General features: G+C 34.8%; 6 protein-coding genes, 3 long non-coding RNA genes and 1 pseudogene across 14 annotated transcripts; 4 read left to right on the forward strand and 6 right to left on the reverse strand.

Annotated features, from left to right (window-relative positions):
• Nucleotides 1-4,222: 4,222 nt before the first annotated feature.
• On the forward strand, nt 4,223-4,867 carry LOC135144165 (phosphoglycerate kinase-like; the record flags this gene model as incomplete). The annotated part of the gene is made up of 4 exons (XM_064076152.1): nt 4,223-4,357; nt 4,404-4,525; nt 4,578-4,678; nt 4,728-4,867. Coding segments are annotated over 4 exons (498 nt in total), but the record flags the coding sequence as incomplete, so codon positions are not given.
• A 4,628-nt stretch (nt 4,868-9,495) lies between these two features.
• On the reverse strand, nt 9,496-10,612 carry LOC135144151 (peroxisomal biogenesis factor 19-like). The gene is made up of 2 exons (XM_064076139.1): nt 9,743-10,612; nt 9,496-9,698 (listed from the first exon to the last, which is right to left on the reverse strand). Exons 1-2 carry the CDS (start codon nt 10,511-10,513, stop codon nt 9,591-9,593), a joined length of 879 nt encoding a protein of 292 aa, XP_063932209.1. The 5' UTR covers nt 10,514-10,612; the 3' UTR covers nt 9,496-9,590.
• A 21-nt stretch (nt 10,613-10,633) lies between these two features.
• Nucleotides 10,634-12,967, forward strand: LOC135144152 (acidic fibroblast growth factor intracellular-binding protein-like). 4 transcript variants are annotated; one of them, XM_064076141.1, is made up of 6 exons: nt 10,634-10,930; nt 10,981-11,179; nt 11,229-11,450; nt 11,500-11,751; nt 11,797-11,912; nt 11,974-12,967. In XM_064076141.1, the coding sequence occupies exons 1-5, from the start codon at nt 10,846-10,848 to the stop codon at nt 11,888-11,890; spliced, it is 852 nt and encodes a 283-aa protein (XP_063932211.1). In that variant the 5' UTR covers nt 10,634-10,845; the 3' UTR covers nt 11,891-11,912; nt 11,974-12,967. The 4 variants fall into 4 exon arrangements, 2 of the variants coding, with proteins under 2 accessions (XP_063932211.1, XP_063932210.1); XR_010282998.1 differs by having other exon boundaries at nt 10,635-10,930; nt 11,797-12,544; nt 12,592-12,967; XR_010282999.1 differs by having other exon boundaries at nt 10,635-10,930; nt 11,797-12,544; nt 12,607-12,967.
• Nucleotides 12,968-13,426: 459 nt separating this feature from the next.
• LOC135144166 (histone-lysine N-methyltransferase SETDB1-A-like) lies at nt 13,427-14,578 on the reverse strand. The gene is made up of 5 exons (XM_064076153.1): nt 14,389-14,578; nt 14,064-14,276; nt 13,842-13,995; nt 13,590-13,792; nt 13,427-13,542 (listed from the first exon to the last, which is right to left on the reverse strand). Exons 1-5 carry the CDS (start codon nt 14,576-14,578, stop codon nt 13,427-13,429), a joined length of 876 nt encoding a protein of 291 aa, XP_063932223.1.
• Nucleotides 14,579-15,287: 709 nt separating this feature from the next.
• On the forward strand, nt 15,288-20,540 carry LOC135144148 (uncharacterized). Its single transcript, XM_064076138.1, has 2 exons — nt 15,288-17,334; nt 19,317-20,540. Exons 1-2 carry the CDS (start codon nt 15,532-15,534, stop codon nt 19,656-19,658), a joined length of 2,145 nt encoding a protein of 714 aa, XP_063932208.1. The 5' UTR covers nt 15,288-15,531; the 3' UTR covers nt 19,659-20,540.
• Nucleotides 20,541-21,173: 633 nt separating this feature from the next.
• LOC135144158 (uncharacterized) lies at nt 21,174-22,734 on the forward strand. 3 transcript variants are annotated; one of them, XR_010283010.1, is made up of 3 exons: nt 21,174-21,626; nt 21,685-21,937; nt 21,986-22,734. It is a non-coding gene; the product is annotated as an uncharacterized LOC135144158 (long non-coding RNA). The 3 variants fall into 3 exon arrangements; XR_010283008.1 differs by having other exon boundaries at nt 21,685-22,734; XR_010283009.1 differs by having other exon boundaries at nt 21,174-21,621; nt 21,685-22,734.
• LOC135144159 (uncharacterized) lies at nt 22,296-23,209 on the reverse strand. Its single transcript, XR_010283011.1, has 2 exons — nt 23,060-23,209; nt 22,296-23,007 (listed from the first exon to the last, which is right to left on the reverse strand). It is a non-coding gene; the product is annotated as an uncharacterized LOC135144159 (long non-coding RNA).
• Nucleotides 23,210-31,814: 8,605 nt separating this feature from the next.
• Nucleotides 31,815-33,634, reverse strand: LOC135144169 (fatty acyl-CoA reductase 1-like; annotated as a pseudogene).
• An 18,090-nt stretch (nt 33,635-51,724) lies between these two features.
• On the reverse strand, nt 51,725-53,681 carry LOC135144168 (SET and MYND domain-containing protein 4-like). The gene is made up of 5 exons (XM_064076154.1): nt 53,652-53,681; nt 53,352-53,588; nt 52,632-53,301; nt 51,843-51,995; nt 51,725-51,735 (listed from the first exon to the last, which is right to left on the reverse strand). Exons 1-5 carry the CDS (start codon nt 53,679-53,681, stop codon nt 51,725-51,727), a joined length of 1,101 nt encoding a protein of 366 aa, XP_063932224.1.
• Nucleotides 53,682-66,580: 12,899 nt separating this feature from the next.
• Nucleotides 66,581-68,168, reverse strand: LOC135144160 (uncharacterized). Its single transcript, XR_010283012.1, has 3 exons — nt 67,822-68,168; nt 67,147-67,771; nt 66,581-67,096 (listed from the first exon to the last, which is right to left on the reverse strand). It is a non-coding gene; the product is annotated as an uncharacterized LOC135144160 (long non-coding RNA).
• Between the last annotated feature and the right edge of the window lie 3,419 nt (nt 68,169-71,587).

Consider the following 71,587-nt stretch of genomic DNA (forward strand, 5'->3'; position numbering starts at 1 on the left):
CACTTTACAGGACTTATTGTTTTGTATAATCCGACTCGATGGACGAATGTTTTGTGCAATCCGTCTCGAAGGACCAATGTTTGTGCAACTCGGCTCGTCCTACCAGTATTTTTTGTAATCTGGTTGATACGACAATGTGATACCGAATTGTACTTTGATATTGCTCCAAGGACCTTTGTTTTCTTGCGTGCGAGATAATAGACAGCGTTCGGTTTCGATGTTTAATACAGGACGGTTACAGAAGTACTAAATTTACATTTGTATTTACAATAACAGGTAAAGCAAAAGAGACCCAAAAGGGTCAGTGGCCGCTTCCGGAAATGGAACACTTGTCCTTTTTGGCTCAATTTTATCGGACTTGTCCGTTTTTTTGATTTTACCGGAATCGTTCGATCCAGTAAAACGTCAAACTTGACATAGTATAAAGTAAAATAAATAAATTTTATTCAATTTTGACATGTAAACAAACGTTTATTTTGCCGTCAGTAGGCCACTAAAGCTTTGGTTTATCCGGTAGCACCATAAAATTTTTAAACCGCTAGCGAAATAAAATTTTTATTTTGCTGTTTTAAAACCATGGTTACCATTTCTGTAATTTCTCCAATGCCTTGCTGCTCTTTCCATCTAAGGAACTTTTGATACACTTTCTGATTTGCTCTTTTTTGGGAGCAAGTTTTGCCGTTGGAATCTTGCATGATTTTGCAATTTTTCGATAATTTTAGTTTGTTTAAAATAAACAAACACCGTCGCCAGAGTCACATACTACACACACACACCTGATATTGTAACCTAAATTCTACGCATATAAAACTTTTATTTGGTCGCTGTCAATTCTGACGTTTCTCGAATGTGAACTTTGAATCACCAATTTTTTCACAATTTGGGACTTGGGGTTGTCAAAATTGAATAAAAGTTTGTATTACACTCGCGGTTAAAATGAATGTGTAACTAACTCGTGGTCTTAAGGCGCTCGCGGCATGCGCCGCTCTCGCCTTAAACTGGCCGCTCATTAAACATTCACTTTAACCGCTTGTATAATAAATAACTATTATGATGTAAATCCAATTAAGTATATCGATAATTCGCTACTGAAAATTTATTGAAATATAATTTGTGTTAAAAAAAGATTTTTGTGGTTTTATGGTTTATTAACATAATTTACTTATTTGAAATTAAATATTTTTAATACATAGCACAAGTTCTTGATATTCTTTATTTTTATTCCAAGTAATAATTGTGTTTCCTTTAGTTTTAATCAAGAAAATTTTTCGGTTATTATCTAACATACTTTTGTACATTAAGAAACTCCATTCCACGTCACAGGACGTTACAGGACAATATTTAAATAAATAAAGAAGTCGTTTTATGTGTTTTAAAATTCACTCTGATTTCCGGACTTTAGACTTTTTGGTGTTTCACTTCGGCACAAGAACTAGTCGTATCTCAAAGAAAACAAACAGTGGAATATACCGTATTGTACCTATATTTCATAGTAAAAATGTCTAAATTTTTTTATGAAGAGACAGACTGTTCTAGGAAACTTTACTAAATCTTTTCATTTACGAGCTATTGAAAGTCCGCCGGTCTCACTGATACTTCTTACTTGGCTCCTACGAATGAAGCGAAAAATGCACAGATTGAAAATATAGTAAATGGGGTAGTATGTTTGCGTGATATGTCGTTAGACATTAGGTATTTTGCAAATAAAATTTATTTCATTGAAAACAGAAACAATAAAAAACATATCTGTACAAGTTTGGAATCGATATGGCCAGTTGTTTAGAATATGCAAATATGCTTTTGTTCGTATTTACAATTATTACGAAACAGGTTATCAAATAATCTATTTTCACATGGCGAGACTTTCAAGCGGCCGAAGAATTAAAAACCATAAATTTTCATTGAAGAAACAAACTCTTCCAAGAAAATTACCAAATCTTTTAGTTTACGCACTATTGGACGAGCACTCCTTAAAACGGTCAGTATACCTAATCGCATTATTCCATTGATACCTACCTACCGAAAACGTTGCCAGATGAGCCTAACACAAATTTGCGGATATTTCTCGTCAACCAGATATTATTTCATTTAGAAGTTTCTGGTAAATAAATGGGATTATTGTAATGAACACATAAAACAAATAAATTGTGATTATTATTTGTTGTTTTAACCCATTAGACGCTTATAGGCTTATAAGCATACTTTTCTTGAAAAATCGGTAATAAATTCAGTGAAACATCTTTGTGCCTTAATTCCTATTGGTAAACTGGGATTTTCAATAGAGGTCGCAGGAAAATTTTGTATGGTTTTATGGTTTATTTACATAATTTTCTTATTTACAATGAATGTTTTTGATATATAATACAAGTTCTTGATATTATTTATTTTAATTACATTTAATAAACCATAAAACCACAAACATCTTTTTTTAACACAAATTATATTTCAATAAATTTTCAGTAGCGAATTATTATCGATACACTTAATTGTATTTACATCATAAAATGTATTTATTTTACTTCATACTATGTCAAGTTTGACGTTTTACTGGATCGAACTATTCCGGTAAAATCAAAAAAACGGACAAGTCCGATAAAATTGAGCCGCCAAAAACACGGAGGTAGAAGAGACACTCTTCTACCTCCGTGGCCAAAAAGGACAAGTCTTCCATTTCCGGAAGCGGCCACTGACCCTTTTGGGTCTCTTTTGCTTTACCTGTTATTGTAAATACAAATGTAAATTTAGTACTTCTGTAACCGTCCTGTATTAAACATCGAAACCGAACGCTGTCTATTATCTCGCACGCAAGAAAACAAAGGTCCTTGGAGCAATATCAAAGTACAATTTGGTATCACATTGTCGTATCAACCAGATTACAAAAAATACTGGTAGGACGAGCCGAGTTGCACAAACATTGGTCCTTCGAGACGGATTGCACAAAACATTCGTCCATCGAGTCGGATTATACAAAACAATAAGTCCTGTAAAGTGTTATAAGTACTATGTGTTTAAACATATGAGGCTGATTTGCACGAATAAACAAATTAAAACATTTACCAAAGAGCGGTTGCTAACGATGTCAGAAAAAGTGACTCGATTTGGATTTTTTCTCAAAATAATAATAATATTATCGAATAAAAAAGTATGTTGACAGTATGAAATAAAATACATAACAACATACGTCCGGTAACTCTTTTCGCAGTACTCGTTTCGAAATTAAAGACTCGGCTACCTACTCGTCCTGAAACATATCACTCGTACTGTAAAATTTGAGCTACCGGACCGGACCGTATTTAGAATAACTTTAATTACCATTTATGTTTTCATCAACACTAACAAGTATTTAAAATAACAAGTAATAATTTGTTTGTATTGTTTATTCATTATAATAATTCCATTTATTCACCAGAAACTTTTAAACGAAATAAAATCTAATCGACTAGAAATAACGGCAAAGTTGTGCTAGGCTCATCTGGCAACGTTGCAAATTATATAAATGGTTACTATGAGATTTTTACACATTGTTTTCGTCGCCCTCTGTCGAGTGGTAGCTTTATTAAATGTATTGTTGCTGCGATTTGGGTTATCTACGCGCGCGATTGGTGTCCAAGCTTTTCGCCGGCGTTTGACGACCGACTGTTGGTGCGCCATCTCTTGTTCGCCGGCCGTTGGCCTGTTCGCTCCAAACAATAGCATGGGTCTATCTATATGTATTTAATCAATGCCTGATTTTAGCCCAGCCGGTGTGTTCGAATTCGACAACTTCGCCAAAGGGACCAAAGCCATCATGGATGAAGTTGTTGCAGCCACCGAACGTGGCGCTGTCACCATAATTGGTAAAACGTAAAAACCGACTAGGTTTGAAATGTGCGACTATGTGGATTTTCAGGTGGTGGGGATACGGCCACGTGAGCTGCTAAGTGGCAGACTGAGGATAAAGTTTCACACGTTTCGACAGGAGGTGGCGCTAGTTTGGAACTTCTGGAAGGAAAAGAACTGCCAGGAGTGGTGGCCCTGTCTGATGCTTGAATATTTCTAAGTTTAAATGTGTAAATTATATATTTGATGTAAAATTAGCGTAAGCACTAAGAAACAAGACTTTTAAAATAGAAGAAGAATAAATGTGTGGATTATTTTTTTATTTTTAGTTAATTATAAGTCGTAGGTCGATCTTGGTCAAACTAAAACTCTGACATAATATTTAATAGAAATCGTTTCTTAGATTGGCAAGTCCATGTTTGACGAAGCTGGCGCTAAAATCGTCAATGACTTAATGACAAAGGCGGAGAAAAATGACGTCAAAATGCACCTTCCGTGTGATTTTATTACCGCTGATAAATTCGAGGAATGTGCAGAGGTGAGTCCACAATCCTAACCTATTTCGTTTCAGTTGCAACTTATAGGTTGGTTGTGCTGATGTTGAGTCGGGGATTCCCGACGGATGGATGGGTTTGGATATAGGACCCAACAGCATCGAATCGTTTAAAGTACCCATCGGTAGAGCACAAGTGATAGTTTGGAATGGGTTAGCACACCCACTAGATTTTTAGTTTTATCACTTTTTATAATCATTTTAGATCACCCGGTGTATTTGAATGGGACGACTTCTCCAAAGGAACTAAAGCCGTCATGGATGGAGTCGTTGCAGCCACGCAACGAGGAGCTGTCACTATTATCGGTATCAAAGTAAAAATGTTGCGTGTATTAACAAATAAATGGGTTTTTAGGTGGCGGAGACACAGCCACCTGTGCTAAAAAATGGAAGAGTAAAGATAAAGTTTCACACGTTTCGACGGGAGGTGGCGCTAGTTTGGAACTTCTCGAGTGGAAAGTGCTACCAGGGGTAGCAGCCCTTTCTGATGCTTAAATTTTCCTCCTCCAGGTTTAATTTGTTATAAATTCGTATCTTTATTTAGCGATTTAATAAATTCATGTTTGGTTAGATATGAAATACCAACATAAAAACTCAAAAAATACTACAATGTCAGATTTGGCGTCATTTCAAACACCCGTCATTGATTAAATACATATAGATAGACCCATGCTATTGTTTGGAGCGAACAGGCCAACGGCCGGCGAACAAGAGATGGCGCACCAACAGTCGGCCGTCAAACGCCGGCGAAAAGCTTGGACACCAATCGCGCGCGTAGATAACCCAAATCGCAGCAACAATACATTTAATAAAGCTACCACTCGATAGAGGGCGACGAAAACAATGTGTAAAAATCTCATAGTAACCATTTATATAATTTGCAACGTTGCCAGATGAGCCTAGCACAACTTTGCCGTTATTTCTAGTCGATTAGATTTTATTTCGTTTAAAAGTTTCTGGTGAATAAATGGAATTATTATAATGAATAAACAATACAAACAAATTATTACTTGTTATTTTAAATATTTGTTAGTGTTGATGAAAACATAAATGGTAATTAAAGTTATTCTAAATACGGTCCGGTCCGGTAGCTCAAATTTTACAGTACGAGTAATATGTTTCAGGACGAGTAGGTAGCCGAGTCTTTAATTTCGAAACGAGTACTGCGAAAAGAGTTACCGGACGTATGTTGTTATGTATTTTATTTCATACTGTCAACATACTTTTTTATTCGATAATATTATTATTATTTTGAGAAAAAATCCAAATCGAGTCACTTTTTCTGACATCGTTAGCAACCGCTCTTTGGTAAATGTTTTAATTTGTTTATTCGTGCAAATCAGCATCATATGTTTAAACACATAGTACTTATAACACTTTACAGGACTTATTGTTTTGTATAATCCGACTCGATGGACGAATGTTTTGTGCAATCCGTCTCGAAGGACCAATGTTTGTGCAACTCGGCTCGTCCTACCAGTATTTTTTGTAATCTGGTTGATACGACAATGTGATACCGAATTGTACTTTGATATTGCTCCAAGGACCTTTGTTTTCTTGCGTGCGAGATAATAGACAGCGTTCGGTTTCGATGTTTAATACAGGACGGTTACAGAAGTACTAAATTTACATTTGTATTTACAATAACAGGTAAAGCAAAAGAGACCCAAAAGGGTCAGTGGCCGCTTCCGGAAATGGAAGACTTGTCCTTTTTGGCCACGGAGGTAGAAGAGTGTCTCTTCTACCTCCGTGTTTTTGGCTCAATTTTATCGGACTTGTCCGTTTTTTTTATTTTACCGGAATAGTTCGATCCAGTAAAACGTCAAACTTGACATAGTATGAAGTAAAATAAATAAATTTTATGATGTAAATACAATTAAGTGTATCGATAATAATTCGCTACTGAAAATTTCTTGAAATATAATTTGTGTTAAAAAAAGATTTTTGTGGTTTTATGGTTTATTAAATGTAATTAAAATAAATAATATCAAGAACTTGTATTATATATCAAAAACATTCATTGTAAATAAGAAAATTATGTAAATAAACCATAAAACCATACAAAATTTTCCTGCGACCTCTATTCAAAATCCCAGTTTACCAATAGGAATTAAGGCACAAAGATGTTTCACTGAATTTATTACCGATTTTTCAAGAAAAGTATGCTTATAAGCCTATAAGCGTCTAATGGGTTAAAACAACAAATAATAATCACAATTTATTTGTTTTATATGTTCATTACAATAATCCCATTTATTTACCAGAAACTTCTAAATGAAATAATATCTGGTTGACGAGAAATATCCGCAAATTTGTGTTAGGCTCATCTGGCAACGTTTTCGGTAGGTAGGTATCAATGGAATAATGCGATTAGGTATACTGACCGTTTTAAGGAGTGCTCGTCCAATAGTGCGTAAACTAAAAGATTTGGTAATTTTCTTGGAAGAGTTTGTTTCTTCAATAAAAATTTATGGTTTTTAATTCTTCGGCCGCTTGAAAGTCTCGCCATGTGAAAATAGATTATTTGATAACCTGTTTCGTAATAATTGTAAATACGAACAAAAGCATATTTGCATATTCTAAACAACTGGCCATATCGATTCCAAACTTGTACAGATATGTTTTTTATTGTTTCTGTTTTCAATGAAATAAATTTTATTTGCAAAATACCTAATGTCTAACGACATATCACGCATACATACTACCCCATTTACTATATTTTCAATCTGTGCATTTTTCGCTTCATTCGTAGGAGCCAAGTAAGAAGTATCAGTGAGACCGGCGGACTTTCAATAGCTCGTAAATGAAAAGATTTAGTAAAGTTTCCTAGAACAGTCTGTCTCTTCATAAAAAAATTTAGACATTTTTACTATGAAATATAGGTACAATAGGTATATTCCACTGTTTGTTTTCTTTGAGATACGACTAGTTCTTGTGCCGAAGTGAAACACCAAAAAATCTAAAGTCCGGAAATCAGAGTGAATTTTAAAACACATAAAACGACTTCTTTATTTATTTAAATATTGTCCTGTAACGTCCTGTGACGTGGAATGGAGTTTCTTAATGTACAAAAGTATGTTAGATAATAACCGAAAAATTTTCTTGATTAAAACTAAAGGAAACACAGTTATTACTTGGAATAAAAATAAAGAATATCAAGAACTTGTGCTATGTATTAAAAATATTTAATTTCAAATAAGTAAATTATGTTAATAAACCATAAAACCACAAAAATCTTTTTTTAACACAAATTATATTTCAATAAATTTTCAGTAGCGAATTATCGATATACTCAATTGTATTTACATCATAATAGTTATTTATTATACAAGCGGTTAAAGTGAATGTTTAATGAGCGGCCAGTTTAAGGCGAGAGCGGCGTATGCCGCGAGCGCCTTAAGACCACGAGTTACACATTCATTTTAACCGCGAGTGTAATACAAACTTTTATTCAATTTTGACAACCCCAAGTCCCAAATTGTGAAAAAATTGGTGATTCAAAGTTCACATTCGAGAAACGTCAGAATTGACAGCGACCAAATAAAAGTTTTATATGCGTAGAATTTAGGTTACAATATCAGGTGTGTGTGTGTAGTATGTGACTCTGGCGACGGTGTTTGTTTATTTTAAGCAAACTAAAATTATCGAAAAATTGCAAAATCATGCAAGATTCCAACGGCAAAACTTGCTCCCAAAAAAGAGCAAATCAGAAAGTGTATCAAAAGTTCCTTAGATGGAAAGAGCAGCAAGGCATTGGAGAAATTACAGAAATGGTAACCATGGTTTTAAAACAGCAAAATAAAAATTTTATTTCGCTAGCGGTTTAAAAATTTTATGGTGCTACCGGATAAACCAAAGCTTTAGTGGCCTACTGACGGCAAAATAAACGTTTGTTTACATGTCAAAATTGAATAAAATTTATTTATTTTACTTTATACTATGTCAAGTTTGACGTTTTACTGGATCGAACGATTCCGGTAAAATCAAAAAAACGGACAAGTCCGATAAAATTGAGCCAAAAAGGACAAGTGTTCCATTTCCGGAAGCGGCCACTGACCCTTTTGGGTCTCTTTTGCTTTACCTGTTATTGTAAATACAAATGTAAATTTAGTATTTCTGTAACCGTCCTGTATTAAACATCGAAACCGAACGCTGTCTATTATCTCGCACGCAAGAAAACAAAGGTCCTTGGAGCAATATCAAAGTACAATTCGGTATCACATTGTCGTATCAACCAGATTACAAAAAATGCTGGTAGGACGAGCCGAGTTGCACAAACATTGGTCCTTCGAGACGGATTGCACAAAACATTCGTCCATCGAGTCGGATTATACAAAACAATAAGTCCTGTAAAGTGTTATAAGTACTATGTGTTTAAACATATGATGCTGATTTGCACGAATAAACAAATTAAAACATTTACCAAAGAGCGGTTGCTAACGATGTCAGAAAAAGTGACTCGATTTGGATTTTTTCTCAAAATAATAATAATTTTATCGAATAAAAAAGTATGTTGACAGTATGAAATAAAATACATAACAACATACGTCCGGTAACTCTTTTCGCAGTACTCGTTTCGAAATTAAAGACTCGGCTACCTACTCGTCCTGAAACATATTACTCGTACTGTAAAATTTGAGCTACCGGACCGGACCGTATTTAGAATAACTTTAATTACCATTTATGTTTTCATCAACACTAACAAGTATTTAAAATAACAAGTAATAATTTGTTTGTATTGTTTATTCATTATAATAATTCCATTTATTCACCAGAAACTTTTAAACGAAATAAAATCTAATCGACTAGAAATAACGGCAAAGTTGTGCTAGGCTCATCTGGCAACGTTGCAAATTATATAAATGGTTACTATGAGATTTTTACACATTGTTTTCGTCGCCCTCTGTCGAGTGGTAGCTTTATTAAATGTATTGTTGCTGCGATTTGGGTTATCTACGCGCGCGATTGGTGTCCAAGCTTTTCGCCGGCGTTTGACGGCCGACTGTTGGTGCGCCATCTCTTGTTCGCCGGCCGTTGGCCTGTTCGCTCCAAACAATAGCATGGGTCTATCTATATGTATTTAATCAATGCACCCGTGTAGGGTATCGCAATAAATTACACTATTACACCCAGCAGTAGTAAAAATGTTCCCATTTTTTAACCGAATCATTATAAATAACAACAAACATTAAACAATAAGACTATGATTAATCCGCTATTACATCACACTGCATTGGTTAGGATCGGCACTATTTTGCACATCTAGAGGTAACGGTGGCCCCACATCCCCCACTAAATCAGTCGGTGGCTGTCCATAATCCTGCAACTAAACCACCAAATAACAAGCCACAACCTCAACTCAAAACCCACCTTTTGCATCAACCCTAACACCTTCTCAAACCTCTCCTTCTTCTGTTCTTCACTATGCGTCTCTTTCTCCTTCTCCAACTCGGCACAAACCTCCTCCATCAACTTCTTCTGATTCTCAAACCTCTCCGCATCCTCCCTACTCAAACTATCCTTATTAGTCCTCAGCCACTCGGGAAACTTATCTAAAATATCCTTCAAACTCGGATACAACACATCCTTCGACAACAAACTCTGCATCATCCCTTGCATAAACGGTAAAAAAGCATTTTGGTCCCCTTGCCTCCCGAATAAATTCATCATATCCTGCTCCGAAAACGGGTTCTGCAAGCCTTCCGCCCCCGCGTTCAACCCCTGAATAGTTTGCGAGATCGTAGACGCAAAATCGTTCGAATTCTCTGTAATATTGGGGTTCTCGATTACTTGTTGCGCGGCTTCGGCCATCTGCTGGAACTTCTGCTGCAGCTGCTCATTGGTTAACTGCGTTCCGTCGGACGAAGAACCGAGAAAAGTTGCCAAGTTTTGCTCGAACTGAGAGGCAGCTTGTTTGATGAAGTCTTCGGTCCATTCTACGGAGGCCTCGTCGGGTAGCTCGTCTTTAGTGGGGTCGGGTTTCGCCTCTTTCGACGAGTCTTTGATGAAGTCTTGCAGAGCACCTGGGAGAAGGGGGTGGTTATGCAATAGAGGAACTACATGACTTACTTCTAGTAGGTTGGAAAGCTCGGCGTCAACTTTGTCGTCTTTAGGGGTTGATTCTTTCTTAGGGTCACTCATGTTGGTGTTCAGTACGTAGTTTAAGGGCAAAGTTTAATAAATTATGCGGAAGTGAGGTTAGAAAGGATCAGGTGACTCGAGGAAATCTGGGGGAAGGGGGAGTGATAGTGGTACGACTGTAATGTGTATTTGTTGATTTTGCAACGATGAAAGTCTTTAAAGGGGTTCGTTGTGGCCGTAGCAGCTATAATTGGTCTCATACATATTCCAATAATTTCTAATTGTGACGATAATATTGTTTATGTAACACAACACGTAATGTTGGTAGCCTTGTCACTGACATAATTGGAACCAAATTGCTAAAATCGTTAAAATTTCAAAAGTAAGTGTATATGGGGACCGAAATCGATGTCTTTATTAGCAATTATACTCTCGTCGACCCGGAAATCTATCAATTGTGGGTGGAGGGTCATACAGGTAACGCGCAAACATAACCTCAAAGTGCCCCCTTTCACAGTCTATTCCAGCGAGCGAAGCCGTCTCGATTTTGAATCAGAGGGGCTTAGGGCAGCTGACGGGTGCCCCTCTTGAACTAATAGCCAGTGATGTGTTGGACCACTATCGCACCTACTCACTTCTGGAAAAACTCCTCAGTAACCCAAACAAACTCCAAGAACAGTTGGCGCTTCAGATTGAGCCCCAGACACGAAAGCTACTCATAGAGAAGTACGCACACTACATAACCACACTTCTTTAAATTAAAAAAACGTTACAGGTACTACGATTTCGACGACAGCGTCGTTCGAGAGCTCATTGGAAAAAAACTTTCCAGCAAACACAGAAAAGACTTGGATGAAGTGTCTGAAAAGACAGGCGTTCCGTTAAAGTCGAACAAAGTGGCAGGTGTTGACAATTTCGACACGGAACACGACAAAGACTTCTTTTCTGAGTTACGAGAGATTAAAATTTTGTTAGAGAAAGAGAAAGAGCACAAGCAGTAGGTTGTATTTTTGTTAATTGTGGAATGATTTCAAGGGGGTTTTCAGTCTAGTGTGCGTGTTGTTGAGAGCCAAGCTTTTGCAGAAATGCTACCTGGACTTGGATGCCAATTTTAAGAATTATAATCGGGCGATTTTGTTGCCTACGACAAATATGCACCGTCCTCGAGATGTTAAAAATATGTTTGTCGAACTGACTTCGCTTTCGGATAGTTTAAAACAGGCAAACTGGACTATACCAGAGTTGGAAATTTTTTTGAATGCGTATACACAGTGTGGCTGCGAAATTGACATTATAAGGTAGGTGGTTTGAATCTAGGGATTTTTATGAACTAGTGTTTGCAGAGACTCAGCGGCACTCAAAATTTTGTGGGAAAAGTACATGAAAGTGATAACCAGGGCTATGAAAGTCTCAGCTGATTCCATAAGAAATACATGAGCTTACGGAACGACATAAAGAGGTCACTAGCGTCACTAAAGGTGCTCCGACCTTGAAGAACATAGTTTCTTTTTCATTTTCAGGTTTTCGGTGAACGTTTTGTCTGGTTTTGTCAACAAGAAATGTCATATTAATTACGGAATCATAGGGGATGTTGGGTTATGGGGTTAAAAACAAACGTAAAATTTATGTTAACAAAGTAATAGATACTTACGATACATGCAAAAAATACTAGAAAATTCCAGGCTAAAGAGGTCAACAAACTGCATGTTAAACGAAATAGTTTAATTTTCGATGTGTGCGTGTTTGAGCGGTCCAAGATTAATTTTTAAATTTTAGTGTGTAAAAAATTCTAACTAATAAAAACTGAAACGAGGTAATCAAGAGGAAAGTCTTTGCAGGGGTGGTGGAATGGTATTTTTGTATGGTTCGTTTTTTAGCCGCAAACCAGTTAACGACTACAGTGCATAAATTGGGAAAAACTCAAAATGTATTACCCATCGGAGTATAAACTGCAAAATGTTTAGGTGGTATCATTAAATTGCCAAAAATCACATCTTCATTGAAGACTTTAAAATGTCACACAATTAAAACAGGATGTACCACTTCGTAAGAATGTGCAAAGTTCACAACAAACTTCGCAGAAGTGGTGGTGTAAGAATTTTCATATTAATGAGTATCCACAAACATATCATAAACAGTTGTGTTCTTTCAAGGTGAGTTTCCGGTAACTCACATCACTTAATGATTGTTGAAGAGGCTGGAATACAGGGGAGATGTGTTGTGGAAGTTTGTTTAAAAGAACACCTTAGCAAATTTTTCATTTCAAATAAAATAGTGTTTCACAGTTGGTTCTTGCACTCGTATCGAAATAATCTGTAGTAAATAGTTTCCGAAACACACTTTGGAATTACATTGGTGTGGGATTTATACAATTCCCAAATTGACGTCTCACAGAGCCAAACAAATACATATGTCAAACAATACTGATTTAGTTGCAGCAACCTTTTAGTGAAAATTGTAAATAAATTGTATTCTGTGAAAACTATTAAAAATAATAAGCAAAATATTTATGTTCCTGAGGTTGTTTTTTATTTTTTTGTGAGTGATTTAAAAATATTAAGAGTGAAATAAAAATTTTGCAATTCACTTGTGGATAACAACTTATTTGTCAGACTTGTTAAGGATTTAATAAACGCAGTTTAAAACGTCAAAATTGAATAAAAATGTTTTGCTTGAATATATTAATAATTTATAAGAAAGAAAAAAATGGCCAATGTCACTAGTACATGCCACCCATTTTTATTTTTGTGTACAATTATTAGTACTATATGAATCACATACGAATGCTACGAAATATTTGAATCTTCGTGTTTCCCGGGAACGGGCTCCCAAGGTCACACCCGTTCCGCAAATATTGCTGAAGTTTCGTTACTGATCTACTGTGGTGATAACAGAGTGTCTCCTGGCGATGTACTAATTTTAATCGTAATAACACAAATAAAATAAATTATTTATTAAAAATAGAACAAACTGTCAACAACCTCTAAAACTTGCAAGACCTTTATAAAGTGTCACACACTTACAATATTTAGAAAACCACACGTACAAGATAGAAACGTCAACTTTTATAACGACGCCATGTTGGTATTCTGAAAAGTGTCATAAAAAAACGTGTTAGTCATACCACGTAACTTACCATTGGGTCTCATTTCGTACACGACCAAATCACCCTTTTCGAAGTCCGTTATTGCTTGATATAACCCGTGTAAAAAGTACCTCACGATGTGCTTATTTTCCTCAGGTACGTCGTCCCAAGCCCTCGGACTTTGATAACACAGAAGCCACACTTCATCCGGCTTCACGTAAGCCCAGTCGCCGTCGTCGAAAACCACCAAATATCTACAACCAATCGCGACATTACACGCGCCGAGTCGCTACTTTGACAGACCTTTGTAGGTTCTGGTTGGTTGGAAATTCCATAACCACGCCCTTTTCGTGCTTGCGTCGTCCTCGTGACAGTTCGCCGGTGGTCGATAGTTGTTTTTTCAAAGCCACGACACGGCTGCCAACCTCTAGGACTCGGGTGGGCGGTTCAGGGTAGGCTATGTTTTTTTGGTGGTTATTATGTCGTTGAAGGTTTGGTTGTCGGCGAGGTGGACGACGTCTTCGCCGACGTGGATAAGTTTGGCTTTTACCCACTTTTTGTTGTTTTTGTTGGGGGTGAGGTAGGTTTCCATGAGTTCGAATTTGGGGGGTTTGGGGTCCAGGGTGCTGCCGAACGGGAACATGGATTCGACAGCAGACTCGGTTTTTAGGGAGTTGAGGGCTAGGGGTAAGGGTTTGGGCATGGGTCGTAGGGGAGCAATGTGTTCCACTTGGAGGTCTAAGCAAGTAGTTCAAGTTGAACAAATACAAATTAGTAAATGGTAGTGCCGTTTTCACGCTTGAAAAACCCGTGTGTAACTGTAAAATATTTCTGCGCATGTGCTACTTACCCGGGCACTGAATTAGTTTTTTCAGCAGGTCTAGCGTCTCCCGGTGGTCACGCCTGTGGTATTCTATTGTCTTAGGTGGAGACCAATGCCACTTTTTGGTGGTTTCGTTGAAGCTCAAATTTCTTTCGACGATGACTTGACTTTGCTTAATAGACAAGTCTTCGACGGGATCGGCATCTTCAGGGTCCATTATCTGATTCTTAGTAACAGCAACAAAAAAAATTGACGGAAGAAATGTGACTTTCGGAACATTGACAAACAAGGTGTGTTGATTTTTTGTTTTTATAATGGTGTCGTTGCTTTGGTAACGGGTGCCATTGTAACTATGATTATTTTTCAATCAAGGATTAACTTGAAAAGTAACTAAATTCCAGGTTATGTTTGTTTTTTGTGCATTAAGTTTTCGAAACTTAAGGTGTTGCGTTTATTGAATGTCTATACTGCTAGGAAACAATCAGTTGAAGGAAAAAATAACAAATTGGAAAATTTATTTCTGATTTATACAGGGTCATTATAAAATACTGTAGTCAACTCACCTATGAAAAACAATTGAAATTTTTCTCGTGCCGCTAATCACCAAAATGATTTCAACTCTTTTGAAATGTCACGAACGTCGAAACAAATCTATCAAATGTGTCAAAAATTGACATGCCAGGTTTGCGATTTAATTTCATTTTAAATAGACACGAAAAGACGCCAGGCCAGAGCATTAAGGGTTGCAGTGTTATCGAGCATTTGTGAACGCCACTGCAATACATTTCAGTTTCAAAAATTGTAAATTGTCAGAAAAACGTTTAAGGGCTTTGTCATGAATTACACCTTGGAAAGTCGATTGGAGTTGAACAGAATAAATCATCTGGTCTGTTTTGCAAAGAAGCAATAATTTTTCAAATAATGTGTCAGCATTTTCCGTCGGGCGAGCTCGGCAGCCGGAGGCGGCGGGTCGCCAACGGTCGAGACTGTCCGAGCAACACCGACGCGGTGACGGGAGGGAGAGGAATACACTTGTGTTCGGATGCTGATACACGATGATTGCGTTTTAAAAGAATAAACTGCTAAATTCTGCGTTTGGTTTCTTTTTCCTAAAACTGTGCTGACATCAGAAGTGGGATTCTTTAAACCCTTGCGTGCACTTGTACGACAATGCCGAAAGAGCAGCGACGCCATAAAAAAGACAAACGGCGACGTTCGCGCCGGAGTGAATCTAGTGATGGTGCAAGTGGGTCTCGTTCACGGCATGAGCGGCGGCAAAAGCACAAGAAGTTGCGGGAACCGACTCCAGAACAACAACTTGCGAGACGGCACCGCTTGCGAGCTCACTCGAGGACGAGGAGTGGCGACAGTCCTGGTCGCAGCAGTCCTGGTCCTGCTTCTGTTTCGCAAATCAGTGAGGCTATAGCAGCTGGGTTTGGTAAGCTGGCAGAGCAGGTGGAGGTGCGTGAGACTCGCCAGCAGGTAAGTGGGATCCCCCTTTCTACGGCCGGCAGCATTATTGCCGAATTCGATCCTTTAGAAAACGAGGTTGACGAGTGGTTGGAGTCGATTGGTGAGTACGCTCAAATTTATAATTGGGACGACAGGACAACGTGTCATTTGGCGTTGAGCAAACTAAGAGGCCCAGCGCAAACGTGGTATCGGACACTGCCTAGTAGAGTGTTTACGTGGCCCGAATGGCATGACATACTGTTGCGAAATTTTCCACCAAAGCGCGATCTCCATAAGGCGATTCAAATGATGATGGCGTACACACCAGAGCAGTGTAAAACGCTCTACGAATATACGTTTAATAAACTTGCGCTAATTAATAAGCTAAAATTAAATATTAACCCCGTTGATCGCGTAAATCTAATAATGGGTGGAATTTGTGACGAGCAAATTAAATTCTCGGTCCAAGCTGCAGGTATTACGGACCCGATTGTTTTAGCAGGACATTTAAAAACCATCGATGATCGAGTACTTGCAACGCAAACCGCAACCCGGCACGTTTCTCACATTCCAGCGACGCGAGCTCCAGTTTCATCTATTTATAGAAACCCAAAACAAACGTCATCTCTTTCGCGCAATGATACGGCTAATAAGCCGGTCCTCGGCCCAACTTGTTTTAACTGCGGAAAATCCGGTCACTTCCGTCGATTTTGCCCTGGTAAAAACCAACAAGCGTCCAGACAGCCACCACTATTGGCCATCGAGGCAAAAAAGTCCGTGAATTTTGTTGGTACCAATCCAAACGAGAAATATTTCAAAACTATCATGATCGAAGGTCACCAAATAAAATGTTTTGTCGATTTTGGAAGCGTGTGTTCGCTGATGAGTCAGGAGGCGGTTGAAAGGCTTAAAGTGGCGGCGCTGCCTTTGGACACGGCCGTGGTTTTAATGACTCTCGGCGGGCATAAAATTTCTCCAAGCGGCTGTGTAGCAGCAAATGTAACGATCGATGGCATCAACAAAAATTTGCAATTTTATGTCGTCGAAAAGTGTGTTATGGGCGTTGAAATTCTGATTGGCCAGAATTTCACCGACTTGTACGATATTATATACGTTAAAACAGGGAACACGTTGATCTTTTCCCAGGAAACGAATATACCTTGCAATATTAACGCGATTAGCGAAACTGCGTTGAATGTAGGTATTTCTGACAGTGACGCTGTCACAAAGTTGGTTTCGCTAATAGACCAATATTCTGTTTGCACTGCTGCAAACTTGTCGCAAATTGGTGTTACTTCTACGGTGCAAATGACCATTGAGTTAACGAGCTCCCAACCAATCGCTCGACGACCGCGTCACTATTCCGATTTTGAACGGGAACAGATCCGCGATATAGTTGGTGATCTACTTAAAAATGGTGTTATTCGGGAATCGCATTCACCTTATGCAAGTAGCGTACTACTGGTCAAGAAAAAGTCTGGCGAACTCCGTCTATGTGTGGACTATCGTCCCCTTAATAAGGTAACTATTAAAGATAAGTATCCTCTACCCTTAATTGAGGAACAACTAAGAAGTCTGTCAGGGTTTAAATATTTCACAACTCTTGACTTATTTTCTGGATACCACCAAATACCAATGGCCCCGGAATCCATCCCTTTGACCGCCTTTGTGACCCAGGACGGGCATTATGAATTTCTACGCGTCCCTTTTGGTCTCACCAATGCGCCAGCTGTATTTATGCGGATGGTAAACACTGTATTAGGTCAACTAAGATTCACTAAGGTTCTTTGTTATTTAGACGATGTCTTGATTCCAGCTCATTCTGTTGAGGAATCGCTGGCAATTTTACAAGAGGTACTTGAGATTCTCAAACAAAATGGGTTAACTTTAAAACTGTCAAAATGCTTTTTTCTGCACACAAGTATTGAATATTTAGGTTACGAGATTAGTGAGGCAGAAATTCGGCCGACTCGGCGTAAAATAGAGGCGGTCCGGAATTTTCCTGTGCCCACCGATGTCCATCAAGTGCGGCAATATTTGGGACTTACCGGATATTTTAGAAAATTCATCGTGGACTATGCGGCGAAATCGAGACCCTTGACTTCCTTACTGCATAAAAATACTGTTTGGTGTTGGGGCCAGTCTCAAGCCACCGCGTTTGAGGTCCTCAAACAGTGTCTAACTTCGGAACCCGTACTTGCCTTATTTAATCCGAATTTGTATATTAAATTGTATACGGACGCCAGTAGGTTGGGCGTGGCTGCTATCCTGACGCAGACAAGTGGGCAAGCTGAAAAAGTGGTAGCGTATTTTAGCAAACACACAAGTCCTAACGAACAAAAGTACCACTCGTTTGAGTTGGAGGCCCTTGCAATCGTGGCGGCTGTACGACGATTTCGGCAGTATTTGCTGGGCAGGACGTTTACCATCATTACTGATTGCGCTGCGGTTAAAAACGCATTTGTTAAGAGCGATCTTAACGCCCGTATCGGTAGATGGGTTTTAGAACTTAACGAATATCGGTTTAATATCGAACACCGGAACAATGGTCGTATGCAGCACGTAGATGCGCTCAGTCGCAACTTACCACCTTGCGAATGTAATGTAAACATCACCGTCATCAGCGAGGAAGACTGGCTGTTAGCAGCTCAACAGTCGGATCGGGAGATCATCGAAATTAAGAACATTTTAGAAACGGGCGATCGCGAAAATAATACTGATATCTTTAATAATTACGCGTTAAAAGGCGGAAAAGTGTACAAAAGTACCGGACGAGGCCTACGGTGGGTAGTTCCCAAAGCTGCGCGGTTCCAAATCCTACAGATGGCCCATGACGATTCCGGTCATTTTGGGTTTGACAAAACCGTAGAGCTAGTATCAAACAAATATTGGTTCAAAAAAATGCGTCGGTTTACCCATAAGTACATCAATAATTGTCTGAACTGTCTATATTTTAAACTCCCAGGTGGGAAGCGACAAGGTAGTCTCCATCCAATCCCAAAGGTACCAGTACCGTTTCACACAATCCATCTCGACCATTTGGGACCATTCATTAAGACCAAATCGGGAAATACTCAATTATTGGTCGTCGTCGACGCATTCACAAAATATGTCCTTCTTTACCCGGTAAAAAGCACAAAGACTAAATTCGTTATTAAATCACTGCGAGATATGATTAAATTTTTCGGGGCACCCATAGAATAATTTGTGATCGAGGCAAAGCCTTTACCAGCGACGCATTTCAGGCTTTGTGTAATGAACTAAAAATAAAATTACACTTCAACGCGGTCGCCATGCCCAGGGGAAACGGGCAGGTAGAGAGGTATAATCATACTATTCTTAATTCCCTGGCAACAATGGGCGCCGATTCCGACGACGACCGTTGGGATAAGAATATTTCTAATCTTCAATTAGGCCTTAACGGAACGTTAAATCGAGCAATTGGAGTTTGTCCCAGTGAGGCTCTTATGGGTTTTAGAGTTGTTTCACAGAGATTGTTACAGCCAGAAGAACCCGCCATCGTCGACGTCACTGACATTCGAAACCAAATAACTGCGCGTACAATCAAGGACCAAGCTGCTCAAAAGTCTCGTTTCGACCGTGTTCGAACTGCTGGTCAACCATATCAGGAAGGAGACCTGGTGCTGATCCGTCTAACCAGCGGCCCTGCAACCGGAACTAGCCGAAAGTTACTGCCCAAGTGGCGTGGCCCATTCCGAGTTACCAAAGTTCTCGGAAATGATCGGTATGAAGTCGCAGACATACCGGGAGCAACCAGGTCCAAGTTGCAGTACCGTGGAGCGGCCGGCATCGACAATATGAGGCCATGGGTCGTGTATGGGTAAGGTAGTACGGTTCAAATCGGGAGTAGTCCATGGTGATTGGCGCTACTCGCATTTGGCCGGCTTGTGGATTGTTGATGCTCGCTGATTCAGGCTTGACCAGAGGTTTCTGTGTTTGATAGTCTGGTGGGTGGCAGAGCTGGGTGACGATCACACAAGGTGTAGTTTTAGTTTTGTTTTGCGTTATTATTAAGTATTATGTTCATTTAAAAATTAAGCTTCCTTCTATGCGTTACATTTAATATTCGCCCTCATTTGTTTTGTATTGTATTCTTGCATTATGTAAGTTTGGCCAAATTTACCCTGTTTTCTTCCAGTTACCGTCCACGGCAGACAGGCAGCTTGCTTTCTGATTTATATCTTTAACGTAGGAGAAGTGACGATCAAAGTCTAAAGCCTGTATGTATGAGTTTCAGTCCGAGGACCTGAACTGAGGTGCCCATGTCCGTCGAGTGAGGACACTCTCCATGTCAGGAAAGGCCGTGTCAGCATTTTCCGTCGGGCGAGCTCGGCAGCCGGAGGCGGCGGGTCGCCAACGGTCGAGACTGTCCGAGCAACACCGACGCGGTGACGGGAGGGAGAGGAATTAGGGATGGGCAGATTCGGTCATCACCACGAACGGATCGTTCATCGTTCGGTCCCTACGAAGACCCGGTCGTCAAATGTCGTTCATTTCGTTCATTTCGTTCACTTCGTTCACTTCGTTCACCGTTCACATCGTTCACCGTTCACTTCGTTCTTAATCATTCAAGGCTCAGGGATCTATTGATGAATCACTCGGTCTTTCGGCTCTTCGGTCAATGGTCTTAGTTTCCCTTTTGCTTGAATCCGATCACTTTATAGGGAAAGTCATGCTCAGAACTATAGCATAGGTATTCGAAAAAAAAATCCCGGCCCATTGCTGTCTTTTTTTCGAATACTGCATTGTGTGATACGTCAAATTAAATCGTTTGAAATATACTATGATCTGATTCGAAAAATTAATGATTTAACGTTTATTTGGTTTTGTCTACATTTAATTTTTTTTAATGCCTCCCATTTTTTTAGAGATTCATGTAACGATTTTTTTCTGAATTCTGTGATGTAAAAATAATAATTTAATTTTTAAAAAAAGTAACTTGAATTTGTGGACGCAAATAATTGTGTTAATAAATACATCAATAGCACTTTTGACACAAAAATTAAATTCGTTTTTATCACAGCTTCCAAGCAACTTTTGAGTAAAAAAAAAATAATTTATTGGATCTTTCGAATCATTCGGTCGTCGCCCTTACGATTAACAATGTAGGAGCAGATTTGTTTTGTTTCCTTTTATACATTTTCCTTACGTTTTAATGTGATGAAGCCGTGAATAGTCACGTTCATTGACTATATTATACATTACCTTTTTTACGTGGCCATAGGGATTTTTTTTATTAATAATCATTACAATAGTAATAATAATTATTTATTTACATTTATTTTTTTAGTTTCTAATGTTCAGACGTTTATGAACATTGTATATTAGTTATAGTCATAAATTGCCATTTTCGTTCCCGGTTCCTAATTTAAATTCATACTACTGGAATTAATCTGTCGGGAAAACTTATGTTCTTAGTTAATTCCATAAATAGTATAGCATGTACTCCTAGTATTTGATACAGAACATAGAACTGTGCTGGAACCATGATTCAAAGATCCAACGGAATTAAGATCCAGTCGAGACAATGTGAATGGTGAACGAGTGAACGAGTGAACGAAATGAACGAAAGAACGACCAGTTTGCGTTGGGAACGATTTCGGTCACTCGTTCATTCGAACGACCCGTTCAATTTGATTCGTTCGTTCGCGAACGACACATCTCTAAGAGGAATACACTTGTGTTCGGATGCTGATACACGATGATTGCGTTTTAAAAGAATAAACTGCTAAATTCTGCGTTTGGTTTCTTTTTCCTAAAACTGTGCTGACAAATGAAATCCAAAAAGTGAGGTTAAGTTTGTCGAAACCAATGAACACGGTAATTATTTAAAAAATTACATTTTTATAGGTACCCTGAAGGTAAAAATTGTGAAAAATCACGTAATGGACAATGGCAGAGCAAGTCTTATCACAGTTAACGAACACTATGAGTACCTAATGAGTTTTTGCAGTAAATAATTTTGCCAAAGTTGTGATCCCGCGAAAGTTCTGTTTGTAAATTGTAAGGAATCGTCAAAATATTGGTGCAGACATGGTTTGTGACCGGTGCTTTTCTCTTGAAAAAACACAACTGAAAGCCTTGATCTTCATCCCTACAATAGGTGAAAACTGCTATATCCAAACATTACCTTCAGCTTTGCAGTTTCTAGATATCTGAAACATGCCAGATCTGCATAACAGGAATGTCAAAGAGGTTCTACCCAAAACACGCCCACATGGCCATCCTAATATCAAGATTTTTCAAAATTTCTATAACAAAAAAGATGAAAAAAACCAATAAAATTTCAGGAGCATAGTGTTAAGAGTTCTGTAGATGATTATGAGATCTCTTGAAACAACAGAATGTTTAATAAAGATTTTTAACTTTCCTAATAGTAAAATTACAATTATTACTAAACAGTATGTTGAAGTAAGTTTTAAATTAAGAAAATGCAACTAACACCGAAAGAAAAATGAAAGTTACTGAAAATAAAAAACTTTATTGCAGTACCTACATACACTAATTTTGTTTATTGATCACATTCATTTACTTGAAAAAGTATCAGGCCTATGAATCGTCGTCTGGAAACAGCTAACCACACACCAACCTTCATTGCGTGTGATGGTGTTTCTTCAAAAGCGTGAGTATTTTCTATACACCAAATTCTGAAGTTCTGTCAGTTGACATAATAGCCTAACAGATGAAACCAGGCTTCATCAGAAAAGAACGACAAATCGAGAATCCCGTTATCGTCCATATCAGCTTGAAACCAACTACAATACCCAACGCGGCAAGGAAAATCAGCTGGTTGCAGCTCCTGAACCAACAAAATCTTGTATGGATGCATATGTAACTTCTCTTTTACGATTTTCTGACATGGGCTGTATGGTACTCCGGACAGTAAAGATTTTTGACAAAGCTTTATTCGGACTTTGTTCCATTCTCATCCTTAAATCTTCAACAACGTCTTCACTAACTTGAGGTCTCCCCGTCGGTTTTCACTTAGAAATGCTACCAGTGTCGTTAAATCTGGCCATAATTCGCCATATAGCGTCTTCAAAGATTCTTCATCAATGACAACAGAACATTTCACTAGATACTCGTTTTTAGACGCCTCCACAGAGTACACTCCATCCCCATCCTCATTTAACACCCCATTACGGTAATAGGCATGATGATTGCGCCAAAGAACTAAAAAAATCATTTGTAACACTAACCATAGTTATTCCTCTCTGTTCATTACCTGAGATTATTCCACAATGATCTGTAGTTTTGATAAAAACTGTTTTTTGAGACACTTATTAAAGTTCTAACAATGGGGAAGACAGCAAAAATGAAAACAAGACAAGTCAATTAACGCACAAAGTGAGGGAAAACGTACCAGTACAAACGAAAAAATTATTGACATCTGACAGAATTAATAATGTCTGTGCTAATCAGCGTTGCCACGCCGTTTTACTTTCTATCGGTAGATTTCTTGGATAATTTTCGGTAAATTTCGGCATTTTTTCGGTAGATCGGTTTTTTGTGATAGAAAAGGTATTACACATAAATAATAGGTACGTTTTTTTTTTATCATATATGAAGAAGGTAGAAATATTTTGTTATTAAAAAGAAACAAATAAAAAACAAATATTAACATAGATCATTTAAAAAAATATATCTATGAGTAAACATGCTAAAGGTAGTAGGAACATTTTGTTAAAAATAAAAACACAATGAAACTATAATATTCCCCTTAATTATTGCCTCAGGTGCTGAACTGTTTCGGGGATATACTGAATTTTGTCTAACTAATTAAAAAAAAAATCCCCTTTTAATTATAACGCGCTTAAAAAGAATAGATATTTGGCGCTATCTGTAAAAATGTATAGTGGTTACGCTGGTGCGTAATAGAGGGAACTAAACAAATCCGCAGAACTAAATCTATACTGAAAAAAATATTAAGAAATAAAATTATATAAAAAAAATTATTGAAAATTTATAAATACATTAAAAATAAATTCTTGAATTATCGTAGACTTTTCGGTAGATTTTGTGTTTCAATCGGTAGATCGGTAGACAGAGCCCAAAATCGGTAGATCTACCGAAAATTCGGTAGAAGTGGCAACACTGGTGCAATGTCAACTAATGTGGCGCTAAAAATAAAAATTCCAATATTAGTGTAATCCTTTCCACAAAACTGAAAAAGGCGGCACAAAATGTCACCAAAATCATGCCCTTCTTCGACTACAATATTTTATAATGACCCTGTATAAGGGTTAATATTGTTGTTGGCTTAATTTCTACACTTTCTGCTCGCATTAGTTTACCATGCGGTTCTTTGGAAGAAGACATGTTATCATATCTATAATACATTATCACAGCGTTGTCTAAATATCCGTAGGAGTTGTTGTTGAAGTTACCTTAAAGTTGGCAAGCCTGTAATACAATTCGTAAAGGTAGCTAAAAATTTGCTTTAGGCAACCAATAATACAGTTTGGGTTATATCCCTACGAGAGCAGAGAATGAGGGTATATTGTGTACATATCATTGATCTAATAAAGGAGTGGATGGAGCCTTGTATACGTTTCCATACGCGAGCGAGTGTAATCAACACAAGAAAGAAATAGCAAGAGTTGTTATGGCATCAGTGGGAAAAGGACGGCTGACCACTAGCACGTGCTGGGTGGCAAAAAACGCTTCATTTGAACGGGAATTAATACGTTTTCTTACGAATTTGTTCAAACAATCAATTATAACAAACGTTTGTTAATGAAAACTATATTTTTACAGTTTACATTAAAATTATGTGAAATATTAAACAACAAAAATCATGTTAAGTGGTGGAGATAGTCTTTTAATAAAATAAAATGTATACACAATCTACAATATATTACGAATTCAGTTAATACAATAATCTTCTACAAGTTAACTAATTTTGTAGTGTATGTTCATTGGTAAATCTGAAATTTTTAGGATAAAATTAATTAAACTTTCGATAAAAGTGACAGGGTGCCTAATTAAATTGAACATATTAAAGAGGGTGGAATTTTCTAGCAAAATCTATTTTCTAAATCCACGTACAAATAACTAAAACAATAATCAATAGATATAAAATTCCCTCTTTTTGTAGCAACAATCCATTTTTTTCGTAATTCGGAATGTTTAGGAAATCTAACAAAATTTTTAAATTATAATTACGAAATCCTTCGTCTCTATATGTGATTATTGCCTATGAAATGAAACAGGATTGCTTTCTTTGCACGTTCTTTGCAATTATACGCACAACACGATTTCACGATGTTTAACAAATAGTTCGATAAAATACAACTTAAGAAGACTGTAGTCATTTAAATACGGTAACTTGAGCCTAAAAAGCGTAAATTTGCAAAAATACACCTTTAAACACCATGCGACAGCACGAAAGAAACCGCCAGAAACACAGTGCTCTGCAGCTTCGCGTCAATGTTTTGCCACCCAGAGAGCCCTATCTCTGCCCCACTGTGTTGGCAACGCGCGTCTCTCTCTAAGTTACTTCCATATAATATTATTTCTATGGTACATATCATCAAAAATGACAGATGTCAGAAATTATTGACTTATAAACGTTAAATTTGCTAGTAATGCAAGTGTGAAATGAGAAATACGGAATGCGTAGCAAAATGGGCAATGAGAAATGTAAAATGAGTAATGAGAAATGATCAATGCGAAATAAGAAATGATTTATGAGAAACGAGAAATGCGAAAAGTGAAATGTGGAATGCGAAGCGAAATAGGAAATAAAAAATGCGTAATGAGAAATTCGAACTGCGAAATGGGAAATGCGGAATGCAAAATGAGAAATGAGAAATCGAGAATGTGAAAGGTAAAGCAAAATGTGAAATGAGGGATTCGAAAAAGAAATCCGAAATCCGAAATGTAAAATGAGAAATGCGAAGTGCCAGCTGCGAAACTGGAAATGGGAAATGTAGAATGTGAAGCGAAATGGGAAATGCTAAATGAGAAATTCAGATGTGAAATAAGAAATGAGAAGAAAGAGGAAATGATAAATGAAAAATGTGAGAAATGTTTGGATTGAGAAATATGGATTATGAAATGAGAAATATAAAATAGGAAATTGTAATGCAAAATGTGAGAATTATGAAATAAGAAATGATGAATGAGGAATGTGGAATGAGAAATATGAGTCATGAAACGAGAAAAGTGAGGAATCAGAAGAAATAAAAAATATGGGAAACAACAAATCTGAGAAATGAGAGAGATGAAATGAGAAGTAACACGAAGTGAGAAATGCGATATGTGAAATGAGAAATGAAAAATATGGACAATGAGAAATGGGAAATGATAAATGAGAAATATGAGAAATTAGGATGGTGAGAAATGTGAGAAACGATGAATGTGAGAAATGAGAAAGATGAAATGAGAAGAAATGAAAAATGACACGAAATGAGGAATGAGATATGTGAAATGGGAACTGAAGAATGAGAAGAAATGAAAAATGAGACACGACACGAAGTGAGAAATGTGAACTATGAAATGAGAAATGAGAACTGCGAAATGAATAATAAACGAGAAATAAGAAATATGAGAAAGATGAAATGAGAAGAAATGAAAAATGAGAAATATGAATTATGAAATGAAAAATAACACGAAGTGTGAAATAAGAACTGAGAAATGAATAATAAACGAAAAATGAGAAATACGAGATGTTAGGATGATGAGAAATGCTAGAAACGATAAATGTGAGAAATGAGAACTGAGAAATGAATAATAAATGAAAAATGAGAAATATGAATTATGAAATAAGAAATGACACCAAGTGAGAAATAAGAAATGTGAAATATGAAATATAAAATAAGAAATAAGAACTGAGAAATGAATAATAAACGAAATATGAGAAATACGAGATGTTAGGATGATGAGAAATGTTAGAAACGACAAATGTGAGAAATGAGGACTGAGAAATGAATAATAAATGAAAAATGAGAAATATGAATTATGAAATGAGAAATGACACGAAGTGAGAAATGAGAAATGTGAAATATGAAATGAGAGCTGGAAAATGAATAATAAATGAAAAATGAGAAATATGAGAAATAAGAAAGATACAATGAGGGGGAATGAAAAATGAGAAATGTGAAATGAGAACTGAGAAATGAATAATAAATGAAAAATGAGAAATATGAATTATGAAATGGGAAATGACACATTGTGAGAAATGAGAAATGTGAAATATGACACGAAGTGAAAATGAGATATGTTAAATGAGAAACGGGAAATGTGATATGAGAACTGAGAAATGAATAAATAAATGAAAAATGAGAAATATGAATTGTGAAATGAGAAACGACACTATGTGAGAAATGAGAAATGTGAAATATGACACGAAGTGAAAATGAGATATGTTAAATGAGAAACGGGAAATGTGATATGAGAACTGAGAAATGAATAATAAATGAAAAATGAGAAATATGAATTGTGAAATGAGAAATGACACTATGTGAGAAATGAGAAGTGTGAAATATGACACGAAGTGAAAATGAGATATGTTAAATGAGAAATGAAAAATGGGAAATGTTAAATGAGAACTGAGAAATGAATAATAAATCAAAAATGAGAAATATGAATTATGAAATGGGAAATGACACGTTGTGAGAAATGAGAAATGTGAAATATCAAATGAGTAATGTGAAATATGAAATGAGAAATATGTGAAATTAGGATGGTGAGAAATGTGAGAAATGAGAAAGATACAATGAGAAGAAATGAAAAATGAGAAATATGAATTATGAAATGAGAAATGACACGATGTGAGAAATGAGAAATGTGAAATATGACAAGAAGTGAAAATGAGATATGTTAAATGAGAAATGGGAAATGTGAAATGAGAATTGAGAAATGAATAATAAATGAAAAATGAGAAATATGAATTATGAAATGGGAAATGACACATTGTGAGAAATGAGAAATGTGAAATATGACACGAAGTGAAAATGAGATATGTTATATGAGAAATGAGAAATGGGAAATGAATAATGAGAAAAAATGAAAAATGAGAAATGTAGATTATGAAATGAGAAATGACACGAACTGAGAAATGATAAATGTGAAATATCGAATGAGTAATGTGAAATATGAAATGAGAAATGAGAACTGGGAAATGAATAATAAATGAAAAATGAGAAATATGAAATCAGAAACATGAGAAACGAGAAAGATACAATGAGAAGGAATGAAAAATGAGAAATATGAATTATGAAATGAGAAATGACACGATGTGAGAAATGAGAAATGTGAAATATGACACGAAGTGAAAATGAGATATGTTAAATGAGAAATGAAAAATGGGAAATGTGAAATGAGAACTGAGAAATGAATAATAACTGAAAAATGAGAAATATGAGTTATCAAATGAGAAATGACACGTTGTGAAAAATGAGAGATGTGAAATATAACACGAAGTGAAAATGAGATATGTTAAATGAGAAATGAGAAATGGGAAATAAATAATGAGAAAAAATGAAAAATGAGAAATGTAAAGTATGAAATAAGAAATAACACGAAGTGAGAAATGGGAAATGAGAACTGGGAAATGAATAATAAATGAAAAATGAGAAATGTGAGAAATGAGAAAGATACAGTGAGAAGGAATGAAAAATGGAAATATGAATTATGAAATGAGAAATGACACGATGTGAGAAATGACAAATGTGAAATGAGAACTGAGAAATGAATAAAAAATGAAAAATGAGAAATATGAATTATGAAATGGGAAATGATACATTGTGAGAAATGAGAAATGTGAAATATGACACGAAGTGAAAATGAGATATGTTAATTGAGAAATGGGAAATGTGAAATGAGAACTGAGAAATGAATTATAAATGAAAAATAAGAAATATGAATTATGAAATTGGAAATGACGGTATGTGAGAAATGAGAAATATGAAATATGACACGTAGTGAAAATGAGATATGTTAAATGAAAAATGAGAAATGGGAAATAAATAATGAGAAAAAATGAAAAATGAGAAATGTAAATTATGAAATGAGAAATAACACGAAGTGAGAAATGATGAATGTGAAATATCAAATGAGTAATGTGAAATATGAAATGAGAAATGAGAACTGGGAAATGAATAATAAATGAAAAATGAGAAATATGAAATGAGAAATATGAGAAATGAGAAAGATACAATGAGGGGGAATGAAAAATGAAAAATGAGAAATGTGAAATGAGAACTGAGAAATGAATAATAAATGAAAAATGAGAAATATGAATTATGAAATGGGAAATGACACATTGTAAGAAATGAGAAATATGAAATATGACACGAAGTGAAAATGAGATATGTTAAATGAGAAATGGGAAATGAATAATGAGAAAAAATGAAAAATGAGAAATGTAAATTATGAAATGAGAAATGACACGAAGTGAGAAATGATAAATGTGAAATATCAAACGAGAAATGTGAAATGTGAAATGAGCACTGAGAAATGACAGGAAGTGAAAATGAGATATGTTAAATGAAAAATGAGAAATAACACGAAGTGAGAAGTGATGAATGTGAAATGTCAAATGAGTAATGTGAAATATGAAATGAGAAATGAGAACTGGGAAATGAATAATAAATGAAAAAGAGAAATATGAAATGAGAAATATGAGAAATTAGGATGGTAAGAAATGTGAGAAATGAGAAAGATACAATGAGAAGGAATGAAAAATGAGAAATATGAAATGAGAAATGTGAGAATGAGAAAAAATAAATGATAAGTGTGAAAAATGAGAAACGTGAGAAATGAAAAGTCTGAGAAATAAGAAATGTAAGAAATATGAAATAAGAAGAAATGAGAAATAACACGAAGTGAGGAATGAGAAGTGAGAAATGAATAATGAGAAGAAATAAAAAATGAGAAATGATACGAAGTGGGAAATAAGAACTGAGAAATGAATAATAAACGAAAAATGAGAAATATGAGAATGATGAGAGATGTGAGAAACGAAAAATGTGAGAAAAGAAGAAATGAAAAATGAGAAATATGAATTATGAAATGTGAAATGACCCGAAGTGAGAAATGAGAAATATGAAATGAGACCTGAGAAGTGAATAATAAATGAAAAATGAGAAATATGAAATAAGAAGACATGAGTAATTTTCACTTCCTGTCAATGAGGTACCTATGTGAAATGAGAAATGAGAAATGGGAAATGAATAATGAGATCAAATGAAAAATGAGAAATGTGAATTATGAAATGAGAATGACACGAAGTGGGAAATGATAAATGTGAAATATCAAATGAGTAATGTGAAATATGAAATGAGAAATGAGAACTGAGAAATGAATAATAAATGAAAAATGAGAAAAAATAAATGATAAGTGTGAAAAGTGAAAAACGTGAGAAATGAAAACTGAAAATAGGAAATGTAAGAAATATGAAATAAGAAATGAGAAATGATACGAAGTGAAAATGAGATGTTAAATTAGAAATATGAGTTATGAAATGAGAAATGACACGAAGCGAGAAATGAGAAATGTGAAATATGAAATCAGAGCTGGGAAATGAATAATAAATGGTAGAAGAGAAATATGAAGTGAAAAATGTGACAAATTACAAAAAATAAATGATAAGTGTGAAAAATGAGAAACGTGAGAAATGAAACCTGAGAAATAAGAAATGTAAGAAATATGAACTAAGAAGTAATGAGAAATGACACGAAGTGAAAGTGAGAAATATGAAATATAAAATGAGAAATGAAAAGGGTGATAAATGTGAAATATGAAATGAAAAATGGGAAATTAAAAATGACAAAGAATGACAAATGAGAAATATGAAATGAAAAATGTGGGAAGTAGGAAACGTGAGAAATAAGAAAACTGAGAAACGAGAAATGTGAGTGATGAGAAATATGAAATGAGAATAAATGAAAAATCAGGAGAAATGAGAAATGGGAAGAAAAGAGGTGTGAGAAGAATTGAGAAATGACAAGAAATGAAAAATGTGAGGAATGAGAAATGGGAAAAATCGTAAGAAATCATAAATTTGAGAAATGCAAAACCAAGAAACGAGAAATGTGGGAAATAGAAGAAATCAGAAATATGAAATTAGGAAGGTGAGATATGAAATGAAAAAAAAAGAGAAATGCGAATTATAAAATGCGGAATGAGAAATGATATTTAAGAAATTAGAAAGGTGAAATGCAAAATCAGAAGTGAGAAATGAGAAATACGAAATGAAAAGCGAAATACTTATAACAGATTCGGATAATAATAAAATACGTAGTGAATAGCTACTTTAATGCATTTTCGACTGTTATTTATTTCTGTGTCAATTTTTATTATAGACAGTTAATCACCGAAACTACTAGACCGATTATATTCTCTAATTTTACATGTTTTAGGAATATCGTATAGATGCTAAAACGCTAACCAAACGTTGTCTAATTATCCCCACCACAAATGTGATTACGTCATCTAAAAATTTTGCACGGTAAATGTCATAAATTTTATACAATAACATACTCATACGTCTTGACTTTTTAACCTGAAAATGAGACTTTTTAACTTTCAAACTGCAAAACCGGAAGCTCTGAAATTCGTTCGACGTTACTTTAAGTAACCTCAGACGAATTATTTGTAAAATTCAATGCCAAAAAACTCACTTTGCTTCTTTCACTGCTTACACATGCGAACAGACCTAGGGTTAATTTTATATCGTAAGTACAATGCAAATCAATGTTTTGGAGGCGGATGTTATAAGGTCGCGCTTTACATACAAAGAAGTGTGATAATCAAAATTCGCTGATGTTACATTTCACTTTTTTCTGATTAGTCTTTTTGAATAATTCAAAATATTTAAATTTACTGTGACAGTTCTAATCATCAGCCTTGCTTTTTTGTTCACCTGCTATGTAAACAGGAAGTTAAAAACTACTTTGGTACTTTTAAGTACAACAATATGAAAAAAAAATCAAAATACTTTACTATAAAAAAATAAACTTTAATTTGATCGAAAATATACAGTTCCAAATACCCACACTCTACAGTAACAAAAATTAATTGGTCATTAAATGTACAATTACCTCATTATTATTACTAAGTACACTAGACATAATGTCTAGTTTAACAATGAGGACCCAAAACAATCCCACATACCACAAGAAATTAACAACTTTCGCCAAAACCCACAACCTTTGCATATGTGTCTTGGCATCTTCGTAGTCTTCGATTTCTTTTAAAAGATACCTTTTAGCGCCGATTATCGCCTGTTTATTAAACTCATAAATCTGAGTCGTTTCGTCTTTATACGAAAAACTGTCAACATCTTCAGGGAGTATATCCGTTTTTAAATCGTAAAATTTATTGTTGATGAACGTCCACTGATTGGTGCTAAAATAAGCCAGAGCTAACATCGCCACGTGGATCTTCCTCTGGATTTTGACCAACCTGCGACACACACATCAAACAACCCGGAATCAAAACTGTGCACCTACTTACATGGGTTGTTTTCCAGCTAACTTAAGCAACCCATCGATGACCAAAGCCGGAAGGAGATGGTAAAACAGCATCTGGACGAAATAATAGTAATAGCACTTCGTCATTCTCGGATTCGGGTACCATAAGACATTGTTAAAGGGGTTCCTCCACCAGATTTTCTTGTTTATGGAGAGCAATCTTACTAAATTGAGTGATTTGATGTCGTTGTTGCTGCCGTTGTAGAAGGAGGTTGTTAGTCGTTGGTTTGGGTTTCTGCAAATTGTGGTGTAGGAATTGAAGAGGGTTTTTGTTTGGGTTTACTTGAATGTGGCTTGTTTCCATGAAGATATGATCATTGCTTTGACGGTCATGTCGACTGGGACACAGTCGGTGATGGTGTTGCCGTCACAATATATTGTTCGAATTATACCTTTTCCGGAACCTACCATGAGACCTATGGGACCGTTGAAGTTGTCGATCCAGCCTGGCATGGGTTCTTGGGCAGTGTGGACAACTACGAAGAGGTTATTCGTATTATTAGTACAACATAATACTCACCAATAGATGGGCGGTAGACAACCACCGGTATTTTCCCGTCGCACAAGTCGTACACAACATGCTCACCCAGGGATTTTGCGAACGTATAAGTATTTGGTTGTGGATGTATATATTTTTCCGTAATCACATTCATTGTATGTTTATTCCTCTTTTCAACGATCTCTATAGTCTTCTCCCAGTCGGCAATCGCCGGATGCAACTTCTCTTCAACCACTTTCCGGTCAGTGTTACAATAAGTAGTCGAAACGTGAACCAGAACATCCAAATTCTTCATTTATAGAGCCAACTTAGCAACCTCTCTGGTCCCCCGGATGTTCATAATAACAGCATCAGTTAAACTATCACCAAAACGTACTGACGTCGCTCCATGAAAAACCACATTCACTTCATCGATCAACACTTGTCGTTCTTGAAGATTTAACCCCAAATCCAGCTCCCGCACATCGCCAACGACGACCTTAATTTTGTTCAGAGAGTCAGGGTTTGTCGATTTGAGTACGTCGAAGAGCTAAACACGGATTAGAAAAGGGAAACTGTTGAAGGGGCGACTTACTGGTAAATCGGTGATGGTTTTGATTCTATTCTCGGGAGCTAGACCCTTTTTTTCTCGCAAGAGCAAGTAGATGGTCTTCAGGTCTGGACACGATCGAAGGAGCTTCTCGACGAGGACTTTCCCGATGAAACCGCTTCCGCCGGTTATGAAGATGGTTTTGTTGCGGTAGAATTCGGGAATTGTGGTTTTTTTCATGGTTTTGGGTTTTTGGGGCGATTTTGGTGCGGGTGTGGTTTGTTAGAGACTTTGTCTCAGTTGGGAACGTTGGAGCTTAAACGTGGATCGATTTGGCCCGTGCAAGGTGTTCTCAGCTGATGAGGTCAATGTTAGCACCTTTACATAACATGAAAGTTTAATTAGTTTATTGTTAGAATTTTCGGTCGGTGATAGCAGGTGAAAGGCTGTTGTTACTGGATATAACAGGTTGACTGAAGGTAGTGTACAGGTGCACAGGAGCATGACGTAGGTTCGACAACACACTGTATAACCTTAATAGAACAGGAGTCTAAGACTCTTCGCTTCTGGGTATCAAACTACCGACTATAATGTTATGAAATAAACTCATACGCCGCCTATGGGCCGTCGAGAGCTTTCTGGTATGTACGGCGATGATGACTAATTGTCGGTGACGGCGGCCGAGCGGCGTTCCATAAGATAGTCTGGAGCGGGTTATCGGAAGTCTCGTTTGCGGGGTCCAGAAAAGCCTAGAGCGGCGTTCGCGATCCATCAAGAGGAACGTATAGATTTAAATAGAGGCCACCATCGGGAACGAGGTTTATTCAGTCGAGTCGAGTCCAACGAGTGTCGAGAAAACCCAGTCAAGTTGCGCCGGAATTATGTTGTACTTAATCGCTCTGTAATTAGTCATGTAAATCCGAGTTACTAAGAAATAAATTGTTGATTTTTAATACCCGTACAACGTAACACTGGTGTGAGATTTCAAATTAGTAAGTGGTTTTACGACGAATTGCGGGCGGTTTGGACAAGAATTTTGAAGATTGATACTTGTTGAGACTAGAGCTCAAGCTGTAAAAATGGAGGAACAAGTAAGAAATGGATGCAAGGGATGAAAAAATGAATGCAACAAAAGAAGAGATGAACGAAAAAATGAACGCAAGAATGGAAAAGATGGAGGGAAAAATAGACATGCAAAAAGATGCCATAGTCACCAGCTTAAATGAAAAATTCCAAATGGAAGTGAAAGCAAACAAGAATGAAATAACAGGAATTAAAGAACAAATGAAGGACGTAGAAACAAATTTGTAGGTTATGCAAAATTTTGGTGACTAGAACTACAGGCGAAGACCATGGACTGTTTGACTCCTCTAACAGTAGTAACAGTATTCTCACATTTTCCAGCTTACGCTCGGGAAGTAAAAACCGACAATTTACAACTCAGAAGTCGAATAAATTCGTCAGAAACGAAACCATATTCAAACGAAATTAAACCCTACAAAATAGCAAAATAAAACCTAAAGTCGTTCGACTTCCTCTTTTACTTTTTGATCCATCAAGATATTCCAGAAAATCACGAGATTCCAGAAAGTCGAGAGAATCAGGATTCTAGAAAGTCCAGAGAATCCAGATTCCAGAGGTTAAAGAAATTCCAAAGATTCTGCACTTTCTAGAGATTTTGGAGATTCTAGAAATTCTAGATGTTCTAGTGTCCTAGGGATTTTAGGGATGATAGGGATCTATAGGTTTTCTAGGTATTCTAGGGAGGCCAAAGATTTTACAGCTTCTAGAGGTTCTAGAAATTTCAAAGATTCCAAAGATTCAAAAAACTTAAGAGACTCAAGAGATTCAAGAAACTTAACGGATGCAAGAGACTTCAGTGATTTAAGAAATTCAAGAGATTCAAGATATTCCAGAGAATCACGAGATTCCAGAAAGTCGAAAGAATCCGGATTCTAGAAATTCCAGAGATTCCAGAGGTTAAAGAAATTCTAAAGATCCTAGAGATTCTGGAATTTTTAGAGATTTTAACGATTCTGAAGATTCCACAGATCCCGAAGATAGCGAAGATTCTGAAGATTTTAAATATTCTAAAGATTCCAAAATATCTAAAGTAAGATCCTAAAAATTCTGAAGATTCTAGAGATTCTAGAAGTTCCGGAGATTCCAGAAGTTCAAGCGAGTGAAGATACTCAAGAGATTCAAGAGATTCCAGTGATTTAAGAAATTCAAGTGTTTTAAGATATTTCAGAGATTCCAGATAGTCAAGATAGTCTAAGAGCCAGTGGCCGGCTACCTGTATGTAATTGACCAGACCTCGAATTTTGTACAGAGAGTCTCCTCGATCCAACATACAAGGACTGAGGACTCACTAAGCCCAACGCGGCTAGCGTAGCTGGAGCTCAGGTACGCCAGGTATCAAAAAATGACTAATTTTAAATGCATTTGACCATGTCTGCCATTTGGAAATTTTAAAATATATGTTTATTTTTGTTAAAAAATAACCATGGCAGACCATTATCACGCGTCTAACATCGTGGCAGACAATTTTGAAAGTGCCAAAAAATATAAAATTTTCAAACTAATTTTGACCAAGTCTGCCATTAATATATTTTGTTGATTGTAGTCTTAAAATATTATATTTATCACGGCAGACGTTTTTATTGAGTACCTATACACTTCAGCAGATAACAAAATCTTAACTACTACCCGAGCAGATATATAAAAATGACGCATTATATCTTACATTTATTTCATCTGCTTGAAATTAAATTTATTGTTGTTTTTAAAAATTGATATTTGATTGTATAATATCATTAACAGTTCGATAAGAATGACAGTTTCGAAAGTTCAAATGTATCAGTTGATTACCGACAAATGATACATACCAGTTCATCACTACACCAATGTTTAATAAAGAAATCAATGAGAGCTTCTTTAAATTTCGTATTTTTTATCTCTTTTGTAAAATCTGATGGTCGTACCTGGTCAGGCCCAGAAGTTGTGAAATCAATTAACGATGCTTCATGTCGTAGACTTCTTTCATTTTCTTTTATAGATGGATGCAAATATTGGTCGAAAATTACGTCGATTCTTCGTGCTGGATATTTTGTGATCATCTGCAAAAATTTTTTAGAAATATTTCACAATGTTTTTGGTACTTTTTTCATAGAGTGAAGAATGAAAAACCTATAAATTAAAAATGCATATGTATTGTGAGCTTAGATCATATAATAAATAGATACCAATACTCAAACTGAAAGCTGTGACTAGACATGAAGCTATCTGTTGTCGTTTTCTACGTCAAGGGGAGTAGTATAATGCTATCCTTGTGTGATCACCACATCTTCATCTTTGTTATATGCATTTCATCTGTATATGTCTATTTCACTTCCATCCTTGTACCTCTCTTTCGAGTTGTTGTAAAAAAAACAATTTTAGAATTTAGAACAAAGATCCTATTTTAAGTGATGTAGTCATAAAGGATCACAATTGCTGCCCAATAATTTACTATCCCTTTCGTTATCTACTGTGAATTATTTATAAAATCAAGCTGTCAACTCTTTCTTCCGAAGTTAGTTCAGACATACTTCCTAAAATTTAGGCGCGCAAAATTCAAATAGTGATCAGGCAAGGATAGCTTCATTGTAATCCCTCCATGCACGAGAGAGATGTGTGACAGGAGGATGTCGTCACAGGCTGTCCTAGGGAAAGAACACGGCATGGTGGTATCTATTTATTATATGATCTAAGATTGTGAGGTGGTTCCTGATCAATATTTGTTTTTTTGAGAGTTTTACAAATACTACCATCCAAATGACATAAAGCTAGAGGTACAGGAGTTATCGGATACGATATGTGAATTCCTACAGAAATATCAATTTTTAAAAACAACAATAAATTTAATTACAAGCAGATGAAATAAATGTAAGATATAATGCGTCAATGATTTTGTTATCTGCTGAAGTGTATACTCAATAAAAACGTCTGCCGTGATAAATATAATATTCTAAGACTACAAGAAACAAAATATGTTAATGGCAGACTTGGACAAAATTAGTTTGAAAATTTTATATTTTTTGGCATTTTCCAAATTGTCTGCCACGATGTTAGATGCGTGATAATGGTCTGCCATGGTTACTTTTTAATAAAAATAAAGATATATTTTAAAATTTCCAAATGGCAGACATGGTCAAATGCATTTAAAATTAGTCATTTTTTGATACCTGGCGTACCTGAGCCCCAGCTGCGCCAGCCGCGCTGGGCTTAGTGAGTCCCCGCCCCTTGTATGTTGGATCGAGGAGACTCTTTGTACAAAATTCGAGGTCTGGTCAATTACATACAAGTAGCCGGCCACTGGCTCTTAGACTAAGAGAATCCGAATTCCAGAAATTCCAGAGAATCCAGAGATTTCAGAAGTTAAAGAAATTCTAAAGATTCTAGAGATTCTGTAGTTTCTAAAGATTTTAATTGTTTTAAGCATTCTAAGGATTCGAAAATTCTAAAGTTTATAAAGATGCCAAAAATTTTGAAGACTCCGAACGTTCCGAAGATTCTGAAGATTCTAAATATTTCGGATATTCTAAAAATTCAAAAATCTGAAGGTTCTCAAAATTTTGAAGATTCAGAAAACTTTTAAAATTTTGGAGATTTTATAGATTATAGAGATTCTAGACATTCTAGATGTTTTAATGTCCTAGGGATTTTAGGGATGGTAGGGATCTAGGGTTTCTAGGTATTCTAGGGAGGCCAAAGATTTCACAGCTTTTAGAGATTCTAGAAATTTCAGAGATCCAAAGATTCAAGCGAGTGAAGAGACTCAAGAGATTCAAGAAACTTTAGAGATTCAAAAGATTTCGGTGATTTAAGAAATTCAAGAGATTCAAGATATTCCAGAGAATCACGAGATTCCAAAGGTTAAAGAAATTCTAAAGATTCTAGAGATTCTGGAGTTTTTAGAGATTTTAATATTTTAAGGATTCTAAGGATTCCGAACATTACAAAGATTCTACAGTTTATAAAAATCCTAAGTATTTCCAAGGTTTTAACGATTCTGTAGATTCCACAGATCCCGAAGATAGCGAAGATTCTGAAGATTTTAAATATTCTAAAGATTCCAAAATATCTAAAGTAAGATCCTAAAAATTCTGAAGATTCTAGAGATTCTAGAAGTTCCGGAGATTCCAGAAGTTCAAGCGAGTGAAGATACTCAAGAGATTCAAGAGATTCCAGTGATTTAAAAATGTGTAATATGTAGAGAGCGGATTTCTGTCGGGCTAGGCAAGGCCAAACTCGGTACGGCTCGTACGGGATGCGAATTCATTGCGGTTACGGACTGCACTTCGTTTATTTGAGATTAGAATAACGCTGTTTCCTTGCACTCTGCTGTTAATTCCCGTTCTCATTTACTTAGCCGTTTGATTAATAAATCGTTAATTATATTTATGGAATTAGTACCGATTAAATTCAGTGATTATCTATCATCCGCTATTGAGTCCCCGCGATCCAGCGCGTCCCCACCTATAATCGTGACGTAGCCCGACAGAAATCCGCTGTCTAGTAATATGAGAGGCAACTGAAAATCGTTTATGTATAAACATTCTTAATTTAAGATGACAAGCGTAACAGCATACGTGAGAGTCAAACAGAGAAACTGTAAACAAAACGACCATCGGTTTTATTGCTTCGACTTCCGCTTATTATATAAAACATTGAGTTTTATTTTAATTTTTGACGGTGGAATTCACAATTGGTTGATTATAAACATGTCTATTCCACATTCGCGGAACCTAGACAGCGCACACGTCTGTAATGTTAAAGTCGATGTAAATAAGCGTGCTACTCTTATGTTTCAACCGAGTTTTTACTTTAAAAAATTTTGTGTCTACCAAATTGGGTTGCTCCAATGTAATACTAATAATAAGTGTTGCCTTTAATTTAATCAATAAAATAAATTGACTTCATTAATTTTTTTGAGCCACCTCTTAAGAAAATCTAAAAAATATGAATGAAGTGATAAATCACAAGTACAGACTCATCTTATTTTTACGCTTTAGATAGGATTTATTCGGCAAACTTTCGAGCTGACGTCTTCAAATTTTTTGAGGGGGGATTAGCAAATACATTTTGATAAAAAATTTACCATGCTTATGATAACTTTAAAACATCTCCAAGATTTCAAAGCATTCGGTTCTGTAATTCCTGATTAAATCAATAAAATAAATTGACGCATTCATTAATTTTTTTCGGTCACCCTGTATATGCAAATCGAAAAAATTTGAATGGAATGATAAATCACAAGAAGAGACTCACCATATTTTGTACATTTTAGATAGGATTTATTCAGCAAAATTTTGGGGTGACGTCATCAATTTTTTAGGGGGGATGAGCAAATACATTTTGATAAAAAATTTACCATGCTTATGATAACTTTAAAACATCTCCAAGATTTCAAAGCATTCGGTTCTGTAATTCCTGATTAAATCAATAAAATAAATTGACGCATTCATTAATTTTTCTGAGTCACCCTGTATATGCAAATCGAAAAAATTTGAATGGAATGATAAATCAGAACAAGAGACTCGCCATATTTTGTACATTTTAGATAGGATTTATTCAGCAAAATTTTGTGGTGACGTCATAAATTTTTTAGGAGGGGACGACCAAATACATTTTGATCAAAAATTTACCATGCTTATGATAATTTTAAAACATCTTCAAGATTTCAAAGCATTCGGTTTTGTAGTTCCTGAGTAAATCAGTAAAATAAATTTTGCGCATTCATTAATTTTTTTGAGTCACCTTGTATATGCAAATCCAAAAAATATGAATGGAGTGATATATCACAAGTACAGACGCATCATATTTTGTACATTTTAGATAGGATTTATTCGGCAAACTTTTGAGCTGACGTCATCAAGTTTTTGGAGGGGATAACCAAATATATTTTGACTAAAGATTTATGATTCTCTTTAGAGCCTTAAAACATCTGCAACATTTTAAAACATTCTGGTTAGCAGATTCAAAATTAAATTGCAAAATGTTGTTTTATGATTTTGATTTTTTTTTCCAAAAATCTGGACGTTTCGGGTAAAAACTGAATTCGGAGTCGTAAACTACATGTGTAGGACTATGTTATTTTATACTATTTAAGACCCATTCTTTTATCCTTTCCTCAAATTTTCTCCCTGTTTGTCCGATGTATACTAAGGGGCAGTCACTACAACTTAACATGTAAATTCCAGAATTCGATTTCTTAGGTGACTTGTCTTTACTATTGTTTATCAATTTATGTAAAGAATTGTTGGTACGGAAGGAAATTTTATAGCCTGCATTTTGCCGTATTTTTGCAGTTTTAATAGAAAGTTTTCCAAAATGAGTTATAATGTTATACTGATTGGTTTCTTTAATTAAAGGATATATTAATGTTGATGTGACTTTTTTAATTTTCTTTTTTAACATATTATCTATGATCTCGTCGGACGAGAAGAGAGCAAAATGCAGGCTATAAAATTTCCCTCCGTACCAACAATTCTTTACATAAATTGATAAACAATAGTAAAGACAAGTCACCTAAGAAATCGAATTCTGGAGTTTACATGTTAAGTTGTAGTGACTGCCCCTTAGTATACATCGGACAAACAGGGAGAAAATTTGAGGAAAGGATAAAAGAACATAAATCAGCATTTGTCAATAAAAAATCAAATTCTACGTACGCGAACCACCTTATCCAAGAACAGCATAATTTCAACGACGAATTAAAAATTTTGCACATAGAAAATAATGGCGCAAAATTAAACGCGTTAGAACGTCTGGAAATAAATAGGTACAATAGATTTAATACACTAATGAACGACCAAACCGAAATAAACAAATCTCCCTTACTTAACAATCGCAAGCCATATTTCTCGATGGTCAGAAATACCTAGATCTATCGTACTAACACGGGGATAATATTCTTGTACGTTTATGAAAACATTGTCCAGACAATTTGCCCCTCTAGTGTTAAAATTGACCGTGGGTTTAAGACCGTAACTTAGTAGTACGTCCAGCAAGGTAGTTCTTTTTGCATGGATGAAAGTATGACCCACAGTTTGCACATAGGACCATTTTTTTTACTGCAGGATTACTGCAGTAACAGCACAGAGGTTTCTCGCGCGTTTCGCCCATTTTTAACATTGAAGACACAAGCGACACAATTTCCATCGACGATTCCGTCAAGGAGCCCGCCAAGGAGCTGTCCCCCTTGGAGCGCGCCCAGCAGTACAAAACCGAAGGAAATGACATGTTCAAACGCGGCAAGTTCGACGAAGCCATCAACTGCTACAACAGCTATGAAGATATTGAAAAATATCTCCAAGGAAGATTCTCCAATCACAATTTTATTGTTGAACCACTTCCAAGAAGAGAGAATGCTACGAGCGCTGCTTTTAAAGTTGGAGCAGATTTCCTTCTCCTTGACCAGCTCTACAAGGGAGAAAATTGGCTCCGAAACGTGATAGTAAAAAAAATTTGAATTTTTTCGTCACAAACGCCCCGCAACATTCGCAAACTAACATAACTATACTTGTTCTTAATATAGTGTCAATTCGTTCGAAATTATCAGAATTTGAAGTTCTTTTGGCGGAAGAAAACTGCTCACTAGTTGGAGTATCAGAACATTTGTTGTATGACCAAGAACCGGAAACTCTGACTATACAGAACTTCTCTACAAAATCGTACTATTCCAGAAAACCCTCGAAGCACGGAGGCTCTCTAATACTTTCCAGAAATGACGTAAACTGTAAGAGTATTGAACAACTAACTCAACTCTCCGTAGAGAATCACTGTGAAGTGTCAGCAGTAAGTGTTAGTATCATTGGAGTAGTGTTTATAAACTTGTACAGGCCACCATCTGGTGATTTTGACTTATTTTTGAATGTTTTGTCCAAATTATTCGGCATAAGTAACTCACTTGAATTAAATGTTGTATTAGCAGGTGACTACAACGTCAGGTTCGAATACGACAATCAGCAAAAAAATTTGTTGTGCGACTTTATGCGCTGTCACGGGTTAGAATATATTGTAAACTTTCCAACTCGGAAAGACTCGTGTTTAGACAATGTTTTTACCAATATAGATTCATCACACTACGAGATAAGTCCAGTCAAAGTACAAATATCTGATCATCAATCAGCAATAAAACTAAATTTGAAGCTTTCTACATCTTCAAATAGAAAATTGTTAACACAAAAAACCATAAGACCGATTACTGAACTTGGTAAAAATAACTTACATAATTCACTAACAACCGTTGACTGGAGTTTTGTCGATGACACTAGCTTAGATATTAACATTAAATTTTCTAGGTTTACTGAAATCGTTACGTATTACGCAAATCTTGCTTTTCCAGAAGTTCACAAAAAAATTAATAACAGCAAAAGCTTTAATAAAATAAATTGGTTCGATAAAGAATTATTTGAAATGAGAAACACGTTGAATTCTTTAAACACAATGGATTCTGTTTTAAAAACCGAACAAACTAGAAAAGCAAGAAACGAGTTTCGTACTCTATACAAAAGTAAGCTAAAGTCCAAGAAAACTTACTATAATAAAAAAGCTATCGAAAACTCTAATAATAAGAACAAGGCAATGTGGAAAACGTAGTAAATACTCACAAGCAATAAACAATCTAGATTGCTCAATTACTAGTAATGAATTTAATAATTACTTTACAAATCTGGCACCCCAACCTCCTGCAACAATATCAAAAATAGATGCTTTAAACTTACTAGCACAAAAAGTCCCACTATCCAATTCAGAAACTTTTAGTTTTAGTGAAATTTCTTGCATAACAACCAGAGATGTCATAAATTGTTTAAAGAAAAACAATTCGAATGATTTCTATAACCTTAATACTAACCTGTTGAGTACAGTTAAAAACGTACTAATTTCCCCCCTAACAAAGTTAATAAACATCTGCATTAGGGAATCTATTTTTCCTGATTGTTTAAAAATGGCGGTTGTAGTTCCGATATATAAAAAAGGTGACTTGAATAACCCAAGTAATTTCCGCCCAATTGCACTACTGCCAATTTTTTCGAAGGTAATAGAAAAGGTACTATTTCTTCAATTGAGCCGCTATTTCGAAAGTAAAAATCTATTCACGGGAAATCAATCGTCACCTTAAAACTGGTTTGCCGCATATCCAGATCGCGTCCGAGGGATTTTCGCCTCTACTGTTTGGTGCAGATTTGCCGCATGTCGCACTTGGGCGAAGCGAAACATAGTTTAGATTCAGTGCTGATTTGCCCCATGTCCAAGTAGAAATCGATACAGTACCGTTATCCGTTTTTACGTACTTCCTTGCTGTTGCTGAAATTAAAAAAAAGCAACTGTAATTTGTGCAACTCTTTTTCTGTTATAGATGTTACAAATATTTTCAAATTATTTGATTCGAAATTTTACAAATTTAAATTTCAAATAGATTTGTTGTTCGATAAACAAATAATTTAATTTTTTACTAAACAGTAACATTTTTCTTTAATTTTTTCTCGGGAATAATGATTGAACTTATTTTCTCTAAAGTTTTAGTGAACAAGATTTATAACGCTGCATACCAGTAAAAGAGTTCACAATTTTTTGTAGTATTCTTATTTGTAGAAACGATATTTCTACATCAATAATCGCAAATAATAGATACATTTTTAATTTTGTAAAAGTAATATGAAAATTTAAATTTCGAAGCAAAATCTGTTTAGGTGGATTTTGCTTTGGTATTTATTACTGGAACGTTTACAAAAATCAGTTTTTGACATAAAATGCAAATTTGAAACAGAATTGGAATGTTTCTTGACAATCATGCCTAATACATTTTTGACTTGTATCTTTTAAAAATAATTATTTCCGAATTTATAGCTATTTACAATTTACGACTTACTTCAAGAATAAATTCCGTATTAGAATTGTACCTATAATAACTAAATAGATGTATGTTGTTAACTTATATAAGGTACCTTACATCGAAACCAGTAATTTGTTTTTTAATATGACATTGCCTTTCTTTATCATTCTATTTGTCTAACAATTATTGTTGTGCAATTATACGCGTGTAAATAAAAATAACTTTACAATAACTTATTTATGGGTAAAGTTTTTTACCAATTAATTTAAGTGAATGGTTATATGTAATGGTAATAATAGCCGCATAAAATTCACTCACTGTTTAGGTATACCAGATATCAAAAGCTATTAAATCCAAATGTTATTGTTTATTTTTTTTATGTCTCGAGCGTAAGCTAAGGAAGTATTGTAATCAAGTTCATCGGGCGACTGGCTACTTTTATGGCTTCTCAACGTTTCATGACTCCTATAATACGAAAACATAGGTCTCTCGTTTCCGGTTGATAAAACGCTGACCAACATTTGTAATCATCCTCCCCATCATATAACGTCATCTCCAACTTTTACAGCAATAAATGTTATATAAATTTTAAAAAATAACATACTTTTTCATTTGTTGTTTATTGAGTTTTTACCCTAAGCACCAGTAGCGGCTCGTGGTCTTTTCGTTAGGGGAGGCAACATTTTCGTTTCAAAATTAGCAGGTATTAATTAACATGTTCGCAATTACTTTTGTTAAAATACAGATTATTTATCCATTTTTATGAAAAGAATACAAATAACTCTGAGTCTCTACACTTTTCGAATAAAAAATATTTAATTGCTTCCCACAAACCAACGAAAAGGTGCAAAAACCACAGAATTTGCTTTATTAGCATAAATTTTAATTCATATGATCTAGAGCTGATTTAAATATACCTATTAATCAATTAATTAATAAAGTTCTGCTCAAATCTGGGATGAGAGATTCCTAAATCTTTAACATACAACTGTTCGTCGTAAGAAAACCGTGCTTAAATATTTAAACTTTATAAGAAATTCTACAATGTCGTTAGAGAATTAGAGATTCTTATGTTCCTATCAGCATTGCAAAACTGACATTTTCATTGTCCTAATGTTTTCAAGTTAACTTAAAAGTTTTAATACATAACCTTGGCAATGCAGATGCAGTGAACACCTTTTCTCGCGTCTAATTAATGCACACTAAATGCATTCAGGATCCCTGTTCAGCATTGTGCAGTTTCACCGTGAGATAAAAAAATTCGATCTGATTGGTTTAAGGACGGTAGGCGTTGGTGCCTCCGCTGGCGCTTTGATAAAGCACTGTTGACTATTGTCTTTCTCAAAAACATATTATCACCACTGACTAATCATACTGAAGACATCCGTCTATCTGAGGCATGCCTCTGTCTGAAGCTGGCCTACACGGTGATGATCAGCGCTTATTCCTGTCGAAAGCGCGCACTTCAAAATATGTTACCAAGACGCGTTTTAATAAATCACAGTGTTCTATAAATAAAAATTATTTGCCATGTCGTTAAAATATATTTGAAGTTGACAGATATTAAAACAAAAACTAATAGTCAATTTTTCCAGGGGAGGCACTGCCTCCCCTGCCTCCCCTGACGAGCCGCCACTGCTAAGCACCCAGATTTAATTGAATTACCATAACCCTAATTTCTTGAGATTTTTAAAACAGGAGATACTACATACTACATAAAGAAAGTTAAAAGAATTTGAAGTAATGTAATGATACTCTTTTTACATCAACATACTATTATTTATCAATTAATTGGGCATCGTCCAAAATACTGTTCCAAGGTTACTTAATAGTGACTATATAGGGACCTTGATACTGTTCATAAATTATAAGTGCAGGAAGTTTATGCAAAAGCATGCAAATACATTTTTTGCGTATAATAATATGTATTGCTTTATTATTAAATATCTACTCATTTACAAGAATTATTAAAATTAGTAAAAAAAGTATTCAAGTCTCTGTCTAGTTTAATACCTTACCTTATTAAAATAATAAGTTTAATCAATTATGTAGTTAGCAAACAATGACGTTTAATTTATACTTAGTAGGGTTCACGGCATTAACTTTTCACATTGCATGTTTAATTCGGAGTTATAATTTTTATTTTTGTAGTTTAGTAGTACTTCAGCAAATTTAGAAAACTGTACGTTATTTAAAAATACGTGACAAATCACGAGGCCAGGCAATCTAGAGATCTGACTGCTGGTTTGCGCGGGAAATACTACATACTTTTTAGATAAAAGGAGTCTATGATAAGCGCACGTAGGAGATGATAGACAGAGATCTAATATATAGAGCTAATGTATTGGAAAGAAATAGGACAAGTTTACGTGCGCACACCACAGCCTCCCTTTCTTCTCTAAACAGTTTGGGATCATACCATAGTATCATAAATAATAATTGACAAAGAGTTCGCAAAGGAATCCAACGGAAATATTTATACAATTGTTTACAACTACCAGTACAAATAATTCTTTCATTTTCAACTGAAAAGCGTATAACTATATTAAGTACTAGATATTATGGAGTTAGGGGTACTCAAATAGATTTGGGTTGCAGTCAACATAATTGTCAGTGATACATAAGACATGGAAACGAATGATATCAGTGCTAATTTTCTCTGGTTGCCCGACAATAGCTACTTGTAGTCAATATCCACGTAATGTAATAAAATACTGGAATCTAATTGTTTGAGACAACAACCTATTTTTACCCGAGCGTTCTTTATCAGTGTGAATATTTTATATAAAAAATTACATATTAAGCTGCAATTTTCGTAGGACTGCAGCGAGTCAACGAGCCGCCATTACTCCGCCAATGCAAAGAAAATATCATTTTATTATCCTTTGTAAAAATAATTCCTTTCTGTAAAACACATTTAAATTTGGTACTCCGTATTTCGTTCACAATTCACCATTTAACAATGGAAATTAACAATGCAATATTTGGATTCTACAATTTTTATGTAAAATGAATGACTGCAATGAGTTTTATCAAATGTAGATTTTATATAAAAATAAAGAAAAATAAGTCTCTTTATTTTAAAAATATTTAGAAAAAATCGAATCAAAACTTCAATAACTTAACATTCATTGTTCGTTATACTTAGTTAACTACTTCACAACGCGATTTCTAATATCGTTTCAATTTTTCATTTATTTCACATTATTAGTCCTTGCCGTAGTACTTGTTCTGCGCGTGATATTGTTTAAGAAATCTTAATGTCAATTATCTCTGAAAAATGTATCTGTTATTATCTGTAATTATTGATGAATTTTGTTGACTAAAATTTTAGAGAAAATAAGTTCAATCATTTCCGAGAAATCATTAAATAAAAATGTTACTGTTAAGTAAAAAATTAAATTATTTGTTTAACGAGCAACAAATCTATTTGAAATTTAAATTTGTAAAATTTCGAATCTAATAATTTGAAACCCAATCTTTCTTAAAATAAAAAAAAATCGAAAATATTTGTAATATCTATAACAACAGAAAAAGAGTTGCACAAATTACAGTTGCTTTTTTTTAATTTCAGATTCATCAAAATTGTTAAGTCTCTTTTTTATTTATTTCACATTATTCTTATTGTTCTGCGCGTGAAGTTGAATACGATTTCTTTCCCAACCCCAAACCTAACGCTGAAAAGCAAAACAGCAAGGAAGTACGTAAAAACGGATAACGGTACTATATCGATTTCTGCTTGGACATGGGGCAAATCAGCACTGAATCTAAACTATGTTTCGCTTCGCCCAAGTGCGACATGCGGCAAATCTGCACCAAACAGTAGAGGCGAAAATCCCTCGGACGCGATCTGGATATGCGGCAAACCAGTTCTAAGGTGACGCAATTCGGATATCGAAAAAGCTTGTCCACGGTAGACGCTGTTCTTAAGTTACAAAAGTATATAACATCCTGCTTCGAAACAGAAGAAACAGCAGTCGTGACATTTCTTGATCTGTCGAAGGCTTTCGATTGCGTGTCACATAACATCCTTCTGGAAAAATTATCTGCGTATAAGATTGATGAAGAAAGTTGCAAATTACTAAAATCATATCTAGGGAATCGTCAACAGTTAGTTAAATTTAACAAAACATTTTCGGAACATCTGCCGATTTATCAAGAAGTACCCCAAGGTTCCATTTTAGGACCTCTCCTATTTTTAATTTTTGTGAACGATCTTCCAACTAACATAAACTCGGATTCAGTATTATACGCAGACGATACAACATTGTTGAACAAATTAATATCGGACGTAGCACCAGAAACGGTCAGTGCTGAAGCGCAGTCGGAAGCCTTTGATTGGTTCACAGCGAACAATCTTGTTCTGAATGTTGACAAATCAACTACGATGATTTTTTTTTACTTTGAAGAAAGTAGATATCCCTCGCAGCTTTCAATCGAACACTAACTTTCTGGGCTTTAGTTTGGACTCTAAACTCTCATGGGTTAGTCATGGAGAAAATACTGCAAAGAAAGTCAGCAAAAATATCTTCCTATTGCGACATTTGAAAGAAAATTTACCCAGAGAATATTTACGCAACATTTACTTCCCTTTATGTGAGTCACACTTGCTATATGGAATATTATTATGGGGACATACTAGTATACGTCATAGACTCTTTCAATTGCAAAGAATAGCAATTCGAATTGTTTCAAACTCAAAGTACAGAGAAGATTGCCGAGAACAATTTAGGAAGCTAAATATAATGACGCTACCTTCTTTGTACATTTTTACTTGCCTAAACTACTATAAAAAACATGAAAATGAATTTTCTGCCCATAGTGACTTTCATGAATACAACACAAGACATAAAAACAATTTGTGCCCGAAAGAAATAAGACTAAGGAAGTCCCAGAATGCGGTTAATTATTTCATTATAAAGTTTTATAATAAGATTCCACATTACCTTAAAAAATATAACTCAAAGAATTTTAATAAAGCAATAAAAAAATTGTTAATAAGCAGTGCCTACTACAGTTACGACGAATTTCTGGAAGACAAATCTATTGTGTAGTAAAATGTTTTGTTTTTATGTTGTTGGTATTTATTCACGTTGTATTTATCGTATTTTATAAATTTTACATTATATTTAATTATATAATATACTTTTCCCGACATGTACAAATATCCCGTCTGGGATGTAATGTATGAATAAAATTATTATTACTATTATTATACACTTTACACATATAGTAGCAAAACCTTTGATTAAGACATGTCCTGCGAATTGGTGGGAATGAATACAACATGTAATGAATATTGGTGTTACGGTTACTTTTCGCAAGCATGGACAATATTACGGTTACTGTGAGCGAACAATGATTATAATATTGTTACTTTTAACGAGCATTCACTTAAAACATTCTGTTTCATACCAAGGTTCCTTAATAGTGACTAGGTTAGTGCATACAGCGAGTTTGTGGACAGACCTGTTACAGAGGGAAGGGGGGGCCACCACTCGTGTAGCCGTGGTTACGTCGTGGATACAAACGTTTTGTCAACACAATGCCAGTTTCAACAAAATCGCTCTTGGAAAAAGTGACTAGATTTAAAATTAACCGCGTAGGAGGGACTTTCTACGTCATCAACATGTCTCTTCAAGGTCATGATACACCCTAACCTAATCACTATAAAGGGACCTTGGTTTCATACTAAACTGTCAATTAAGGGAAAACTATGAGTTCGGTTTCTAACCCGTAAAATTTTATTCTAAGATTTTGATTTATAACAGATTTGCCCTTTAGTTAAATTTTACAAATAAAATGGAATACAAATTTCAAACACATGTGACTTCGACACATTGTAGACTTGCAGCCTCTTTCGCTAACAGTGCTTGAATGTCTCTGATGTGAATCTAGAGTGAGTAACAAAAGCTGCCCACTCCACAAAGAAGGCAAATCTACGTTACAAAACTGCCATTCTTTCTGGCGCTAAATTTAAATTGAACCGGGACACTACACATTTAAATTAGATGTCATTTTCATTCCCCCAGCTAGTAGATCATGTCTTAACAAAATGTTTCATTAATCGGCGCTCTCGTAAAGTAACTGTTTAATGACGAACTGAAGGTTATAAATTAAAAGTTTTACAGCATCTGCTCTGAGGTATCGTCATAAAACTGTCAATGAGGATGATTACAAAAAGTTTCGTTAGCGTTTTACCATCTACGTGATATACATTATACATATATACAATTTGACAACAATCGGTCCAGTAGTTTCGGAGATTATCTGTCTAACAAAAATTGATACAGACGGTGGACAGATAGACAGGTAGATAGACAGACAGTTAGACGGACAGACAGACGGAAACGGGAAACCTATTTTTTCGTACTCGTAAATATGAAAGTAGTCAGTCGCCCGATAGATTCGATTACAATACTTTCTCAGCTTACGCTCGGGTAATAGAAATATAGAGATAATAAAATACTAGTCACAGCCCAACACATTGAGAAAAAAATAAACGGCTACGTTTGGCATTGAACAGATAAGTGCAGGGCCGCTTGCTCGTCTGAAGCTCACTCAGCCACAAAACTTGATATTCAACTTTACTCGTACGAGATTACTACACCTTGTAATTTTTTTTTGTAAAAATTTGTAGAACCTATTCTCCATTTTGTAAAACCCTTACGGGAAAAACTCAAAGCGGAATCGTACATCACAAGTATAGGAGTGAATATATTATTGTACAACAATTAAATCATTTTGAAGTAGAATTTTTTGAGATAATGTCATCAAATTGTTGATAGGAATGATTAGCCAAATTTTGATTAGCGATTTAACGTCTACATGATATTTCTGATATACATACAAAATTTTTCAACAATCTGTTCAGGATTTTCGGAAATTATTGATCAAATAAAAATGGGCCCAGACAGATAGACAGACAAATGAAAACGGGAGACCACTTTTTTATACTCTAGCGGTCATGAAAATTCGAGAAAACATGTAAGTTTAATTACTCATACAAAACTGAACTCACCCACAAGAAATACAACATTGCTCTTCCTTTTTTATGGTTCCCAGTGCCCTCACGACAAGTCTCGGTCCTTCTTGATAGAAAAAAGCGTTGGGGTAACAAGAATGATTAAATCCACTGAACAAAAAGTATAATCCGCGTGCGTAAGTAATCATTTCGTATCCCTCCACTGTAGGCTCTAGTCGATTTTGTAACCCGGTCTAGCCAGACCGGTGTGGGTCCCAACAATATTAATGTGAGAATAAACAAAATGATTGCTCTTACCTTTTCGATGGCGGCGTCGACACCAGGTCACATAATTCACTGTTGAAGCCGCGAACCGCAAAGAGGGGTTGTCAAAAAAACGGAAGAAAACTACAGAGTAGTTTCGACCAGCCTCCTTTATTATTCGCACACGTTTAGAAAGTTATTAAAACAAAACACAAAAACAAAGACAACCTTAACTACATGAACACAAACTGAATTTAAATTAAAAGCTGACAATTTAACACAAACCTACACAAAAACACAAAGATCAACCCGCAGGAGAAGTTCCCGACCGACCACTTCAGAACCGAAACAGTAACTAAATTTTTGGACAAAATTTTGAAGCCAAGTCGTACCTTCCTGATTAGAGGGGGTACTTCTCAGCCAACCACCTCCGTTCGGGGGCGGTTTCGCGCCGGGGGCTTTTTCCCACAGCTTTGACCTAAAAAGCGAGCAAGGACTTTGAGCGGGTGGTCTGTCGGCAAATTCGTCCAATTCATAGAAATATCCTTCCCGTACAATCGGCTTACAACAACAAACACAAGTTACAGATGTACTCTCCGCCCATTGTAAACGGTGAGAATTTCCTATCTCGAACCCTAATAAAAATTACCCCGCTTCGGAATTTGCTGGCCGATGTAAAACACGCCTCTACAAATCCGGAAGCGAGACAATCTGTCCGGCCGAAACTAAAGCTCTTTTCTCAAAAAACCCTATTACTATTAACAATTATCAAATCTACAATCAAGGAAAATCATCTACCTCTACGAATAAGTTCCGCGCAAAGACTGACATATCTGGTGCTCAATGGCTTCGATCAAGAACGTTTCAATTTTACAACTCTAAACGATGGGTTTCCACGTTATTGCTAGGGCCCATTGTACAGAGTGCATCAAACCGAAAACGTGCCCGGTCTATGGGGATTTTTGGGAAGTTGGGTACGGACGGATATTGCGGTGTAATTTCGGAATTTTGGGTAGTAAGATTGGACAGAGTAATAAACCATTATTCAACAGAAATGACATCTTCGTTTTCCCATCAGAAAAATGCGTCGGTTGCCTCTAATAAACGCGATGGTTTGCAAGTGTTACAATTTATTACAACCCCATTAATATGAACAACTTGTATGATCAAGGGCAACAAACCCTTAAACATCTCCTCCATGCCCTCCAAATCATTAAACAAATCCGTGTGTTTTTTCAGTAGAACATAAATTATACTAGAAACCCATGCAATAGTAAAGTGCATCCTCAATGACAGCGAATTAGTGTGGGCCTCCATTTTTATAATTTCTTCAAGGTCATGTGACTTGTTCTGACGGAACTGGATTAATACTAATAAAGTTATTTTAAGGCCCAAGGCGAGGCCGTCTTTGATGGATTCTAGGCGATCAAGTACGTCAGACAGGCAACATTCATATTTGTGCGTTTTACTAGCTACAAATTTGCAATATGTGCTACAGTAGAGAGCTTTAGCACATGCGTCGCACGATATTAAGTTATAGCATACTTTTAAACATTCTGAGCAGTAAATGTAGTTGTCTTGTAGCAGTACTGCAGTGTACGGTTTATCGACGAGTACGACTTCGCCGATTTCAATATCTCGTGTGGTCGTTACGTGTCTACCAAACTTGTTGTCAGTGTGGATTTTGAAGGAAGTATTATCACATGCAGTTGCCTGTTCATGATAGTTTGGGTATGTAAGTACTTGCGTTTTACGGTTGGAGTTTTGTTTTTTGATGACTTGTGAGCGTCGAAGTGCCAGTTGGTGGGTAAATTCCTGCGAATAGTCGTTATAAAACGCTCTTTCAAGGTCCTAGAATATTTGGATGAAGTGTGAAAACAGAACAATTACTAGGTACTCACAACTAAACATTCTTGATCCAAGCCAACTTTTGCCAATACTGCGGATCGACCAGAATAAGCTAAGGCTGTGATTCTTTTGCTTTTGGCCCAGGCTATGGCTGCGGTATAGCTCTCAAGCGCTTCTACATACCTATTCTGTTTGAAATGAACGTTGCCACGTTTTCGTATTTCTGTCGAATTTGAATCGTTTTTGTTGCTTGTCAGCACTGCCTCTTCGTACATTTCCCACTGGATATTCTGGTTGAGCAATAAGTTTACCCTTTGGAGGTTACATGTACACTTTTCGAAACTATATTTTACTTGTTGGAAGATAGTTTCCATCTCATCCATTTTGGGGGTAATGATAAATTCAACTATGGTTAATTATGGTCGTTTTGATCATGTGATGGAAAATTTACATAACAACGCGTTTTTTTTATAATGGTTTGAAATATTCCACAACTGCGGCTGTTAATTCTAATTATTTCCCAAAAGCAGGATCGCCAACAGTTGTCAACGTCAGACGTTAAAAAGAGGAGTAACAAAAAGGAAATTTTTGCGTGAAACCAGCATAAATGGGTAAGGTTAGACCGAGTTAGATACGGTTACGTAACATTGAGCTGTAATAGTATAACTGGTGAGGGAGAGGGAATAGCAAAGTCCCTACTCCCTTTAAACATAAGACGAAATGGCAGCCATATATACTAACTAGCCAATAACACGTGACGTCACGCTGTGGCGGGAACTCAGCGTTTGACAAGCGCCGTGAAACTCCATAAGTGACAATGTTAACATTTTCGCATTTTATTTAAAAGTGTGGGTATTTATCTAGAAAATAAACACGTGGATATCTTCTTTCATATCTTTTCTGTGTATCAGGGTGCTTTTTTGGCGATTTGAGTTTAAAAAACCATAATAAAAATAAAAATACAGAACGCTGTTTTGGTTTGAATTCCTCGTCACCCAAAATACATCCGTGTGTTTTAAGCGGTAAATCGGAAATTAATATTTTCTTTTGAAGTTAATGTGACGGGTTTAAGTGAAGGTGTGTGATTTGTTTTTAAAGTGTGGATAATTTAAGTGATTATGCACGATGTCTTTCCGTCAAAGAGAAAAGCAGATATGTACAAAAGTTAAACAATTTAAACGGCGTAGATCCTTATACAATGAGTGCAAGTGATTTTAATTTGTATTTAGACGATTTGCCTACCATAACAACGAATACCATTCTAAACTTTTTTATTTTTGGAATAAGTAAAATAACCCACAATGAAATTCGTGCATTCAAAACTCTAGAGGCATTTATTCAGTTTTCTCTTTTTTAAATGAATGTGTCTTTCAACATTACAACTATTATGAGTGGATTTATTTTGATATCCTAAATTTTATGATGAAACATAATCAGGATGCTCCACATCCGACAAATCTGCAGGTTTACCTAAAAGAGCACCAATGTAGTAATTTGTTAGAAACTGTAAATCTAATAGGTAGTTACTGTACCTAAAATAAAATGATCCGAACAAACATAGGAATACTTTAATTTGGCTTCGTTAAATCCACCCGTTTCACGGCTTTTAACCAAAGCTTCCGCCTTTTTTCCCCATCCTGTATATATTTACCTTTATTGTTGCTAATTGCTGAGAAAGGAAAATAAAATTTGTCCGCATTTCTGGTGCTTCGATTCGCGCAACCCACAACAGCATAAAATTTAGGCATTTTCTCCTAAAATACAAAATATTATAATATTAAGATGCTAGTGTATTTAAAAAACATTGATGTACATTAATAAAGAATTAATTTGCAAAACAAATAATATAAGATGCAGCGAAGTTAACCTGTACATCACAATGGAAAATATCATTTTTTAAGCATATTCAAACGTTATGGTGCGTTTTACAGATATCTACACAGTCTAGAAACTGTAACAAACTTACCAGACTATAAAAACACAGTTGACACACTCTCAAATTTAAATGAATTCCGAAAATATTAGCATTGACTCTTCTGAGAAAACCGGCAAGTTGTCAAACGCTGCCATCTTGATGACCTCGGATGACGTCAGTGTATTTGGCTAACTAGCTGACCCGGCCACGCGTTGCTGTGGCTAAAGTTTTTGTTATATTACATTATAGTAAACAATCTAAGAGGAACAATAAGAGAACATCAGTCACGGAGTCCATGGGCGCCCATAGAAACCTTTCTCAGGGGGGTCCACCCTGAAATTTTTGTAATATACTCTGTTCTTGTATATATAAATAATATAATGATATAAATCTTTACTATTATAAATATATATTTTAATCATCAACTACGTTAATCAAATCTACTCGCAAATAACCCTACAACATCATTATTCTTATTATTAACAAAACAGTGTAAAATATTAAAATTAAAAAGTTATAAAAATATAAAATTAATCAAAAGCAAATTGCTAATTTCTTTTTTCTTGGCCAAAATCGTCAATTACTCTACCAACAGATGTTTCTTCGGCATTAACTCTCTCTCTCTCTCAAATACTACTGTCAAGTTTTTTTATTTTTACAAAATCCTGCCAATTTTGGATTTCGTCTGATAAATTGTCAGTGGAGTAAAATTCGCCCAACCCTTTAAAGCAACTTGGTTTTAAGTTATGTACATTCTTTGGATGTAAGGAAAATAATGAGTATGATGAGATGACACTTTTGTTTCGGAAAATCATGTCGTTAAGGAAAGAATGAAATGATCCAGGTATGAAATAAAAGTGTCAAAACAATTTTCTATGCTATCTGTGTTGTACTTCGCACGCCCACTGGTGAAACAGTTCTGGAGCAACCGAAATTTCCACTCGAAATCGATAGCTACTCTGAAAACCCGCCATCAGTAGTAATAAATAACACCACTTATTTTATACTTCTTATTAGCTGAAGAATCATCATCAATTTTTGTAATTTTTCTCTTGAAGAAATTTGAAATATCCATATTTCTTTGTTTTTAAATGAAATATTAAATTTAAAATTTAAAAAGACATTTAATCAAGAGTACTTACGCTTGTATTTTGAAATAAATAAATAATAAAAAGTATAGTCAACAAAACGCCGGTTTAACAACTGTTCGTCTTTACACGTCACTTCGCCACAGATAAAAAGTGAAAACGGAATGAATTTTTGGACGTAAGCAATAAAATGTTTGCTCTTGTGTTGTAATAACTGTAAAAAGCAAATAACGAAACGACCCATAATTCAGTACCGGTTAAAAGGGATAGATTTATGATGTTTCCAGGCAAATCTGGACCGAACAGAGGGTTTCAAAACCAGATGGTCTAAGTTTGTCACATTTCTGTGTTTGTGTGGCCATAAAACTGAAAGTGTGGGGTATGTATCTTCTCTTACAAATGTGCTGAAGTTTAATTTTGACAAATAAAAAGGAAATTGACGCAGAATCTCAGGGGGGGGCATCGCACCCCCTGCCCCCCCCCCTATGGGCGCCCATGACGGAGTCCACTATGCTTTTTCACACAGATGGTATTTGTAAAAAAATATGGTGATCTCCTTATTTGACTTTCTAGTACTATAACCCTTTAGTACAATGAAATTATTTACGAACAAAGACGAAAATGTTGATGTTGGTATACAAATTCACTGGATTGAGATTTGAAGGGGAAGTACGTTGAACACAATTAATTAAAATGTTCTTACACTTGATATTAAGCAGAAATCAATAGGTACAAAATAAAAATTGAATTGAAATACTAATTTAATCGTTTAAATATAAAAAAAAAATCTGAAAAACTTGTTATCATAGCACATTGAAATAATAAGTGCTAAATATTTTTTAATAGAGGTTAAATAAAAACAATAAAAAAAAATATTTGTACAACTATTGAAAAAGTGTAGGAAATTGTGTATCATTTTTGCATTGACATTTTAATTAAATTTTATAATTATGTGATAATACTTACATACATATATTCAAATTAAATTATAAAGTTTTGATCAATGAAGCACAAATAAGTAAAAAACAGGATTAATTTCACTGTATTATCTTCATTATAATATGAATTCAATTTACACTTCAGTCTAAGTAACACGTGGCCGGCTATGCTAACACCAAAAATTTAAAAAGTGGAAATAATTGAATTATACGGTATTTCGTTCACTACAAAATAAATTTAATTAATTTTATAGCGTCAACAACACGTGGTAATTATGCTGTTAAAATGTAGCTTATATGACACGTTCGTAGATTTACCATAGCAGCGCCATCTATTGATTACTTACTCAACCCAGTCGAAAGGTATCGACATCTGTTAGAATCATTTGGAGTTAACAGATAATTGTGACTGTCAAATAATAACAGACAAATAATTAGCAATAAATTAAAATTGCGACTATAATTTTATAGCGTCAACAACACGTGGTAATTATGCTGTTAAAATGTAGCTTATATGACACGTTCGTAGATTTACCATAGCAGCGCCATCTATTGATTACTCACTCAACCCAGTCGAAAGGTATCGACATCTGTTAGAATCATTTGGAGTTAACAGATAATTGTGACTGTCAAATAATAACAGACAAATAATTAGCAATAAATTAAAATTGCGACTATAATTTGAGATTTAAACTATCCTATCTCTTAAGTTGGATCGAACTGCACATGGTGTGCGAATTTTATTATAATCGGTTAAGTGGTTTAGGAGTCCATTGAGGACAAACATTGTGACACGAGATTTATATATATTAAGATTAAGATATATACTAATGCACATAATTACCATTTCATTGAAAGTTCAACTTACTACTTGGTAAAAAAAATTGGTCTAAAGAGTTTAGACAGTACTTCCCTCGCTTTTAGAACCGAGTCTTTATGTCTGTCATAGATTCTTCTCATTAGAGTTCTGTAATGAGATATTTCAATAAATTCGCTTTCACACTGGAAGTCACGGCTCGTTCTTAATTTGATCAATAATAACTTGACTGATTTATTATTTTTTTTGAGTCACCCTGTATAAGCAGATCTAAAAAAAATGAATGCAATGACAAATTACAAGTATAGTCTGATCATCTTTTGCACATTTTCGAAAGAATTTATTCAGCAAAATTCTGAGGTGACGTAACCAACTTTTTGGGGTTGATAAACAGATACATTTTGATTAAAAAGTTAAGATTCTTACAATAATTTCAAAACGTCTGCAAGATTTCACGTATTCAGTTCTGCAACTCTTGATTTAATCAATAAAATAAATTGACTCAGACATAATGACCAGAGACATTTTGGTTAGCGTTTTACCATCTACATGATATTCTTAATATAAGTACAAAATTTCACAACAATCGGTCGAGTACTTTCGGAGATAATAAAACTCCGGGAGGGCAGACAGACGGATAGACGGACAGACGGAAATGGGAGATCTATTTTTTCGTCTTCTAGGGGTCATGAAAGATACATAATTCGCATTATAAAGTGTTTTATTATATCTCACTAACACATAAATCACATTTTTAATGGTAATATTCTTAAATTAAAAAATTGGTTTAAAGAGTTTAGACAGTACTTCCCTCGCTGTCGGAAACTGGACGACTGCATGCCTATTGTGTTTTTTTTCTCATTACATTTTTGTAGTGGGAATTAAAAAAAAAATGCGATGACGTCATCAACATTTTTGCAAGGACACGTATATCAGTTAGGATAGATGTAGTGTAATACTAAGAATAAAATTTTCGGGAAAATGAATTGGGTCGTTTTGAATATTGATTTGTAATAATCAATAAAATAACAAAACAATTTACTCACGTATACGGCGCCGACGTGTACTAGGAGAGGCAACTGAAAATCGTTTATGTATAAGCATTCTTAATTTAAGACGACAAGCGTAACATATCATACGTGAGAGTCAAACAGAGAAACTGTAAACAAAACCGATAGTCGTCTAGTCTAGAGATTTTTATTGCTTCGACTTCCGCTTATTATATAAAACATTGGGTGTTATTTTAGTTTTTGACGGTGGAATTCACAATTGGTTGATTATAAACATGTCTTTATCACATTCGCGGAACCTAGTCAGCCCACAAAACAAATGCACGTCTGTAATGTTAAAGTAAATGTAAATAAGCCTGCTACGCTTATGTTTAAACCGAGTTTTTCCTTTACAAAATTTTGTGTCTACCAAAGTGGGTTGGTCCAATGTAATACTAATGTCTTTAATTTAATCAATAAAATAAATTGACTTCATTATTTTTTTTGAGCCACCTCTTAAGCAAATCTAAAAAATATGAATGGAATGAAAAAACACAAATACAAACTCATCATATTTTTTGCATTTTAGATAGGATTTATTCAGCAAAATTTAGGGGTGACGTCATCAATTGTTTTAGGGGGTATGAACAAATACACTATGAACAAAAGTTTACCATGCTTACGATAACTTTAAAACATCTCCAAGATTTCAAAGCATTCGGTTCTGTAATTCCTGATTAAACCAATAAAATCAATTGACGCATTCATTAATTTTTTTCAGTCACCCTGTATATGCAAATCGAAAAAATTTGAATGGAATGATAAATCACAAGAAGAGACTCACCATATTTTGTACATTTTAGATAGGATTTATTCAGCAAAATTTTGTGGTGACGTCATAAATTTTTTAGGAGGTACGACCAAATATATTTTGATCAAAAATTTACCATGCTTATGATAATTTTAAAACATCTTCAAGATTTCAAAGCATTCGGTTTTGTAGTTCCTGAGTAAATCAGTAAAATAAATTTTGCGCATTCATAAATTTTTTTGGGTCACTCTGTATATGCAAATCCAAAATATATGAATGGAGTGATAGATCAGACTCATCATATTTTGTACATTTTAGATCGGATTTATTCGGCAAACTTTTGAGCTGACGTCATCAAGTTTTTGGAGGGGATAACCAAATATATTTTGACTAAAGATTTATGATGCTCTTTATTGCCTTAAAACATCTGCAACATTTCAAAACATTTGGGTTAGCAGATTCAAAATTAAATTGCAAAATGTTGTTTTATAAGTTTGATTTTTTTTCCAAAAATCTGGACGTTTCGGGTAAAAACTGAATTCGGAGTCGTAAACTACATGTGTAGGACTATGTTATTTTATACAATTTAAGACCCATTTACTATGTACAATTTTGAAGTGACGTCATCGCATTAATGGTGGGGATGATTAGACAAATTTTGGTTAGCGTTTTACCATCTACATGATATTCCTAATATAAGTACAAAATTTCACAACAATCGGTCCAGTACTTTCGGAAATTATCTGTCTAATAAAAATCCGGGACGGCAGACAGACGGACAGACGGACAGACGGACAGACGAACGGACAGACGGACAGACGGACAGACAGACGGAAATGGGAGACCTATTTCTTCGTCTTCTAGGGGTCATGAAAGATCGAGAAAACGTAAAAGTAGAGAGTCGGCCGACGGACTCGATTACAATACTTCCTTTGCTTACGCTCGGGAAGTAAAAAGGGACCTGGTGTTTAAAATTGTCTGTACTGTTTCGACACTTAAATACATGGGCTGATAGACATCCTTAAATTTGGGCTCGAACTTTACGACCTTGTTTTTACACACGAAAGCTGTTTATTTTTGTAAATAGCACAAAATCACCTCAAATTCTACATCGCGCGCCAAAGGCACAAACTCCGTTAGCTTCTTTAAAAACTCAGAAAATTCTTTTTGGTTAAACACCACGGAACTTGTAAATTGTGCATTAAACATTTTAACCACTGGTCCATAATCCGAAAACGGCTCGACGCCCACACTTATAAATTTGGACCCCGATTTAGTAAGAGGGAGCACTATATCATCCACAAGTCGGTACCTTTTATTTTTGTTATTCTGAAATTGGATTAATGTAATACCCCTACATAATTGTATGATTCCACAACTTTTAGGTAGAACACACCACGGTCACCTCATTTGCATATTTTCTCAACAAGGGTTTTAAATCCGTCTAATCTCTCACTAGTGGCCAACGCTATCATACATTCTTCAGGAAAGTGTATGATTAATGATAGGATTGGCCACTATTGAGAGATTAGACGGATTTAAGACCCTTGTTGGGAAATTATGCAAATGAGATAACCGTGGTGTGTTCTACCTGAAGGTTGTGGAATCGTACAAATATTATCTTAATCCAATTTCAGAATATCAAATAAATGATGGAGTTTGGATTTTCTACAAAACTGCCTAACTTGCTGCAGCCGTTATAAATAATTACTGCTAATCCCAAGTTATGAAAATGAATATGACTATGAAAAGAATGGATTAAACTTATGTCCAGAGCAAATTATGAAGATTATATAGATATTTAGATCGTGTGTATGTATTCAATTACTTAAACTTATATCTTTATTTTATAAGATCTTCTAAATTTAAAAATGTAGATTGCGATAGAAATCTCTGTAATCCCTATTCAAACCAACCCAGATCCATTAGTCAGCATTCACTAATTCCAGTACCCCTCTTAGGCCCATTTGCACCAACGTTAGCAGTAAGCATTGCTTAGCTAAGCAATTCTTAAAAGCAACTACTTCTTAAATTGTACAGTTGTTGCACCGTCACCGCTTAGAATCTACTTAACCAAGTAATACTTAGTTGGGGAATTGTGTAAAAGTTTCATTTCTATTGGCAACACCGACGCTTGTTCGTATCAGACATTGATTAAATACATAGAAGAAAGATAAGAAAGACTTAAACGTTGGTGCAACACATTGTTGGTTTTAAGAAATGCTTAAATTTTAAGTATCTGACTTAAACGTTGGTGCAAATGGGCATTATTCACTAAAAGCACTCAGAACAGAACAGAGCAGTCGGTCAGTTATTCGTCAATCGAAGATAACAAGTGATCACATCATATTTTTCTGTACAAAATCTTATTTGATGTTTCTGCCTACCTCCTACCTGATAAGCTAATGCCCATTTGCACCAACGTTTAAGTCAGATACTTAAAATTTAAGCATTTCTTAAAACCAACATTGTGTTGCACCAACGTTTAAGTCTTTCTTAAACGGTTCTATGAAATCTTTAATTTAAGCGCCCGTTTACCTGAGGCTTAAATTTATAAGCAATGCTTAACGAGATACAACAATACAACGCATGTGCGGTACGCATGGTAACAGAACAACACTTTATTTCTATTGGATAATAATTTTGGTGATTACACGAAATCGAAAATTTCCAATTTTGCGATAATTCCATCATTATTATTAGTGCTCAAAAGTGTATCTGAAGTGTAAAATAAAGTCTTAACAATTTAAAAATGAATATAAAGAAGGTATGTACCACAGTTACAATGTTTTGTTGTAAAGAATAACATGTTTTTTTTTCACGTTCGTAAAAAGTGTAACATTTTTTATGAATTTTTGTTTATAAAGGATACGTTTATTTCATGGCACTAGAAGCGTGAAAAAAGTGTCATAGCATTTCATTTTTTCACGCATTTAAATGAAAAAGTGTCGTAGCGTGTCATTTTTTAACGGAAGACATTCGTGCGGCAAATTTTCCATCTCGTGAAAAAAAGATACACTTTACTCACTAGTTGCATAAATAACTATTTTTCATATGAACAATAAAAAGCGCCACAGGGAAGCGAGAAACTACAGTTATTTGAGACACAACTGAACAAGAATACGAAGAGAGAAAAAATATGGAATTATTGGTGCAAAAGCGAATTTTAGAGTTAAGGCCGTGTGACACGATGCTAAATTTATGACAAATTTTAGCGAGATAAATTTTGTGCAAAAAATTGTACCGTGTCATACACAATTTACATGCTAAATTTGTGTGCAAATTTTGGTGAGAAATTATTTAGGACACGTTCTAAATACTGACTAAATTTGTTACGAAAACTGCGCAGTACGATAAGGCGCAACCGGTACGACGCCATGATGAAATCAACATAACCAAACAGTTCTTTTGCCCACAAATTGAGCACCCGTTAATCTCAAAAAATTTTGATATGCAATTGGATCTTCTGGCAACAACTCGGTATTTAACATGTTTAAAATATCTCGTCCTTCTTGTCGCCTTGTTAACCAAGGTCTGCTCCATAGTGAACGTCGTTTTCTTCTTTGAATTTTCCGATTTGTTTTATTGGCATATCAGCTTAGAACAATACTCGAAGCAGCAATAGTTGTATAAACAAGTATTTCCTCACAATTCATTATAAATGATTAATAAGTAAATAATAAACAAACAAATTGTAGGTTATGTCACAGAGGTTATGTTGAAAAACGCACCTTACCAATCACCATTACCAACACTATTTCTTAAATTCCCGAAAATTTTCACTCACTACGCATGCGCGAATGGTAAATTTACAAGAGAATTTAGTAAGGTGGCATACAGGAGATATATTGTTTAGTTGTAAATTTAGTTACATTTTTTCGAACTAAATTTCGTACAAAAATTTGTCATAAATTTAGCATCGTGTCACACGGCCTTTAGACATTGAAACAAAAAAGAAGCAGCAAAATAAATTTAAACGTAATAACATGGAGATGTAATAAAATATCAAATTAAAAAGTAATATAGCATAGATTTGTTAATATGAATTTCCCAAAAAAAATTGTTATAAAACTTCTTCTAAATTCATTTCCCGTCCCCGGTTTTAAACAATATTGACCTGGTATTTGACTATATTCTAAGCCCATTTTTTATTAAACACCTAACCAACGTTAGCGAAAATAAATATCAGCACTATTCCAACCTGATTCTAACTACACACGTACAAGCTAACTTAAAATATTTGATGTTTGTATACGAACAAGCGTCGGTGTTGCCAATAGAAATGAAACTTTTACACAATTCCCCAACTAAGTATTACTTGGTTAAGTAGATTCTAAGCGGTGACGGTGCAACAACTGTACAATTTAAGAAGTAGTTACTTTTAAGAATTGCTTAGCTAAGCAATGCTTACTGCTAACGTTGGTGCAAATGGGCCTAAGTTAGTGTGACAAATTAAATTTTACAAGTAGTAAGTAGTAGTTAGTAAGTTTTAGGTATATTTTAGGTAGGTTTTAGGTATAAATAATTATTTTTTTAATTAATTAGGTGGATTAAATATTACTTTTCTTAAAATGAATTTTCCATCAAACAATAAAAAATATCCTAGCATTAGCGTAAAACGGCGCTAAAGTAGAAAACAATTGATGAGAAATAGGGGAAGAAATTAAGAAAGTGATCAAAATGTGATAATGTTCAGTTAGTGAGTGTGGCGGACGACTTCACTTTCAACATAGTTGACTGTGACTTACAGGACGAATGTTTTCTTTGCGGAGAATGAAAGTAGATGTATGCAAACTGTCAACAGTTATGTTCCTTCGGGACGTAGAATTGTTGACATAGGGCATCTATTGTTACCTATGAAATCTATTAATCACAGTATGTCAGGTTGTACTTTCGCTAATCTCAATGAAAATCGTTATGGTTTTAAAAAAGTATATTTTCTTACAAATGTAATATGTGTGGCAGTGGCGGCTCGTGACTGTCTGATGTGGTGAGGCGATGATAGAAATTTGACAATAATAGTAATATCACTTGGTCTTACTAGTTAGTAATGATAGAAGTCTTGCCTGAATACCGGTCATTCCCGGGTCAGTGGTAGGTCCTAATAATAATAATAATAATATTAATAATAATAATAACATCCATAACACATTGAATCAACAATGTTTTTACAAGTCAAAATTTTGTTGAAAGTAGCACTTTCTTGGAGGGATTCGGGAATAGTTGTGTTCTTTTTCTAAACATTTTAAGCCCATGAAAATTTTAATATGTACTTTGGAACTTTCATGGAACTTTGCACTTCGGATGAAATTCGTTAAATCGTTGTATCCCGGGATGTTGTGTAAATATTACGGCAGAGCCATTTATATGTTTCGTAGGTACCAAGTTGATTTAAATGACTTGGAGTACTGACGACTCTGTCGCTTATCAATGGAAGTTAAATGAATTAACGGTTTTGACTGCTCGATATTTAGCAAAATTTGCCGACGTTCTAGCTCGGTTCGCCGTGAAAACGGCGTTTCAAGAAGCAACATGACGATGTCGTACTCGGGATTCATTTTTCACTCACCTGTACCTATGAAAGAGACAATAACACAAAACACCAACACGTGGGTTTTTATTCACGTTCATGCTAATTACCCACGCACCCCGCAACCCTATCGTTCTGTAAAATAAATGGAAAAATGGTTTAATGAGTACGCCGAAATTGGCCGAGAAGCACCGAAGATATCGCCTCAGTTCAGAACGAACGTATGTATAGGAGTATAGGAGCTGAGTCATCGAAATCCGTGTCTGTGATTGGGCTTCGCTGGTTCAAGTGAACCGACGTTCTCGCCGCTTCAGTTAAAGAACTAGGGGCATAAATCGTACGGTATTCAACGGAAAATATCAGCAGGAAGCGTAAAAAATAAAAAATCATGTACAGATTTCCCATTTCAACATATTTTTGTAACTAATGCATTGAAAACTCTTTTTTAATTATAAATTAAGTCAATCTGTTCTTAAGATATTATGCTGTGAGGCGCCGCCTCACTTGCCTCATCTGACGAGCCGCCACTGATGTGTGGTATATTAGATAATTTTAGTACAGAAAGCGGTGATTTAAAAACAAATAATGTTAATAATGGGGCTGTTTGCGGAGTGATAGCAATGGGAACCGGTTACTCTAAACTTACAGAACTTTGTTCAGTCTTGGACATACCTCAAATATCTGAGAGAACATACACTAAAGCAGAGCGCAGGATTTTAAAAATTAGTCAGGAACTTTGTAAAGAAGAAATGGTAAAATCAGGCTAAGAAGAATATAATAATAATAATAATAATCTTTATTCATGTTATATGTACAAAGTACTTACACACGTCAAAACAGTACGCACAATATATATGTATATATATATATATATATATACGTCAATAATAACTTTTGGCCTCGCGCCAGATTTAGGCAACAAGTAATGGGAGAATATGAAAACCACATCCTAGCCTCAAACCTGTCATATCAGTGTTCAAGTTTGTATTTATGGTTGCATCATTTACAACAAGCGAATGCTTGACACGTTTTAAAGTAGGTAAATATTTGGAGTTATAGCAGTGACTATGTATACTCTATACTCACTGGTTATAGTTTAAACTGTTTTCGAGTAAAAGAAAGAAAAAGTGGTATGAATCAGTTTATTCAGAAACAATTTTTTGGAATTAAAACAGCCACATAGAGGCTGAAGAAATTAAGATAATCAAAGAGAAAAGAAAACAACTTAAAACTAGGAAAGCTTACTTCGTAGTAAGTGCAATTATATTCTATGAACATTTAATACTACTATAAAACACCAAAGTAGATTATTCATATTTCTTATGAAGTTAGAGATTGCAATTATTAACAAAGTTGACAACGTATGGATAAAGTTAAATATATATCTTTTAGTCAAAAGAGGTGTCTGCATAATTTGTTACAGTGTGTTTGCAGGTATATTTGTACAATGCAGCAGCTGCTGCATTCAGCTATCCAAATGTAATGTATAAATAATGATTTGTCTGGTGTATGGTGCGGTCTTAAAATTAGGTATTTTTACTATATTTCAATTGGATAAATATTTTTACACATATTTGTAAATTCTCGTGCTTTGCCAGTTTTAGACGTTGGAATTTTAATTATTAGCGTATCGTTTTTGTCTTGAATGCCGTCATTATTTTTCAATTTATCCATTCCACATGCTCCTACAACTTCTAATAAAAAATAAACCTAAAACATAATGATTTATAGACAATGTGATTGATTTTGTTTGAGATCACCTGTAACATCAGGTACATTTAATCACGGGCTTCTGTTAAAAATTTTGGTAAGTCTTCTCTTGTAAATATATTTGATTTCTTGGCAATGTAACCTATATTTTTTGCTTGAAAACTTGGTGTACTTAGATATATCTATGCTGTTTTTTATTAACAGAGTTGACTTTAACTACGACTATGCAGCCCAAAGTGTTAAAGATTTCACAGAATTTGCTTTTTCAGCGAAATACTCGTATGCAATGAGGTGTTCTCCATATATTTTGCATGGTTGTTTCTGCGCAAAAAAAAAATTCATACCGCTTTTCATAAACTGTGGCTGAGTTTTTAGGTAATAAATTTGATATATTATCTGCCAGTTTTTGCAAGTTCGGTCGAATGCATGTAAACTGCTTGTTATTACTGCTATCCATCTCTATTTTGCAATTGCTGCAGATCTTTCTGCAAGCAAAAATATTAAAAGTGCCGAAAAATAAGAGGTATGCTTCATACTTTCATTTAAAATGGGCATGTAAGCTAATAATCTGTTCTGTAATAATAATAAAAGCTTATTATAGGTTATGTAGATACAAGAAAATTGTTCAAATTCTTCCATTCCGCATACTCCTACAACTTCGAATAAAAAATATACCTAAAACATTATGTTTTATAGACAATGTGATTGACCTTCTTTGAGATTACCTTTGACATTAGGTACATTAATCACGGGCCTCTGTTAAAAATTTGCGTAAGTTTTCTCTTGTAAATATATTTGATTTCTGGGAAACATAACCTATATTTTTTGCTTGAGAACTTGGTGTACTTAGATTATATCTATGCTGTTTTATATTAACAGAGTTGACTTTAACAACGACTATGTAGCCCAAAATGTTGATTTCACAGAATTTTCTTTTTCAGCGAAATACTCGTATGCAAAATGAGATATTCTCCATATAATGTTTTCCATTCCATGGTTGTTTCTGCACCGAACAAAAACTTATTACAGGTTATGTGGATACACATTGTTCGCTGCCATAGAATGTCGCTGCACTTCAAGAAATCCGCTGTTGCCATGCAAGGATGCGACGTTGCGAGATTACGCGCAAATTTAGTTAATAAATTATATTTATAAAATTAATAAACCGGATGTGTTTCTAATAACTAATAAAAAGGGTTAACAAAGAGTATAGAATTACTGCTAAACCGAAAAACAATTTATAACCTTGTAAAATGTAATTGTGGAGGTAGATAATACTAATATGACAACACCGCATTTAATTTCTGTGCCGATTTTTGAACATAACATTGCTATGGATAAAAACTATTATTTGACTTAAATTAACTTTTGGAATCACAGTCTTTGGATTTTTTTCGTAGATACTCCACAGTAAACAACATAATTATAAATCTGTCCCTTTGATTTATTAATTTCTCAATCCGTCGATATTTGAAAGACGATTTGGTATTCTTAAAACAAGGGTTACTAATTTAATGTTTCCTTGGACTGTGAGCCTGAAAGTTGTTTTGTATGAATCCATATGGGGTCAAAGTGTACTAAAGATGAAAAGAATGACTTCGTTTATAGCAACTTTTGGCCTCTCGTGTTTAATATTTCTCCAAGAATGTTTTTAATTTTGTAAGATATTGGGCCAATAAAACATACACAGACAACATTATTTGCAATTCTTCCAACCACCTATGGATTCATAAAATATCAACTTTTGCATCTTTAATTGAAATATTGTTCAATTCTAATCTAAACCATGAAAACTATAATAAAGAACTTCAGTCCATAAAACAAATTGCAATAAATAATGACTTTAAAGTAAAATTAATCCACAATCTAATTCACAAAATAAGATACAAAATTAAAAAAAAAACAATGTTGCTCGTTGTTCAAAACGGACCATGATACTAAGGAAGACATAGGTAGATATTATTTTCTGGATTTTATTGAAACATTATCTTACAAAATTAAAAACATACTAAATAGAGTGAATAAAAATGTTAATATTTCATTTAGAAAAATTAATTCAACCAGAAATCAGTTACTGAACAACAAAGATAAAATTACTTAACTAGATAAAGCCGGAGTCTATCAATTACAATTTGAATGTTGAGATTGTGCCTTAAATTTTACGAATCCATATCGTGAAATAATACACCTCATGAATTTCACTGGCTTGTGTTGAAATTTCGGGTTTCCAATTTTAAATTTATTAATCTAGTACTTCGTTCCAAAAACAAAATTGTGCCCGGAATGATGGGTTAATTACCTGTTTTCACATATACGAAGCGCACGAGTCCGAAAGTTACCTAACATGCAATTATGAGGCTAAATGTTGCTATGGATGAAAACTATTATTTGACTTAAAGTAACTTTTGGCATCACAGTCTTTAGATCTTTTTTCATAGGTATTTTACACTTAACAACATCATTATGAATTTATTTCTTAGATTTATTTCTCAATCCACCAATATTTGTCTTAACCTCATAGAAAATGTTTCGTCTTATGGAAAAAATCTGAATCTTTACACTTGGGGGTGTGCCTGAATATATAGCACCGAATATTGCCTCACATGAATTTTACTGTCTCGATTTGACCAAATTTTGGGTTTCCGATTTTAGATTTAATCATGTACCTAGTACTTTAAGATATGTTAGCACATGAGTCCGAAATTATGAGGCCAAAAGTTTCTATGGATGAAAGCCATTATTTGATTTAAAGTAACTTTTGGCATCACATTCTTTAGATTTTTTTAATAGTTACTTCACAATTAATAACATAATTATGACTTTTTCTTTTAGGTTTATTTCTCTTATCTGTTATTAAAATAACTGCTATTAAGTTAATTTTAGCCTGGGTTCTAAGTTTGAAAGTTGTTTTCTACGATTCCGTGAGGCCGAAGTGCACAAAAGATGAAAATAATTTTAGGTTAGATAGTTCAACACTCAGCCAATTATTTATTTTTATTTATACTATTTTCGTGTGGTATAGCAAGAATAATGGTTAACAATCAAGTATTTTAGGCTCAAAAAACGGCAGATCAAATTCCTGATAATATTAACACTAATAAGTCTAAAAATTCAACCAAATATTGACTTTTTTAAAGTGTTATAAAATCAAAATTATAAAACAACATTTTGAAATTTAATTTTTAATCTGCTAACCAGAATGCTTTGAAATGTTGCAGATGTTTTAAGGCTATAAAGAGCATCATAAATCTTTAGTTAAAAAATATTTGCTTATCCCCTCCAAAAACTTGATGACGTCAGCTCAAAAGTTTGTGGAATAAATCATATCTAAAATGTACAAAATATGATGAGTCTGTACTTGTGATCTATCACTCCATTCATATTTTTTGGATTTGCATATACAGGGTGACTCAAAAAAATTAATGAATGCGTAAATATATTTTATTGATTTAATCAGGAACTACAAAACCGAATGCTCTGAAATCTTGCAGATGTTTTAAGGTCATAAAGAGCATAATAAATGTTTAGTCAAAATATATTTGCTTATCCCCTCCAAAAACTTGATGACGTCAGCTCGAAAGTTTGCCGAATAAATCATATCTAAAATGTACAAAATATGATGAGGCTGTACTTGTCATTTATCACTCCATTCATATTTTTTGGATTTGCATATACAGAGTGACTCAAAAAAATTAATGAATGCGTAAATATATTTTATTGATTTAATCAGGAACTACAAAACGGAATGCTCTGACATCTTGCAGATGTTTTAAGGTTATAAAGAGCATAATAAATGTTTAGTCAAAATATATTTGCTTATCCCCTCCAAAAACTTGATGACGTCAGCTCGAAAATTTGCCGAATAAATCATATCTAAAATGTACAAAATATGATCAGTCTGTACTTGTGATCTATCACCCCATTCATATTTTTTGGATTTGCATATACAGGGTGATTCAAGAAAATAAATGAAAGCGTAAATTTACTTTACTCACACACACAATAGACATGCAGTCGTCAAGTTTCCGACAGCGAGGGAAGTACTGTCTAAACTCTTTAGACCAATTTTTTAAAGTGTTATAGGTTTACTGACGAGGTGGCTGAGGAAGGGGATGAACCCTGAAACTGGAATCACCATAATAGTATAAATAAAAATAAATAATTGGTTGATTGCAGAACTACCTAACCCAAATTTATACCCACGCTAATATGGAAACAAACATATCAAAATAATTAGCTCATTTATAGCAACTTTGGACCTGTCGTCCTTTATATTTGGCTAAGTAGCAAGTATTTAAAAAATTTAGATTATCACTTTAACTTTGAATAAACAATATTTTTATGAATGCGTCTACAGATACTTCTACCATTCACAGTCGTAATTTTGTCTAAACCTCATAGAAAATGTTTCGTTTTATGGAAAAATCTGAATCTTTACACTTGGGGGTGTGCCTGAATATATAGCACCGAATATTGATTCACATGAATTTT

The sequence above is a fragment of the Zophobas morio genome, unplaced genomic scaffold (genome assembly GCF_036711695.1).
Source record: "Zophobas morio isolate AGI-343-1 ecotype UQ-CSIRO unplaced genomic scaffold, CSIRO_AGI_Zmor_V1 ptg000084l, whole genome shotgun sequence".
Classification (NCBI taxonomy): domain Eukaryota; kingdom Metazoa; phylum Arthropoda; class Insecta; order Coleoptera; family Tenebrionidae; genus Zophobas; species Zophobas morio.

Excerpts from the sequence above, each read along its gene's own strand:
- LOC135144151 (XM_064076139.1), bottom strand. The coding sequence starts at position 10,513 with ATGAGTGACCCTAAGAAAGAATCAACCCCTAAAGACGACAAAGTTGAC. Across the intron at positions 9,699-9,742 it reads TGTTAGGGTTGATGCAAAAG|TTGCAGGATTATGGACAGCC; the intron begins GTGGGTTTTGAG and ends TTGGTGGTTTAG.
- LOC135144152 (XM_064076141.1), top strand. The coding sequence starts at position 10,846 with ATGGGGACCGAAATCGATGTCTTTATTAGCAATTATACTCTCGTCGAC. Across the intron at positions 10,931-10,980 it reads GTGGGTGGAGGGTCATACAG|CGAGCGAAGCCGTCTCGATT; the intron begins GTAACGCGCAAA and ends AGTCTATTCCAG. Across the intron at positions 11,451-11,499 it reads AAAGAGAAAGAGCACAAGCA|TCTAGTGTGCGTGTTGTTGA; the intron begins GTAGGTTGTATT and ends GGGGGTTTTCAG.
- LOC135144148 (XM_064076138.1), top strand. The coding sequence starts at position 15,532 with ATGCCGAAAGAGCAGCGACGCCATAAAAAAGACAAACGGCGACGTTCG. Across the intron at positions 17,335-19,316 it reads ACTATCGTCCCCTTAATAAG|CCAGAAGAACCCGCCATCGT; the intron begins GTAACTATTAAA and ends AGATTGTTACAG.
- LOC135144166 (XM_064076153.1), bottom strand. The coding sequence starts at position 14,578 with ATGGACCCTGAAGATGCCGATCCCGTCGAAGACTTGTCTATTAAGCAA. Across the intron at positions 14,277-14,388 it reads AAAACTAATTCAGTGCCCGG|ACCTCCAAGTGGAACACATT; the intron begins GTAAGTAGCACA and ends CTACTTGCTTAG. Across the intron at positions 13,793-13,841 it reads ACCAACCAGAACCTACAAAG|ATATTTGGTGGTTTTCGACG; the intron begins GTCTGTCAAAGT and ends GATTGGTTGTAG.
- LOC135144168 (XM_064076154.1), bottom strand. The coding sequence starts at position 53,681 with ATGGATGAGATGGAAACTATCTTCCAACAA. Across the intron at positions 53,589-53,651 it reads TGGAAACTATCTTCCAACAA|AATATCCAGTGGGAAATGTA; the intron begins GTAAAATATAGT and ends TTGCTCAACCAG. Across the intron at positions 51,996-52,631 it reads CATGGAGGAGATGTTTAAGG|GATATTTCTATGAATTGGAC; the intron begins GTTTGTTGCCCT and ends TTGTACGGGAAG.